The sequence below is a fragment of the Ptychodera flava genome, chromosome 18 (genome assembly GCF_041260155.1).
Source record: "Ptychodera flava strain L36383 chromosome 18, AS_Pfla_20210202, whole genome shotgun sequence".
Lineage (NCBI taxonomy): Eukaryota > Metazoa > Hemichordata > Enteropneusta > Ptychoderidae > Ptychodera > Ptychodera flava.
In genome coordinates this window covers 7,469,461-7,541,549 of record NC_091945.1, presented here as the reverse complement: position 1 = coordinate 7,541,549, position 72,089 = coordinate 7,469,461, and the positions used below count along the sequence as shown (strand labels likewise).

Sequence of the window (72,089 nt, the reverse complement as noted above, 5' to 3'; positions counted from 1 at the left end):
AGAGGTCACATTAAGCGTAATTACGCACTCGTCTATCAACAGCGCATTATATTACCATGCCCTGCCCGTCGCATTTTCATTGGTCGAGCTGAACCACGTGACTGACCACAAATACACTGTAATGGTTTGTTTAAATGCCCGTGAATACGAATAGTAAGATTAACAACCAAAGTATTGAAGCTTTACAGCTCAAACTAAGTCATAATCAATCACAAAATAAAATGAAGCACTTGTAGGGTCAAGTTGAGATACTTTCTTTCCGAAAACATCTCCGGATTTGCCAATTTTTTTTACAGCGCGCGCGCGTGACAGTGCGTCCCGTATTGCTCAGTTTCTGGCGCCCAGTTGTCGTTCGCTCCTGAAATTTTCGGAAATTTTCACGGTTTTATAGGGTTCGCTGAAAATATAATGGAAATAACAAACTCCGCTCTGACCATTAACGTTTATTTATGGGCCCGGGCTCGAGGAAAGCCAAATTAACGGGCTCGGGTTAATTTTTGGCTTTTCTCTCGCCCTTGTCCACAAATAAACAGTCAGCGCGTTGTCCTTTATTTCTATAGTATAAATACGCATATCGCTAACGTGTGATATATCGGTTTAGCGGTGCGTTTCGGGTGACGTTACTGCATTTGAAATTCATTGTAAATTTTCTCGTAAAATTATATCTTTGGGTGACTACCATGATTTTTAAACCACAAATAAGCCTTGAATTGCGGCTGCTATATCGTTGATACAACTGTTATTGAGTTTAACGTTATCGTTGTGGAAACGTCAGTTATGAAGGAGAATGAGACTTCAACACTTCGATCATGTCGGGAAATCATAGTGAGTACTTGTGCTGGTGCAATGCTCTACAAACAGTTCCCATTTCAAAGATTACTGGTACCTTTAGTACGACACTTTAGGAGTATTTTAGCATAAATTCACAGACAAATACACAGAAAAAAAAAACATAGTACCTGTAATTATAAACCGTAAATGTGTCGTTTGCCGTGTCAGACGTCTGTGCAACACGCACACGACGTCTGGTTATACGTTCACAACAAAACTGATCGAACGTAATTGCGTAAAAAAAAAACTCCTTAATATTACTGTAACAACGATGGGATGCTGATGCCTTCGTATTTGTTTCAGCGCAGAAAGAACAAGAGACGGAAAGCTAAACTGAAAGAATAAATAAATGAAAAAAAAACACATGGCATTAGTGATCTTTTCCGATGAAAAAGTGGCTGGTTTGCCTCTTTTACTGATTGACATGCAAGAGAAAATAAGGTTGCACATTTAATCGTGATAAGTGCTTTTATTGCTGAGGAATTACAGTTGAATTCCATCAAGTTGTCGTAAAGGTAATCACACCTGTCCCCCTCCCCCTCCCCCAATATTCAAGGAACAATAACGGTAAATTCGATGCCGTTATACTGCATTCGTTCCAGAACACAATTACTTTTTCTATTTCCCACTCTAGGGAACATTGGCCTGAAAAGTGCAAGCATTAGTCCTGCAACAACACCGTATTGTGTAAATATTTAAAGGGCTGGTGAAGAGTAAAAATAAAATCGCTGAAAAGGTTGTTTTCACTCGTTAAATAATGCTTGGAAAGGCAAAAGCAAAAAATTTCCAGCAGGAAAATGGTTTAAGAGCGTACTTACTGGAAAAAGTGCATTTTCCGAAGCTAAGTCACATTTTGTCGCGAAATATTAAACCCGGATGTGTGACGTCAATAGGGGGACAGCCTATCTGCATGATCAGTGGTTGCGTGTAATACGATGGCGACTAGAGTAGTCGATTACCACGACCAAAACAGTGTCTATTCGTCCTCTGGGGACGAACAAATGTTAGCTAGATTTTGGACTTTACGCGGTAGCTGTAAGTCTCTAGCAAATTGCGTCAGTCGTACTGACAATACGCTCGCTCGTAGTCGTACTGTCCGTATTACGCTCTATGGTACTGTTTATGGTAGTCCTTCACTGGCTTCAGAGAGAACGCTCGCTCGCACTGCCGGTATTATCGTACTGTCGTGTCAGTCTTGACAAGACGATATAGACTATAGGCTACGCTGACAAAGGTTGAAACGGCTAGGCTGTCAGGGCCAAATAAATCGGGGTTGTGAAAATTTCCGGCTGAAACCTACATACGTGCCGAAACATCGAGAAACCGGTGGAAAATGTGTATGATCTGTTGCTAGTGTTCTAGTGTGGTGTTTTCCGAATCCAATCATGTATACAGCCGAAAACTTTAAATCATTGACATAGCTTTGACATGAGATTCAAAACACTCAAATTTATGTCCGTATAAAACTTGGAAAATTGTTCTCCATAATCCTGTCTCAGTATTTCACTGTTCATTTATATTCCCAGCAATCTGTAAATGTAGATCGACCGACTGTATTGTGTCCAAGGTCACGCCCTGCCACGCACAGTCAAACATTCTACCGCTCACGTTTTTAAATATGAATTTCTGATATTTTTCACAGATGAATTTCTTCGATAATTTGAGCTTAGGTGTGTTGTAGTTGTAACTTGTACTCTGAATTCGTCGTCGAGTGTGAATGGCATGATCCCGAGCGTATGAGATCGTTTGCTGTGCAGTAAATATACGATGTTGCACAACACATGGTTTGGCCATATAGAAATGCTTGGAAAGCAAGCACAGTAGTCGTCGTTGTCTTTGGTTACCGAGAACTCGTGAGGTAGAACTACACCACCAAAATAACCTAGCCAATCACTAGTTTTCTTAATAATCTTATAAATTAGGGCTTGCCTTCTGGAAAATCAGTGATTGTATTCCGTGCGATTGGCAAAACAATCGGCAAGTGTTTGTAATAAAGTACGCTCGAGGCTACAGGGGTAAAATTAATCCGGTTTGCTTCCACAAACTTGGTCCATTTTCGGCCAGATTTTCATCCTTCGGCCATTGAAACAATTTTCATTCTGACGATGCATAGAGATACAACGCTCAGCAGTTCTCTGTCCCTAGCCCTGCCTTACAACTTTTCACAGTGGATTTGGAGAATGCGTGCACAAGCACTGGCGTGAATAGCTAGCGTCAGCGATCGATGTCCTCGGATGACGTCATACCCAACATTTGCCGAAGATTACCGAAGATTTGTATCTTCGTATCCAAGGGCGTCGCTAGGGCCTTTATTCGGAATTGGGAGGGCAGTTTTGAAAAATTCCAAGGCTGATGTTTTCTTGACCATATAAGTCGTCAAAATGAACAAGCAGTAAAATTTTCACTTTTACTCTTCACCAGCCCTTTAATGTTATTCTTGACAACTGAATTGTACTCCGCACTAGAATTCAGTTTTTCGATTATAACTTTGAGATCATACATAGACTTTACTGAGAAGTTGAACATGGCGCATTTTTGTCAGGACTATTGAGTAGAACAAGAAACTATCCCTTAATACTACAAAACTACAATTAATAATTTCCAAGTTCGTGGCCGCCCCTTATGCTATCTTTTCATACCACTTTTACGTACTTTCAGACTTCTTTTTCTACTTTTATTTACAGCCTGTACGTGTTGTCAATGAGGATAATTTCCTCGATACTTTGTTTGAGTCTTTCACTCCACTCCACTCCACTCTGATGAAGGAGACTCTTAGTGTTTTTTTAAACTCCAGCCAAAAATTAATTGTTGATCATAGATGCACAATCTGCCCAGCAAAAAGTGACATTGACGCTACTTGTAAGAGAGAGGAAAAGACAGCTATAGGTTTACAGTGAATAATAGATTTGACGCATTTTTCGACTTCATATAGAGGTAGCATACACCTTGAGCTACGAACATACAATATGACAAAAATTACTAGCATCACAGTTTTAAAGAGCTCCCCACGCGCAAAACATAAGAGTATGTGTACAGCTTTTCGATATTTTTAGACAGTTACCTGTGTGAAACTCAGTTTTTATTGAATTCGAAAAAGCCACTCAGTAAACTGATAGCCATAGTTTTAGACTCCTTAAATTGCTGTAAATAATGACAATCTACGAATCAGAATGATATAACCTTCCGAGTCGCTACACATCAGCGATTCCATAGATCAGCGAATACTGTAGGAATACTGCATCCTTGGAGATTTGAAAATTTTGCAAACAATTTCCTATGTTATGTGACCCAGCAAGGTGGTTGTTTGTGGTACTGTGAAGTACTACCAAAGTGATGTTGAACATGTCTACTGATTAGTTTTTATGCCGCTGGGTTCATTTTCCAGTTATTGGTACAATTAACAAAGACACTTAGTAAGGCGTCTTAATGAACAGCTGATGATTCACGCTCTGATGAGAAAATGTTTAGGCGTCTGTTGATTTTGGAAGTCACATGGACAGCTATATAACTATAGTTACCGTATAATACTGACGTCAGACGAATCTTTAAAATAACCGAAGTCAAAAATTTTAATCAGAAACACCGTTAGATGTCTGCAGAGAAGTCTGCCTTGTTAACAGCGTTGAATCATCTCTGCAACCGACGATGGACGCATCACCGATGTTCATTTTGTTCCTATTGTTGTATTCTGCAAATAGTGCCGATGTAGCAGGTAAGGATATCACTTTTATCAAAGGTGTACCAATCCATTAAACTTTTCAATTTGTGTCATTCCGGATAAAGTGTCTTTTTACATTCCATTTCTCCCTTTATTTTGTTATACTTCCGACTATGGCATTGAAAATCATTAGGCCAAATTGAGCTTAGGCCAAAGAAAAGTGTATGATTTTGATAACCCTGCCTACCCTATTAGAACTCCTCTGACCCTAGACTTTTCCCGCAATTTTAAAAATCACGCATTACTAAAATAAAAGCTACCGGCCTTCCTATCGTATTTTAAGGCATGTTAACAAATACATGTAGGTATATTTCTTACTTCGACCTTGTTAACCCCTTTGCTAACAACCCGGTAGAGATACTTTGAAGATTTAAAAACATGACAGCCACTAATCTATTCGTTAGCGAGCCTATTTCTTTTAACACACTACATATTTTAAGACACGGTGTTTATTTCTAGACATATGCGGAGATAAGAAAGTGTGCATCATTTTTTGAGGCTGCGACGTCTTTCAACTTATTGTGTACCTTTTCAAAAACAGTAGTTTCCAAAGAAAAGGAGACAGACAGACAGGCAGACAGACAGACAGACAGACAGAGTGTGTATGTGCAAAGTGTGTGTGTGTAGCGGACAGTCACTGAGATGACGAAACACTAATTTATTGCCATGATACTGAGATAGACAGGCAGGCAGGCAGAAACAGACAAAGTCAGACAGACAGACAGACAGACAGACAGACAGACAGACAGAAAAACAGACAGATAGACATACAGACAGACAGACAGACAGACAGACAGACAGACAGACAGACAGACAGAAAAACAGAAAAACAGACAGAGATAGAAACTATGAATATTGTCGAGGAACTGCGACAAGTGCTTGTCCCTTCTGGTGAATAGTTTTATTGTGCAAAAAAAATTAAAACTTTAAAATCATTATTCGGGAACATTTGTTATATTTACCCATCTTGTGTTCAACGCTAAACTGCACCTATGTGTACAGAAATCATTTGGTTTCCAGGTCAGCACAGTGATCCACTCAAACGCATCGCTGTCGTCTACGTGTGTATGACGACATTGTCAAAGACACAACAGTTAGTAACTAAAAGTTTCGATATTACAAGTTAACTTTATTCAGTAGTAATTAATTATACAGGTTGCCCTTTTGCATGCGGAACTTAATAATACCCTGTGGCATTTCTATATAGTCGTGTAACCTGGCACTTCGTTCACTATTTACGTGTAATAATTTTCTAAATTGCTTTGTCCAGTGATATTTGACAGGCGGTTTTTATTAAAGTATAATTCATAAATTTCGCCACATCAGCAAACTGAAGATGTAATTACTTTGTAATTTTAAATGTTCAGGGTACACCTGTAACCACGTTGTGAGTGGCCCCTAGAGAGCATAGCCGATGGAGAGGAACTAGATTCAGCGTGCACGTGTGTGTAGGGGTAGTCGATGCAGAAGGTAAAGTTCGCTGGCAAAAAGGGGATAGGGTTCGATTGTTTTTAGGGGTTTGCCAATTGGGAGGGCAAAAAGTAAGGCAAATAGTGTTTCTTCGTTTGACGAGGCATAGCGGTGAACACTCCTGGTAGTAGGAATAACATTATAAAATTTCTCACAATAGGGTGGCGGTTACAACTGATCCATGTTATGGTAAAGTTCTCTAGCCACTACAGCAATGATAAATGCAAAGCAGACTTTGAACCATTCCTTTAACCATTCCTTTTCGAAATCAAGAAAAAATGTGATGGTTCAATATGCAAAATTTGGTACAAGAAATATGGGAGATATATAATTTTGGATTATTACAAAAAATAAGTGGGTGATTTTGTTTTACCTTCATGAATCACAACATGAGCCCTACAAGTTGTAAACCAAATGTCTTGTTATGACGTATCTGTTCCTGAGCCGCATTCTACCGTTATGTACAGTACAGGATCTTTTACTGCGGCACCGTATAGTAGAGATTGAGTTTCAGAGTCGTACAAAATATGAACAATAGAAAAGGGTAAATTAAACGGTTTATTGAGAAATCTGTAAAATGCTTTTTGATAACTTTTTCCAGGATACATATCAGGCAAAGTTGGTAGTGCATAACAAAATATACCGGAGAAGACAAGTCTGATCAAAACTTTTAAACTAAACGTTAAAGGCTCTGCAAAGCTAAAGTTCTCTCACGACTTTCGTGGAAGAGTTTTTACACAATCAACACAGCAAAATGTATCACCAATATTGGTAATACATCATGCACGTAGCCCTTCGTTCACTGGAGACATTTTGTGTATAACGACTTTCACAGGTCGGTTTGATCGAGTAGCTTTTGTTTCAAAAGCATTCCTGTCAAATACTGGATGAAACATATTTAATGTCAGACTTTTTGTCAGAATTTAATATCACAATGGATGTAATCCGCAGGCAACCGTCAATTTTCATTTGAAACATGATAAAACAAAATTTTCGACAAAGCACAAAAGCCCTACTACCTCTCGTTTACATTTTTCAGACGTGTAATATTTCAAAGTCTGAAGCTACAGCAAGACATTGCTGTTGGAAAGACTCTATCGTCGGAACAAACGCTTAAGTATTAGATAGATTAAGCTATCAATGAGAAATGCCCAAAGTCATCAAAAAGGGATGTGCACCAGTGGTTTTATTAACATCATGGATTTAATACGTCATATTTTGAAAAGTGTACTGCTTCAAAGCTACCTACTGATTTCCGAAAATAATCAGCAAGTCTCTCTGCACTTTGCGATATATGTAAAAATCAACACCTTAGATGCATACAGGAATGCTAATTTTATTGACAATAATAAAGATAACGACAAATTTTCAGCTCCGTCATGAGCATTATAATCGGAGAAAGTGGATATTGCTTGTGGTGTTTTCCGTCTCAAACTTCCGATTTTTTTTCTTTCACAAATTACCAGAAGAGGTGACAATGACTGTATTTACGTAACCACTGAAAAGATACCAATCTTTTCATTATGAATGAATAAGCTGATTTTTATGAGGAAATTCTCATTTGAAATCGTTACCTCAATTGTTTCCTTGAAATGGACTAACTTGCCATTTACCTTTCCTCGATAAGAAAAATTCGAATTTTCAAAGTGGAACGCGATATCGGAATGAGAGAAAGCAGATAATACCAGCCATCCGCGGAACGGGTTGTCTGTTTGAAACAAGCCTCACAGAAGTTTGAGCATGGCGATTAAAATTATCACGTATCGTGCTATTATATTTTCTTGATACGTCAAGATTAGACTGGAAACGAATGGATGACTAGACATCAGCGGCAAATGAAATAGCGGAGAACGATTTGACTTTTTTAGATATTACTCTTTTTCTTGTATCTTTGGAGCAACATCGATCATAAATGGTGCAGAGTACTTGAAAATGGCCAGCCACAGCGTATATCGGTTCGCAGTCATTGTGGTATCGTCCATTCGAGTAATGATGTGGTCGATGGTGTGACCGGCACGACGTATAGGTTCGCATATCAACTAAAGCGGAGAGAACGAATTATGAATGTCACGATATATTCCGGCATTGGTGCAATTTTGATCGTCAACATGAATATCTAGGTCACCTGCGATGACAAAGGGTGAGTTTGCAGTGAGTTTGGAAGTCAAGAAATTGGTAAGGCCTTCAATGAAACCAGCCAGGGTGAAACCATTTGATTTATTCGGTGGCAAACGGTAAATAATTGATGCTGTAATGTGCGACGATGGGGTCTTTATACGCACCGTGGTTTTAATTTAGTCAATGACTGGAACTCATAACACAGACAGGGACGATTTAAAGACGATAGCTATACCCTCTCCAAGTCGACTGCGAGGAGCACTGATGATGTTGTGACCGGATGGAAGGCAATCAACAATTACTGATGTATAACTGGCATCACGCGAAACCAGGTTTCTACCAACAAGAGAACATCCTGGATGACACTCCAACAAGTATTCGCTAATAGCAGCTGGTTTATTAGACATCAAGCAGCAGTTCATAAACGAGCGACGAATCCGCTTTTGTGTAGATGCTCACTTTTTCAAAGACGGTCACCCGATGGAAAATGAGTTACTCGCAGTTTTGTGAAGTTGTAGTAGCTGACGGGCAGGTGTTGACAAAGGGTGGTTTATGGTTTCCGAGTCTGGGAATAGTAACAAGGTTGTGGTAATTATTTAGGGCACTTTTATATATTGGTTGATGAAGAAGACTTCAACAGGTGAAACAGTGTTAGTATAGTTTTTATATAACATTGCTTTTCTCTTCCTGCAGTGCACTCTGTCTTGGCATTTGCAGTCTTGCAGATATTCGAATCCTTGGGCTTGTTCCATAAAATACAATTCAGTCTTGATGATGCAGTATTGTTAATAAAATTCCTCCCAATGTTTGTCAAGGTGGTAGCGTTGTACACTATTGCAGGCATGACTCTGGTACTGGTGAAAGCTTCAGTGTTGGCCAAACAAGAAAATCTAAATCCAAAGGAGCCCAGAAACAGAAGAGACGGTGATCCTTGTAGATGCAGGGGAGTGTTGTTGAGATCTTCATAAAACGACTCAACACCAGACAAAGTCAGGTGAAATGCAAAAAAGCATTAAAAGCAATAAAATTCAGGTCTGGAGCACAATTCGAGAGCGCAACTCATTAAGACAACATTGTCGAAGCTGCGACAGCGTCAGTTATCTTATTGCGTACCTTTTCAAAGGAGATATTTCAAAAGAAAAGGAGAGAGACATACAGACAGACAGAGTGTGTTAGTGTGCGTGCGTGTGTATCGCGGACAGTCATGGCGATGGCGAAACACTAATTTATTGCCATTATACTGATACAGACAGACAGAAAAACAGACAGGGACAGAACCTATGAATATTGCCGAGGAACCGCGACAAGTGCTTGTCCCTTCTGGAGAATAGTTTTATCATGCAAAAAATTAAAACTTTAGAATAATTATACAGGAACATTGGTGATATTTACCCGTTTAGTGTTCAATGCTTAACTGCACCTATGGGCGCAGAAATCAATTGCTTTCAAGCGCAGAGATCTACTCAAACGCACCGCTGTTGTCTACGTGTGTAGTATGACGTCATTATCAAAGATACTACAGTTAGTAACTAAAAGTCGTCGATTTTACGAGTTTACTTTACTCAGTAGTAATTAATTATACAGGTTGCCCTTTTGCATGCGGAACTTAACAGTACCTTGTGACATTTCTATATAGTCGTGTAACCTGGCACTTCGTTCACTGCCTACGTGTAATAATTTTCTAAAATGCTTTGTTCAGAGACATTTGAGAGGCGGTATTTACTAAGGCATAAATCGTTAACTTCGCCACATTAGCCAATTGAAGATGTAATTACTTTGTTATGTTCAATGTACACCTGCACCCGAGTCGTGAGTAAGTGGCCCCCAGGGAGCATACCAGGTGGAGAGGGACTAGAATCAGCTTGTGTGTAGTGGTAGTCGATGCAGAAGCTAAAGTTGTCTGGCGAAAAGGGGACAGTTGAGAGCTTTCCTAATTAAGGATGTAAGATCGGAAAAAGTAAAAGTAATGTCAATTTTTTCAAATGTTGATTTTTAAATACCTGCATATGTGAATAGTCCAAAACTGGGAAAAAAAGATGGGGTCACCGCGCTTCTTTTTTTACAAAATGACATTAAAAATTCACGGTTTATCACAAAATCACTAAAAATCAATAAAACAGGTCATCATTTTCATATTTATATCATGATTACATTTTCCACGTTTACACTGTAATAGAATAAAGAAATTATAAACCTAAGCTACTTTGAAGATTTTACTTACATTAAAATTGAGTTAAAAAGTCATGATATTTATTTTTTAACCAAAATTGCGACAAATATGCCCCAAATTTTAGGAATGGGAGAGGGTAATTTATTCATTATTGATAGTTTCTACTAATGTCAATTTTCTCAAACTTTGCTAAAAAAAATAGCTCTTTTTGTGAATTTTTCAAAACCACCTTTTGTTTAGTAGGTCACCGAGCTCGATTTTTCACAATTTTGCAAAATCTAACTAGAATTTACAGGTTCTGGCGATAAACCATGCTCTCCCAGGTTCGTCGCACGTGGGCGCTCTTCAAATGCTGCTGACCTGCAGTGGCTACCTGCAGTGGCCTTGTCCAGGCATGTCATGATTCAATCCTACCTGTAAACTTTAATGAGAGGGGAATGACAGAACAAAGCAAATAATTTTAGGTTCTTCTACTTTTTAGAGTCTATATATTAATACAGCATACAAAAAAATCACGTAATATTTATTGCCGTGACGCTTATCGGTGGGGATTAGGTTGACTTCGCGGCTAAGTTGTCACACACACTACGTAGAGCCAGGAGCCGAGGCCGTGAACTTGGCGTTTCCCCAATACACGATGACAAGCGTAAAGGCAAGCCCGCAACTGACACAAGTGTCAAGATTTTCGGCTAGTACACTCAAATCGACAATGCGACGGCCATTCTTCCATTCTCCGGTAGTAGGTCTACTAGCGACACTATCAATGGGATTATAACCACGACCTCCTCGTGTATAGCGAATAAGACGTCACATTTCTGACTTACGCTGTACAGGCTACGGTCATGTTGCATTTTTTTATCTCTTTGCTGAATTCTCGTACCTTCCAGCGTGTTTTGAGGACACGCTGAACATTTTTTCCTTTACCTGCAGACGACATTTTGTACAACGCAAAAACGTTCGGAACGTCACTATGCGCGCGTCTTTACTATGGATACATTTCTGCGCGGAAATCGGCGCAGTACGCTTATATTTTTCCGATCGTACATCCTTAAGAGAGGCCTTGACGGGACGTTTGCGAGTTGGCAAGGGAGAAACTGTTGGACTGGAGAGACACTTTTTGAAACATGAGAGCACAGTTCACAACAGGTTTCTTGTTCTCATCCGAGATGAATTTCTTGAAATACCTTAAAGTAGTTTATATCTGTTGAATTCACCTCTCCTTTGCAAAGTCTCGATGCTGGTCTCTGTGTATTGCTAACAGTGCCAGAGTAGTCTAATTTGACACAAAGGTCTCCCTATGATGTGACGTAAGTATTGTTAGAAGGCGTATCAGTCCCTGCCAGGAAGTAAAATCTACCCATATCTGAGGGGCAGATATCAAGCTGTTTGTATCAAAAGGTGTTCACTAGCTATTCCTGGTGCACAGGCGAGCTTTTTTTGCTAATTTGAACGAGCGAGGCGCGGATGCATGAGCAATGCTTATTATTGCAGCGTAGTGACATGGTTCGGCGGGGACAGGGTTTGATTGTTTTAGGGGTTTGCAAATTGGGAGGTCAAAAATGAGGCAAAGACAGCGTTTCTTAGTTAGACGATGCATAGCGGTGAACAGAAATGGTGGTAGGAATAACATTATAAAATTTCTCGCAATAGGGTGGTGGCTACAACTGATCCAAGTTATGGTGAAGTTCGCTAGCCACTAGAGCAATGATAAATGCAATGCAGACTTTGAACATTGCAAGCGAGGCCCAGTGATATACTTTCAGCGCCATTGACGATCACATAGATACCTGAATTTCATTACTATTTAACAGGTAACACTAGATCCGGCCAAGGTGAAATCCTATTTGATTGAAATTGGTACAAGTGCAGAAAGAGAAATCGATTTCTCAAAGCCTTGATTTAAAGCAAATTTAAGCCCATATTTTTGTTCCCAAAGAACTAGCAAAAGCACGGGTAAAGGTGACTTTTCAAAGCTGTGAACTTTAGAACTAAGAGCCCAAGTCTCAGAGTTCATATCTTCCTCGATGGCTATTATAAAACTAGTGAAAGTGCTATCGAAAACTACTCTAGTCGTGAAGCGACAACGTGATTATTTTTAGATGTACCAAGAAAGTTCGCTCTATCTGTTAAAACATAGACAGTAGAGGGGGTCTATGGTTAAAATGCCCATATCAACCTGTAAGGAGTAAGCTAGGTATTTCAAAGAAACACACGTGTCATGAGATTGTCCCAGAAGTTCTGTTATTCGAACAAAAGGCCTTGCATTCGTAAGTGATAGAAGCATTGGAAAGACAAGTAAAGCGCCATTCATCGCTTTCGTCAAGACATCGTTATTCAAGTCTCTTTCTAAAATGATGTCATACATGAACCTTATAGGTATGCGAATCAGGTTATCATAGCACAATTCTTTATAATCGTAAGGGCTTTATTACTGCCATGACCGGTTTGCGGCCGTTAGCATAGTTTTCAACAGTGTGGAGTTTAAACAAAAGCGGTATATGGTCTAGACTAACTGCAAGTCAAATGTGAAAGCCACGGGACCAGAGATATTTTAGGATAGCATTTTTGATCAAAAATAGTAGACTTACATATGTAAAATAATTGTCACGTCAATAAAACCAAATCAGTTATTTGGGGAACCTAAAACAGAATTTGACAGCTATCGAATTAGAGTCCAAAGAAAACAATTTTGAAGAAAAAAGCAAACGGGAGAAAAACTTAACATTTGCAAATTATACACTTATGTTAACAATCATGTAGAAAAATACATATAGTACTTGGCCGGCTGAATAGAGCAGGTGTTTTGATCCAAAAATGAGAAAGTACTCAATTATATTTATAGACGCTTATTTTTGGATCATTTGGACAATGTCAATTCAGGACTGAAATTTCACATTATTGTGACCAAATTACGTGGTCGGACTCAAGAGTTAAGCTATTATAGGACTGAAATTTCACATTATTATGACCAAATTACTTGGTCGGACTCAAGAGTTTGTAGGGCATCGTAGCAAAGAGGAGAATGATTACAGTGAGTTATGTGAATTGTGTGAAGAGGTCTAGTTCGACCTCAACTCAGTCTCTGAAAAAGTTGGCACATGAAATATGGCATATCAAAGGTAAAGCATCCCCTTTGCAACAAGCGATATAACTTAAAGGCCTGTTCTCTACAGAAGAGGAGAGGTTGAATTGTGTCAATTTCGTCTTCGTTGTATGTTAGATCTAGCATGAAGTAAGCTGTGAGAAATGTTGGAAGAGAAAAGCAAAAGCACGGACGTCTAACGTTACGTCAGGAGACCTGTCATGTCAATGACAAAGGCTGACAAAGTATGCTATTGCATGTGTTTGATAAATGAATACAGACTGCAATTCAATCGAACAGTAAGTTTATACAAAAGAAACCCAGTCATCTAAATGAGTCTGCAACGGAATAAGCAGATAATGTAACAACTATTGCTACTAAACATTTCCCCTTCAAATCTACAATGGCTTCATCGATTACAAGAAAGCTAGGTGTTAAAACACGTGGGAGGTCAACAACTAGATGGGGGTTGAGACCCATCAAATTACAACCGAAAAGTACTAATCATACTATAAGTAACGCTTAGGTCACAGGTCAAATTCTGAGAACTTTGACTGAAAATGCACGCTAGGAGTTTATTCAAAAGCAATTGATTTATGGTAACTTTCCATCGTTGCAACGACTTCTTTTCAAGCTGAATTTTGCTGAAAGTTGTGTATATCTACCCACGTATTAAATATCACCTGAAAAATATTTCGATGAATTTTTATAATTTTTATGAAGCTTTTAGTGATAGTGTAAAGAAAATAGGTAAGCTAACGTAAAAAAGTTTAAGTCAGAGCGGAGGGGCTTTTGTCTAGTTGTCAACGAGAAATTGCACTAAGTCTTCAGAATACTGGCTACAAAATCGTGTCTCAGATTTTTGGAAAAGGCCTTAGTTAAAAACCTTAGTTTTTCCAGTGTTAAAACAAAGATTATAAACCGATTAGTCTAACAATGTCGCCTAATTAAGCAGCGATAACTTGAATCTAAAAATCTTGATAAAAACGGAGACACAGTTTTTGAGACAAACTATTCGATAACTAGGGAAACGTCTGTAAAAATCTGGTGAACTTCCATTAACGCGTTCTCGAACTTAACTCTTTTGAACGTGATGTGAAAAAATACCAAAAACCGAGAAAAAGGCGATTTAGAAAACTTGAATATAATAACATCTGAGGCGTTGTTGTCTTCTAGGGGTCTTCCAAAAAATTGCGTCTCATTGTTACCGTTACAAATGCTCTCATCAGACGACAAATAGAGCATCGGTTTGGTGTAGTATGATCCTTTGTCTGACATTCGCAGGCTGTCTTTTGCATTTTTTGATATAGCTGTATTTGTTGTAGACTTTCGAGGACCCTTATTTGTTTTCTTTCTTTCGTGATGCTGCTTCCGTCTCTGCCTTGATGCTGAATATGTACAGGTATGTCGCGGCATTAAGAGGTATTCGCTATCACTGAGGCCTCCGGTGGAACTTACCATTTATGTGTAGGGGGCGGCTTCTCCAAAAGATGTTGAACATTACAAAATTTATTACATGCCACGATGTGAGTGCGAATTTGTGCATAGACTTGAATAGGAAGATCACATCAGGGGAGTTAGCGAGCCGTGTCAACGACGTACTGACCGGTTACCATTGTTCCCCGGTCCAGGGAAGCCCTTCGACTTTTTCGACGTCAAGTAGACGCTTAACGTTGGATGTTAAAATAATCATATGCGCACTTTTATTTCGACTTCTGTTTCAATCTGTTTGGTAAAATTCTTTAAGAATGCCCTGCATGTAACTAAATGCCATATAGCTCTAACTGAAAAGAGGCATGTAATAAAACAATATAGCCTAAATACATGGGTTTATGTGCCCTTGCAGCAGGGGACAGTTTGCTCTCCTGGCGTCGAGCAAATTTTCACCTGCTGTCGGGCACATAAACCCATGTATTCAGGCAATTATATATAGTATCCACTGCTGCGGCTGCTTTTTTTAAACGCTCAAAAATGTAAGTATGAAACAAAACATTTGGTATGTGGCAAAAGCAACGACACGAGTCGGATTATGCTGCAAAATGTAGCCCGTGGATTAGATCAAAACTACTGTCTAAGGATCATTCAAATGAACAAAAACTCATGGGCGATCTATGAAAAGCGAACTTGACTGTGACCATTTTATCACTTTTATTTGATAATAGCTACATGTCTTGCCGTTACTTATGCTGTGAATTGTAACAGTCAACATATGCTGCTATATGTGTTCAGTACTAACCTCAAAATGGATCGTAAAACAATTTACAAATCTGACATCGCGCGTCGCTAATACTTCTAGGTTGCTATCTTTTGTGAGCGGCCACCCCTATAAGAAAAACGGTACGATCAACCTTTCTACGGCTGATCGCTACATACATCGATGATCTTGATGTACGCAGTAAACGCTAGGTGTCAATTGAATTTTCATAGCGAATGTTGTCCAAGGGCATGCGACAATACTGTGACACTGCCCCCTTGTCAGTCAAGGCTAAAAAGTAGTCTCAAAACGCAAAAAACGTGCATCTGTTCCATCATGTATATTTTTTTCGCAAAATTGCAGCCAGAAACAAAAACTTCCAAACCAAAATATTTTTCACACTTGAAGATCAACATCACAGGAATACTTTTCAGGGAAAAAAATTGTGCTTTTGTCATAAAATACCCCGATAATGGTGGAAAGCTATCTTAACAATACAAAGTGTCAACATAAATGCTTGGTCTACAAAGGATGTGCAAATCAATGATCATCAAGTCCTTAAGTGATCGATTATGGCCATAAACGTAAACAAGTTCATTATTTCAAATGATTCATTTTGGGGTAAAATTATCGTTTAAATTTAGATTGGTAATACAGAAAGATATGAATCCATTCTTGTGACAGAGCCTTTTCCTGAACGACTGACATCGTAGATATGCAAGGTTTGTGAAGTGGGAAGGTGGCAATTAATGGACAGATAATAACGAAAAACGACTCATCATGACTTGAAACCTTTTTGCTTTTGGATGTAGGTTAAGTGGTTACAGTTTATTCAAGATCGATATGAGGCTTTACGTTTATTTCACATACCCTACTGGCATGCGTGAAGTAAGAAAAAAAAATTATTGATACAAGGGCAATCAGATATATGATGCGTGCACGGATTTTTGATCTGGGACATCTGTGATCTTTGTCTTTGTAAACACAGAGTTTAATCGACGAAAGTAGTACCATTGGTGCTCACTGTCTAAATAGGGCAGGGGCAATATCGATGGACAATGGGTCACAACCAGGACATGTAGTTTGAAAAGGGTCAATGTTTCGACCTATATAAAAGGGATAAAAAACGAAGTTTGAAGTAAAAATCTGACATAATGCAAAATGAGATGTTGGTATGACACCATCAAATAAACGCTGAACAGTTTGAGGAAATGTCCGAGCGTTTCAGAACCTTAATGATCGCAACATCCATAAGCTCACTTCTAATAAACAAAGGAAACAGATGTTCCATTTGCTTGTCAAGACCTCGGATGTATTCAGTAAGAAAAGGCTGAATAAAAGAAGGATTTATATCGTCAAACATATCATGACAACTTCTAAGATTATATTAAGTCTCATCCTTCTAGGGCACCTCATCAGAAAAAAAGATACAAATGTACAGAGTTCAGAAATTGTAGGGTTCATATTTCATTTTTGAGTGAACTATTCAAGTGGAGGAATAAACTGTACTTTTGTTTATTCTTCCCTAAATCAATATGTGTTAGCATGTCCATTTAGTCCCTGCTAGTGTCAGAATAAAAACTGAAAATTTAATTACCTTCTAAATAACGGTATCAATATGTCATTTTCAATCAAGTCAAATGCACTCATGCTGGTTCAAATCATGTTTTAAATTCAACTCCGAAAATCCGATGTCTGTTCACAAAGTTGAACGTTCCATAAGGAACACTTAGTGTCTGGCCGTGTCACTTTGGTGTGTCAAATTTTCACTCTGACAACACGCACTTACCAATCAGTACGAGGATTAATGTAAGTGATTCTTCTCGAAGGCCAGCGTCCACTTTGTGCACCTCAAGATATAGCCAACACCACATCATCCTTTTAAAAATCTTTCTGAGGCTTCAGCCGTTTCCCTTGCGATCAAGCCTGGCAAGCATTTTCGTAGCAATCGTTGCAATGATATGTCCCATTAATTTTTGTATTCTCCTCCTGGTGTTATATAGGCAATGCTGTCAACTTAATCTGTTATACCGCAACCGAGGAGGCTGATGAAATCACTTTTGATAGTCACTATTATTGTAGCATTGACGAATCTTCATTTTTATTTTAATATTAAATTGCCTTTCCCTTGTGACTTTATTATGTTTTATAAGAACATTCACTTTTATTTAAACTGCGATTTTGACTTTAGATTTCCTTTACATTTAGATTTTCTTTCTAAAGTGAAAAATCATTTTAATTCTTGAAAATGAAATTCATTTTCATTTCGAGTTTGATTTTGATTTTGATTTTATCTCTCGAATAAAAATTGACTTTAGATTGCCTTAATATTTTGATTTTCGGTTTAAAGGGAGAACATTTCTTTTCGAGTATAATTACAATTTAAATTTTTTCTCGCGAATAAAAATCACTTTCGCTATATTTTTCCTTTTGATTTTGATTTGCAATGTACAATTCTGAAATGAAATTCATTTTTGTTTTTATTTTCACTTTGATTTTGAGCTGTCAAGTTCGTTCCGATCGGCATTTTGATTTTAAGTTTAAAAATCATAGTCAGTTCCAATTTATTATTTTCATTTCGATCTTTGCTCAAATTTTCATTTTGATCTATGTTCTGATTTCACTTTTTATTCGGAGTTAAATTTCAATTTTGATTTTGTTTCTCGAAGTTAGAATATATTGCGCTTTATTTTTCAGTTTCATTTCGATTTACAATATACAACTGCAAAAAGAAATTCATCTTCGTTTCTATTTCACTTTGGTTTTGCGCTAATTTTGAGGGTAAAGTCATTCTCATTTTAAGTTTTATTCCGATTTGCATTTTGTTTTTGAGTTTAACGATGAAAGTCATTTCCGTTTTTTATTTTTATTTTCATCTTTGCTCTTGTTTTCATTTTGATATATGTTCTGATTTCACTTTTACTTTTGTTTCAAAAATAAAACTTATTACTGTTCACTTAGATTTTAACTTCCGCTTGCGTTTTGATTTTGTTCACTTTAAAATCAAATTTAAATTGATTACCGTTTGCATTTTAATGTTTTGTGACTTTATCAACCTTTCATATTTAAATTCACTTTTATTTCAATGATGATTTTGACCTTATATTTTAGATATCTTTTACATTTGAACCATTTATCTTGAATTTCCATTGTAACTTTATTTTCATTTTAAAAACATGTTCAGTTTAATTGCGATTTTGACTTCATGTTTCTTTTCCGTTTTGATATTCGTTTCCAAAGCCAAATTCATTTATTTTTTAAAGTCAAAGTTTTTATGTTTGTTTGGATTTCTGTTCTGATTTTTATTGTCAATTTCATATTAATTTTGATTTTGCTTATGATTTCTATTTTAAAATTATTTTTATTGGGATTTTGTTCTGGGTTTAATTTTTTTCTTACTACACTAATATCCTATCGTTTTTTATTTTGACTTCTGTTCTAACATTTATTTTTTATTTTCGATTTCATTGAGTTTGATGTCAATTTACATTTGTGTTTTATATCATATTCTTTTTGGATTTTTTTATTTTTATTTTTATTTGACTTTCGAAATTAAAATAATCCCCGTTATGATATTCGATAACACGAACCGAAATATCTTAATAATCATCCGAGAAGCAGTTTTTGTGACAACCTATTCGACAACCAGGGAAACGTCTGTGAAAATCTAGTGAACTTCTCTAATACGTTCCTTGTTATCAGCTAAATCTGCAATTGAGTCGCCTGATAGATTTGTACACTTTCCTACTATTGTCATGCTTGCATATTTGATAGCTTTTGCTTGGCTTTTAGAAACACTGGTTACGTGTAGCCTATTGTCTGCAATAATTTTGAAATGCCCAACAGATGGTAATAATCAGTGAGATATGTTAATTTTATACTGTTATTTAAAAATGTGGAAAGTGCTTGTTAATTACTTGAGGCAATTAAGGTTATTCCTCTGAGATATCAGAAACAGATAACACATAAAAACTTCTTTCTGTACTTGTTTTTCATAGATGGGGAACAACCAACAATCACCTGTCCACATGATATTGTGAAAGAAACGCTGATTGGCAAGCCTTATGCTGTTGTTAATTGGCCATCCCCTAATACTACTGATAATTCTGGCAATGTGACTGTGACTTGTAGCCATGAATCAGGAACTGAATTCACAATTGGTTCATCAAAGGTCTCCTGCAATGCCAGTGATCCGTCTGGAAATTGGTATTCCTGTCATTTCCATGTGATAATAATAGGTAAGATTGTAGATGTTCATCGATTTCTCTTCAATTTATGTAAACACTGCACATTATACAATTAAACAAATAACCGAATAAAGTAGAAATAATATGTATTTTTTATCAATGTTGACAGTAAACCTTGCATGAGGGTCAGTCAAATTAAAAATTGGAAACACTCAGCAATGAATTAGACAACCCCTGTACAGTACTAGAGAATGCAGTGCCTCGCTCTGGCAAATGAATCTCCATTCAGAGCCATTTATATATATGGTTGTTCAATAAATACCTGCATTTATTTATTTATGGATACATCGTGCAGAAGAAATATTATCTGAGACTTTGTGTATCAAGGACAATATCAAACTCTAGGATGCGCGAGAAAAAATTTCCCGGTGTAAATAAACTTAAAGGTCTGGTGAAATCAACCAGTACTGCTGAGCAATTTAGCTTCCGGGTGGCAATATTGTTACACTCGCAACAAAATTTCTACAGTAAAGTATATGCGAGTGCTAATTTTTTTTTATATTTCTATGTGCGGGGTCAACTCGGGGTCAATTCGCTAAACTTAGGCCACGCTCTCAGTTTGGTCATGGTTTGCACACTCTGACGTCACAACGCTGATCATTTACATCGAATAGCGGTTGATCCCCACGCCATCCCTTATCTCTGCCCTGTATCCGCTAACACAATATGTAAACAAAGTAAGTACCTCCACGGGGAAACCCACGCTAGCTTCCATTTCTCACCAGCAGACTCTCCCGCTAGCGCTACGTCTGTTGGAGAATTGCTCGACCAAAAGAATACTACAATCGCCGTCTGCTTTGATAAACGAAATCGACGGGCAAAGAAGGTCGGCTTTGCCCGTTCACGTAAATCATATCAATAATGACTCTGTACCGGCAATGTATACTATGCATACACACATAAGAATAGCATGGGCACGGTAAGTGTCAACTTGTCTGCTCTCCTAGACAGACCACGTTTAGGCGCAAATTCACGACTAGAAACGAGATAAAACAACCAAACGGACTTCTCTGTGCTTCGATTGCTTTTTCGAACAAAAAAATCATTTAGTGCCGGATCGATGACGGTATGAACTTCACGACGCCTTTGTGAAAAGGCTAATGGCAACTGACTGCGTTAAAAATTTTAGCCAATCAGAGCAGATGATACATGTCGGGGATGTAAACGAACAAATAACAGAATACAATACATAGATTGTACATCTCGTGATTGGATATACGGAGGACAAGAATTAGACCTAGATTGAACCAGAAGTTAAGCGGTAGACCCGGAAGTAACTTTGCGAGAATAGAGTATGTCATCTATTTGCACCGTTCATCTCGTTTGTTACGTTTTCTTTTCAATTTTAGACAGATTACTGCCTTATCGTCTATGAAAGAGGGTAAAAAAAGCGATCTGTGCATATATCACCCGGCGATCGTCCTGCTTTTAGGCGGCGATTTTCCGCTGCCTGACGGCCATCCGCTTCGATCAATCAGCAAACTTGTAGCTTTGGCTGGCGAAACCAAATTTCACGTCAAAATATATATTTGCCAGCCTGGAAAATCGTTTTGATAGAATTTTCGCAGCATTCAATTATTCATTTATCGCATTTTGCAAGTGTTGCGAGCGTTAGCGTGAACAAAGTATGATACTAATTATGCAAACCGAAACCCTAAGAGTTAAGCTTACTCCCCGTGGGGAGCTTACGTAGGTGTGAAATACTTACTCCCCTTATCACTGTTATAAAATACGACGTCGGGCAAACTTCGGAAAGTCGAAAAGTCGACTGGAGAGGGTTTGGGGACACGCCCCCATTGCATTTTCTTTTTGCCATATCTAATTATCCCGCGCGCTAAACGAAAAAAGAAATAAACATAAGTGTTCTATAGACCATCAACTTTATTTCTGTGATTTTGCAACATGGGCGTTTCACCAGACTTTTAATGTTATACACGTCTTTGTTAAATTGTCTGTGTCATGCCCAGGACAATATTCTTTAAAAAATTTTCTCCCCGAGTTGTTTTGTCACATTACGCATTGTATCGATTTGAACTGATATAATATCACTGCGCTCAATAACATTACAATTGTATTAAGTATTTAAAGCCTCATCACTCCCCTCAATATAAATACCATTGTACTAAGCATTGTGATTGGGATGTACATGCTGTCTACTCTCAACTTTATATATTCCTTGTCCAAAATACACCACCAAATCTTATCCAACTTATAACAACTTCTATGCCCACATTTACTCAATGCATAGAATAAGACAGCATTTTCAGATGCACATTTTAGACTTTAATAAAGCTACAAACAGTTATAATTATCCGCCGACGTATCATGGTAAGGCACCAGAAAGACATGACGGTTTATCTAGATTTTCACACCCTTTATCTTTTTCCCTTATTTACTTCAACTTCAAATTTATAATATTGCAATACATGTAAAATAAATGTAAATACACAGGTTGTCAAAGTGAGAGGCTTAAGGGAATTAAATTGAACTACTCTAGTTTAACCTCAACTCTAATAAATGCATGCACTAAGTATACAGGTGAATGCAAATTTGAAAAAAAAACTCTTAGAATACAATTGATTCCAATTATACAGGAAATAAGAATACTACGTGCAGAATTCAGGTGGATGATATTACAACAGTTTGAAAAAGTGAAAAATCTTCACACATACAGGTGGCCATTTATAATGATTTAATGATAAAAGTTTGAATTCTCTTTTGAACCTATTTCTGCTTTTAATATTTCTCATGCGAATAGGAATATTGTTATAAATCTTTCGCCCAGCAAACTGAATAGAAAATTGACCCAAAGTGTTTTTATATTTTGGAGTATGAGGATTGCCATCGGCTTTGTGACGTGTGTCATACATCTGTGTCATAAGGGTAAAATAGATACTAAATTCTGGCGGCAACAAGTCGTTCACTGAATCATGCACAAAATGCCAACTTGATACTCATGTCGTCTAAACTGTCTAAAATGCCAAAATCTTTAAATAACGGCTGTGTTCTTGAATAATAACCGCATCCTATAATTGCACGAACATTTTTTCTGTACTTTGAAAATTTCCTCCAAGTTAGTGCGATAGATATTCCCCCAAACTTCCAAACCACAAGGGAATTGTGTAGAACGGGATAATATAGGTCTCAACTTGTAAAATATACCTGCTAATATTACACATTTTACTCTTAATCTGCAAATATGAAGTTTTCATGTTAAAGAATTATCAAAATTGATACCAATATTACGTGTACTTAGAATCAATTTAATACCTTTTATTTTAAACAAGCTGATCCTTAAAGGCTTTTTTGTTTCGTCTACTTTTCATACGAATGTATTCAGTCTTTTCTACATTAATGGTCAATTTATTCACATCTCACCAATTGCATACTTTCTTAAATTCTTTATTGACAGTGCAAGAGCGACAAGGGTGAAATAAATTTGAGTCATCTGCATAAAATCTAAAACTGAGGGCATCTGAAGAATTTGGGATGTCATTTATTAAATTAGGAATAACATTGCGCCCAATGTTGAGCCTTGTGGAACACCACTTGTAACGTGTGCCTTCTTAGAATGTACATAAGCTATACTGACATATTGTCTTCTTGATTGAAGATAACTAGTAAACCATTTAATTAGCAAGCCCCGTACCCCACAATGTTCTAGTTTTGAAATAAGAATGTCGTGATTCACTGTATCAAATGCTGTTGAAAAATCAATAAATAAATTATTGATTCTCTTTTTGTCTATCCCTTTTAACAAAAATTGGATCACGCTAACAATTGACACTTTACAATAGTTTTTTTTTTCTAAAAAGGCAGGACTCTTGCTATTTTTAGGTCATCAGGGAAATATCCCACATGAAAACGACAGATTTATAAAATAACAACGAGGGTAAGAAGTTTCAGCCCTAGCATCATAAATTAATTTAGCAGTAACATTATCCCACCCAGCAGTTTTTGACAAGTCAACCTTACTGATAATCTGTTCAATTTCAAACTCTGTGACTGAAGAAAAAAAAGAATGTTTGGCTTTACTGCCTAGAAAATCATGCAAACTAGAGTGGACAGAGTTTTGGAGATCTTTAGCAAGATTTTCGCAAGTTGTAACAAAATGATTGCTGAAATCCTGTTCAAGGTCTGATAAATCTGTATGGGTTTGAACAATCCCGTTGCAATTTACTTCTAATTGATTAGGGATTATTTTGAGATGCTTATGTTTTAGATACTCATAATCTGGAATGAATACTTCTTGTCTCTTTTTCATATTTCCCTTTTTGAAGCAAGTACACTAGAAAAATGATTTTTTTTTGGCTTTTCTTAAAATATTCATGAGAATATTTCTATATTTCTTATAGTGATCATAGAGAATACTGTTGAAGTTGCTATTAATCAAATCTTTACACAGATTGTGCTTAGTTTTAATGCACTTTCTAATACCAGGTGTTAACAAGACTTCGTCTTTCTGCCTTTTTTGTTATTTTTATTTTTTGCCTTTAAAAGGGACATGGACATCACAGATTTCTTGAAACTTCGAGATAAAATTACGCAAGGCTAGGCTGACATTATTGCAGTTAGACACCTGATCCCAAGTTTCATTCCTGATAGTATTTCTAAAATTGTCAATATGAAACTTGGGGTAGTCTCTGTAACCTCCATAAATGTAATAATCTCCATAAATGTAACATCAACCATTACTGTAACAAAGTGCACCCATCAATGTAATATCACCCATAAATGTAACAAAAATCAACCATAAACGGAATGAAAACACCAACCACAATTGTAATAAATAGTAACCATAAATGTAACAAAAAATCACCCATAAATGTAATACTTGTCAATCATAAATGTAATAAATGTATTTTTTGTTGATTTTGAGGAATTAGCCATTCAGTTTATATCTCTGTGATAAGGAAAGCAACTCCACACATTATTCATATCTTAATTGTTTGCGTTTAGTGTGTTTTGTATATTCGAAAGTGTATTTTACGTTTCCCTATTTTGTGTACAAAACTGATTGGCCATGGCGAGACACAGCTTTAATCTGAGTGTCAGTGCAGTCTCTACTCCAGAGTGGAGGAGACTGTATAATACTACGACCCTTTAACGCCGTTTTTTCAAAATTTTGTGCACTTTCATAATCAGTCGCCTCAAATTCATCTTCAGCGGATCAATTGTGTGGAATAATCGATAGATTTTCGGTATTCCTATGTTGTCCCACTTGAAGTTTGTTCGTTTGCTGGGATGTTAGGATGTCCAATTTTGTTCTTCTGTGTCCAAGGTAGTGTTCGTAATGTTTTTTGACTTGATTGAAATATGGATATATGTTCTCGTCAACATGTTTTGTGTCGTAAATTTCTGTTAAAAGGTCGTATATTTCTTTGTTATTTGTTCTGAGTCATCTGTCATAAACTTTGTATGGTATCACTGGTTGACAAGTTCTTTTGATGCTTCCTTATTATGTAATTATCAGTGTCTAGAACTGCTATTTCACTTCCATTATCTAACAGTTTGATCGGTTCCTCGCCGTTTTCTGATAGTGTTCTCACAAAGTACTCTATTCTGTGTTTCGGACAGGAAACCTAGTTTCAGGAAAGTATGTTATAACATTACACTAGTCTTAATAAATTTATTATTTACCCAGGGAATTGATAAACAAATGGTCACATATGCAAGTTCAAGTCTATTACATTTATGGTTGAGTTTTATTACATTTATGGTTAATTTGTTGATTACATTTGTGGTTGCGGGTTGTTACATCAATGGTTGACTGTTTTATTACATTTGTGGCTGATTTTATTACAATTGTTGGTTGATATTATATTTGTGGAGATTATTACATTTATGGAAATATCAGAAATATCAGTGATAATACTACCAGAATTAATATGTCGATTATACATATGAATAAAATACCAATGACTGAACAAGGTTTGCTGTCTATGTGATCAATAACTGAACACGAGTTTGCTGTGCCCGGTCGGCGTATTTATAGTCTTGTAAAAATCGTGACATGCTTAAGTGTATAACGTACTGGCACAAGGCCACTAATTCACTTCCGGGTTCGTTTCCCACGAAGATAGTTCGGAAGAAAAATAGTGCAGACCCTGAAGTTTTGATATCTGCATGGATGCTTGTTTAGTTTGAACTTTAACGTCAATAATTTTTGTAAAGATATTTTTCTGCCTGATTCAAAATGCAGACTGTTGTGAATAATGGCTGAAGCATTTGCTGGTAGTATGAGGAGTTCTAGGGCTAATAGAAATCATAACAATAAGCCTGAACTTTGTCAAAAACACCACTGAGGGCGCTATTTTCATCGCTATCTCAAAATTTCCGTGGACTTGCCCACACCAAAAATTAATCAGTAGTCAGGCTGACATTGACCTAACACCTGTTAAGAGGATTCGTGCCGCTGAATGTTTTAAAATAGGAAAATCGAGCTCAACGCTACTGTTGTGGCCTATGGGAAATTAATTAGTGGTCTTGTGCCTACTGTTTCGGAAATTTGAACTCTTTTACCTTCTGAAATGATACGCACAGGTTTCACAAGCTGTGTAATCAAACTTTTCAAGGGTCCTACTAATTACTGTCCGTGACTGCCCCTTAGCTGCCCGAGGACTGCCCGAGAACTGCCCGAGGACTGCCCGAGGAGCACGTAAGACAAATTTCGCCCAATTTTAACACTAAGCCAATAGGTTGAACTTATATCATGCCCAGTCAACCAAAAATATCATTGATTTGGTGTTTTCTGTAGCGGTTTTAGAGCCCGAAAGACGCCGGGCTTTCGACTAGAAAGACGTCCCTTTCTTGATTGAGAGATCATACCATTCAGTGCAAGGGGTGGTACGCTGTCAGGCTGTACGCGCTCAGCGAGGTTATTGTGCCACCTCTCGAACTGAATGGTATGATCTCACTATCAAGCTGGCGACATCCTAAAGACCGACGTCTTCCGTGTACCAAAACTGCCGGAGAAAACATCCGGTTAACGCCAAATCAATGATATTTTTGGTTGGCTAGGCATGATATAAACTGAACCTATTGGCCAAGTGTTAAAATGGGCGAAATTTGGCCCACTTTTTCTTCTGGCAGTGCTCGGGCAGTTCTCGGGCAGTCCTCAGGCAGCTACGGGCAGTCACGGGCAGTAATAAGTAGGACCCCTTTTTTCAATGGCTTTTATGTGAAACAAAATTTAGAAGACGAGCGACTACTACGACCGCCTTGTACTAGTACGATGGAACACGGTCTAGCTTATACTGCCGCAATAAAAATCGGAATTGCAACGGACGATTCTATTTGCTACCTGAATTGCTGATTCCTATGTGGTGACCTTTATATACGCCAATGAAAACGGGCATACTACACCTGTCGGCTGTCGTTAACTCGACTCAAAATGGTCGATGAACAAATGAAGACGGAAGCGATCGCAAGGTCAGGCTCCGCTGTACGATCCTCGGTTGTGAATTGGACCAACAAACAAGAGAATGGTAATTACGTGGATTTAAACTGTTTTCGAAGACAATGACCTGATTTTTTTCTCAAGAAAAAACTTCCCAATTACAGTTCGAATTTTAGTAAGCCGACGTGCGTTGCACTGCGGTGTAGGCGTAATTGTGAAGGAGTATAGGCCTAACCAGCTGGACGTATGATATGTACTGCTCTTTGGTCTATCGAAGCCAATAAGAACGTCGCCTAGATTGGTTACAATACGACCAGACCTCTAAATTCACTTCAAAAACGGTCGTCAGGTTAAATCCAAATGTGAGCTTCTGAAAGTACAAATTTTTCATATCCTATATCAAGGTTCTTACTTTGCATACCCATATAGTCAAATAACCTTTAGGGTCTTTGATTCTATTTTCGAAATATGGTAATGATTGTCATTTTATCATTATTGTTATATAAATTATCCTTTTCACCTCCCAAGTGGTATAAAGTTCTTCATCTGCAGGATTTTCATACCAAACATCATGGTTCTTAATTTTAAGCATAACATTATACATTAATGAAAAGTTTCTCATTTACTGTGCTTAAAATGTAAGTGTTTCATCCATGATGGCATCAACAAGGGCGATTTTCTCCCTTTACCAGAAAATTTCGGGGCATTTCACCAGTTGATGTGTTCTACTTGTACCTGTAAGGTGTGACTGGTACCATTTCATTGGGGGGATGGTCCCCCTTGACAAATAAATTGGGGGTGCCAACATTTCAGCAGAGGGGGGATCCCCTATCGCAATTTCCGGATGTAACACAGTATAATATCATCTAAATATCAAATTTATATCATTAATAATAGTGAATTATTATAGTTTACCTCCAAAAAGCATAAAGGCTCTAAAGACTTCAGTTTTCTTTGTTCAAAATATCGTCAACATTACCACATTTTATCATTTTTAATTATGAATTATCATATTTAGGCCTAATCTCCCAGGAAAATGTTTTTATGATATAAACACAAAATGCCCTGGAACACTGCTGACAATTCTCTTGAAAATACTAGAACTTCAAGTGACTGCGAGCTGTAAAAAGTGAATTTTAGCTCATTTTTTTAGGGTTTCCGGCCTTCGGCCGAGAGGGGGAACACCCCCTCCCAGACCCTCCCCCAACGACGACCGCTTTGTGGTCATGGCAGCTGCAAGCCGCCTACTTTTCCATTCTGGCCCGCTACTTCAAAACTTAATGAAACCCCTGAGTATATACGAAAATAATTACCAACGCTTTCACCCTACCTATTATCTCAACAATTTGTTTCCCATGAATAATTCTGAAGGTTAAACAGGTTTTTATTGGTCACTCTCCAAACTTCAGAGAGTGCAATTATATCAAAATGTGTTCCTAGACAATCTTCATAGAAAGTATATATATATATGAACAAACATTTATATGAAAAATCGAAAATAATAGCCTGGATTTGTAAATTTCTTGTTAAAACTACTTATGAGTATGGAGAACGGGCCATTTAATAATTACAATCAAATTCGTCACTCATAAACAGAAATATAAGTGTGCTAGTCGACTATCTTGGAGGTTGTGGAACAAGCAAACCCCGCAAAACTAACACAATCTTACACAAGTCATTTTCATTTTTTATGAAAAGAAAGGCTGAATGTTCGGACTTCTTTGTGTAGATGTGGCCATTATGCGTCCAAAGAAATCTAAATTGTGCAACCTTTCGACGTTCATTGACCATCGTGAATAGCTTCTTTGCTGTTGGAGTAAAATTCTCATTGATTAAGATCTTGTTTTGGACTGCATACCCGAAATCAGCTGTATTGATATTGGCAATTTTTTCTTATTTTTGAAGATGCTGTCGCGGTTAACGTTCTTTCGACTGACAAGCTTAACGATAATTGGTCTTGGTCTTGAACTTACCCTTGCATTCTCGCTTTCTGTAGCTTTACGGCTTATGCAATGTGTTACTTCAATGTCCTTGTCTGTTATATCAGGCTTGACCTTCAGCAGGATTTTGTAAGCTAAATCGTTGGTGTTTTCCTTGACATTTGGTTCTCTTGGCTCTCTTGGTTCTCTTGGCGCTGTTCAACGAATGCTTGTCATAGTGTTTACAGCTGTCAGGTCTTGCATAGTTTCTTGAACACGTGTTTCTGTGTTCTGGCCGTCCTTTGATGGAGAGTTTGAAGGAAAACGCCTATTTTTACACTTTTTGCATAGCAAAAGATCTTCTTGAGTAAAAGTCACTTCCCTGACTTTGTTGCAGTCATTGTATTTTGAAATGTTTTTCATGGTGTATCGAATATTGGTGTGAAAATGAAATAAAGACGATGAACCTGAATATGGAGTCAGAGAGTCGTTTATACCACTACGGTCGATCGTTACCGCCACGTTGAGACAACATCGTTTCGTTCATTTTGTTCATGAAACTTCAAAAAGATTTTCCCAACAATACTCACTGTATCTTTGGCTTCCTATATGTCCCGTCTCTCACGAGAAATTACGCATCAGGAACGTGAGAGACCGAAAAATCTGAGGAGTTAATGTTAAGGCTATGTGGCACTTGCTAGGAATATAAAAGTTATGAACGCATCTCACGTATCACATCTTGTGTATTTTTCAGCATGACTTCAAGCCAGCTTTCGGAACGTTCAACAGCTGATATGGCTGAAAATTTCATGTAGTGGTTAGCAGTCGATTTTCTTGTCCAACAAATATGATCCGTGACATCCTGTGTATTTGCACCTCCGAGTGACATGGTGATGGCACACGCACGTCTTAGACTGTACAGGGTCTCCCCCTCATCTCTCTTTGATTCTGAAGGTATACCTTTAATCGATGGTATATCGCCTGAGAAGACAGTGGTTTGTTCTCAACATTTCCCATCGGTGTTGTAGGCCTAAAGATATAACATGTACGAAGATCTATACCTAACTTACAACCCAATCGAATGTATTGTTCTAAAGTGTTCATTACACAAATTCGCGTGTCCTGGCACCACTTTATAGCAAACATATGTGCGTGTGCACCTCGTAAAGTCTTACCAAAAGTATGGTTGAAGATCATGCCTGCATTGACCGGAAAACAGAGAATTTTTGCGTTTTGACCTTTTCAAGATCTCCTGCTCATCCCCTAAAAAGACACCAACTTTAAGGAGGTGATATCTCGTACATAAATATATGCTTGGACTACTGATGAAAAAGTAACAATCAAGTCTATGATGTGATTAAATACCATGAGCAACTTTGGTACGATCAGTGGCGAACTTGTTTCTCTGTAATATGCGCTCTCGCCTCGTCTTCAGACAATTTTTTAAACTAACGCTGGACCATAAGAGTTTCGCCGGATTCACTAAACCCCGGCGGGAGCCAGAATTGCTTGCATGAAAATAAGTTGCCAATTTTGAAACCATATTCTCAGTTGTCCTTGCCCCCAGTCGTCTTGAACACGCGCATGGCATGTTACCCACTTGCCCTAGCAATCAAAATGATAAACCTGAGTGTTAGAATCTTTGTCTTTAAACACCAGAAAATGCACCACATCCTCTGGGCTTGCAAAAGTGACTGGCGTTAGCGAAAATAAATTCGATAAAAATTATTCAAATTCCTGCATTAGTCTATCTTTCTGTTTTTCATATTCCGATCGGTCTTCAAGCAAGAAGCCTCTGTTCAATAACTTCCAAATCAACCTCTGGTCAATAGCTGCCAAATCAATAGGGTTATCCTGGGTTTTATGGGGAGAATGTATCATCTCGGAGAAACATAACCGACATCCACTTTAGCGCTTATGATTCCTCGTACCACAAATCCAACAAACCTGTCAATACATGAAAACCTAGATCCAGCCTCAAAACAAACAAACCAGCAAACAGACAACAGAAACGTAGTGAGAAGCAAAACATTTTTACAATAGTAAATTTAAAATTGCGAGACTACAATAATGTATAAAGACACAACTATATTGATTGAAAACTTCATCATCTGCTTTTACCGCAAAAAAGCATTATCACTTACAGGAAACATTAATTACAAATTATCACCTGTTTCACAAATATTAACACTAGCAAAACCACAAATGAGACCAGTTGAAAGTGTAAGGGAAAGTCTATGTAGCCCGCACGGACTTGTTTCGCTTGTACGATGGGAAGGATGTCAACCCAAGCATCCACACAACCATTATTTACATGATCTTCTAATGCATTGAAACCTCTAAATACCGCTTCCGCTTCTTTCCGAACCATAGCCACATTACTTAATTCATTTTCCGACATAGCCCCTCTGCTCACTCTCTCTCTACCTAAATGGGACAACGCACCCCATTTATAATTACTAGAGTCAGTATAAATTCGTAAGACTAAATGACCCTCTCTTGGCCGAGCGGACTTTCCTGCTGAATTGACTATAGTCTTCCGATGCTCAATTTCTTGTGGAAGCTGCCAACGAACTGGTTTCCGTGATCTAGCTCTGTTTTGAGCTTAACTATATGCAATAGCCATCTGCCGTATATACAGGCAGCACACGGTAAGGCTAAAGAAAATGAAATGCACTTGCCCATAATTTTTTGCCTAGACTAAAAGAAGAATGGCTTTTTTTAGATAACGCCTCCTCTAACAAAGCGATAAAGGTAGATTTTTTCTGCGATATAAAAAGTTTGTGTTTGGGAGTCAACACCTAATCCAAGCATAATTAATAATTGCAAAGGATGGAGTACACTTTAATCCAAGGAGACGCAAAAGACTGCTCAAATCGCAATATAACAACTATGTATGCTATCACCTGAGCTCTCTGAACAGTATTTCAAGTTGATGTATCTTCCTTTCTTTAGCCCACTTCCATGTCTGTCATTAATATTCTGTATGCAATCTACCCCTAAAGACCTATATATATATGCGGGCAGTTTCCATCCAAATGTCAAGGTGTTATTAATATACCAGACACCTGCCCATTGAAAACCTGTGAATGAGCGGTCTTCGGGATGATAAGAATATGATCATATCTACTTTTATCAAACTGTGAAAGTCATCCTTTTCCAAATATCTAGAATATTGTACAAGTGTATTTAGCTTAAGCGGTATTGTTGTAATCTACAAATTCGAATATCGCATATCTGTACACATTCTAGGTTTGGTGGGCTCAACAACAATTGACATAATAATGTGAGGGTAGGGTCACAACTAACATTTTTCCGCATTGATACGGCGTCGGTTTTTAGGCCCCCTGTTAAAGGGGGAAGGGTAACAAATCTGGGAGACAAAAAAATAAAAGAGCACAAGCCAAGAAAATATAGTAACTTCATTTAATTTCGATACAGGCACATAAAAATCCATCACAAAGGTGCAATCTATCGATTCGTTAATTCTTTCACTTATCATTCAAATCTTCAGCATTATAACTCGACATTCACCGGCAATATGTCCAAATATACCACATTTGAAGCATTTCATATAAAAGGACCTCCCATCGAATATGGAACGTAACACGAGGAAGAAGCAGAGTTCTTCAGAAACTTTGACTTTTTAGAAGCGATTCCTTCCTCTTCTTTATTCCCCAACAACAAAAACATGCAGCCGACTAGCGTCACCACAGACATCGTTAGCTTCAAACTGTGATATAACCGCACGATATCTTTTTAACTTGGGACAAGCTGCCATAGTAGCCCTATCTACTAATGTTCTCAGCTTGTTGATCATCTATAGGGTAGATACTAATGTTTAACAGTGACACATCTCCATAACTTCCTGCAAGGCATCATCAACGCTTCTACTCTAGCAGATTCTTCTATTTGTTTCCACTTCTTAAGCAATAGCTTAAGCTTTTCTGACACCTGAAACACAAGATCAGGCGATCTTTAAGCTGCATTTTCATTGAGCAAGGATTGTTCTAGTACAAGGTAATGCCATTTGGAATGAAGAACTCGCCGGCAACATTCCAAGGGATGATCAACGATGTCATAACTGGTTTAGAAGGATATGAAGCTTACATCGACGATGTTTTCTGTACAGTGACACCTGGGAGGAACAAATGAAACTCATATGGAAGTTCTTTGAGAGACTTTGCAAAGTAATGCAGACTGTCAACATCGCCAAATCTGAGTTTGGTTTGACAAGGGTGACTTACCTTGGACATGATGTAGGACAGGGTAGGGTATAACGTGTTGATACAAAAGTCAGCGCCAAATTCATACGTGTGCAAGGTTTCATCCGAAAGTTGATCTGTTGGGCATCTCTCTGTTAAGGAAAGGTCAATTATATGCTTGAATTTAAGCTAAATCTGCAGAGCAATTTTATTTATTTGAATTTCCGAAGAAATAACGGTAACATTCGCTCAGTTTGGGAAAGTTGTGTCATCCGGCGACTTTTTTGGGGGTGGGGGCCAAAAAGCATAGCAAACGGCCGGGACCTCGACTCAAGGTCATCGAGAGAGAAAACAGTTTCTGATACTAGCTCGTCACCTGACTGTTCACACCCATGGGTGCATAAAACTCTTTTTCCACGTATCTTTAACATCCCAATATCAAGTCAAACACGAATGTATGAATGTCGGAAAACTCAAGCTCTGGTACTAGATTCCTTACAGACTATCTTCGTGAATGGCCAAAGCACTCCTCTGGACAGATAGCAAACCTCTGAAAAGTTTTGACTGATATTGGAAAAGTTTAGACGGGGCAGAGAACAAAACAGCAAACTATTTGGGGAAAATATTGAATATAAACTGATACGTTAGAGGCTGGTAGTGATACTGATAGTAAGGTGGAAAGCTGTCACCGTAATAGTAATGTGGAGGGTGGTAAAACGGCTGAATTGTGCTGAACTCTGATGGATGACTCTGCTTCAAGGGTTGTGAACCCTCAACTGTAGTTTCAGCATGCTCGGACGGACTTTTACCAAACTCGCTTGAGCTGTTATCAGGGGACGGAGCTTGAACTTTTGACCTCTTTATTGGAAACAAAATGCCATTTGCTTCCAAAGTCTTCTGTACCGGATTTAAAGTTTTGTTTGGTCTTTGTTTTTCCTGACTACTGTTGTAAGAGTCAATGATACCGGGCCACAAATCACTTTTGATGTTGAATTGATTTCAATAATTTACTTTATTTCTTATTTCAGTAGGGGTTTCAGTAGATCTTGTATGAACGTTACATTATTGTCCAAGTACAAGGGAATAATAAATATCATGTTTCTGTTACGTACAATGTAATTGTGTGCCTGACTTTAATTCGGATGTGTGTGAGTCAATAGCCATCTGGTCGTAAAGACATTAATTTGCACCCAAGACTGGTGATAGTAATCTGTCTCAAGGCTTACATGTCAGATATATTTTGGTGTCGGTTTTCTATTTTTTATCCTGTACAAACAATCCAGTCATCAGGTTCCTTCCTGTTAATGATATGAAAACGTTTGGTGTGTGTAAAAAAACATGCATTCCAGGCATGGTAGTGGCAAGTCTTGTCTGTAAGCCCTGTAATTTTGACATTTGGTCTACATTTGTTAACTACAATGTTGCTTATCATTCTGGATATAGGCCTTCATGCCAGTTCAATGTAGCAGTCGTTGGGAATTTTTTTTTCCTATTGATGTAGAACGAACAATTAGGGGACTATAAGATCCTGGCACTTCTTTGACGTTATTTGCTCTGTATCAAAGAATTTTGGCAGTGTCAGGTTTAGCGTGTACGTTTTGCAGGCATGTCACTTTGGCGGAAAAGAAGTCAACCACATTCACTTCTATAGACTACATCGAAAAGTTTCTTTTGTCAAGCAAAAAGCTATATTCAAATAACTCTTTCAATGGTATTGTACATAAACTAATGAAAACAATACTTTGCCTTGCTTTACAAAAGCCATTTAGGCAAATGATGTAGGAAAATAATTTTCATATATCATTTGTGCAAAGGTCAACAACTTTTTTCGTAATTTTTATTTTCATAGATTGTGAAAATACCAGAATTTATTGTCCTAAAGATTTTGAAATATCACAGGAACATGACAACATACAGCTGCTGTCGATTGGGTATTTCCAAATATCACTTATAATTCAAGATATGTGAATGTTAGTAGTAATCATGGGCCAAAGACTGAGTTCATCATCAGTCAGAGAGTTGTCTGCCATAATGCCAATCATCCCGTTGGAAACACAAATTTTTGTAACTTTACTATAAAAGTCATTGCCATGTCTTTTTCCTTTGCATACTGCCATTTCACGTTGAAATGCAAATGTGTCCTAAAAGTATATATTCAATATTTTCGGTAGTATAAAACACTCCTGTACCTAGGAGAGTATTAGTGAAGCAAACATCATGTTCGTTGTCATAAGTTCGGTAACGAGTTGAATTGTGGTCGTAATATCTAGCAGCATTAGCTACCAAGCAGAATGTACATCTGATAGTAATGCCATAACTATTGATACGTCAAAAATATCCTTTGGTCAATCAAGAATTCAAACGATTGGTTTTAGAAATGTGGATTGTGTCCCATGCAGTCAGTTCAGGTAGCCACACTAAATCACTATGTCAAGTTTCAACAGAGGAAACATGTTTCTTGTATGGTGAATTAATTCTTTATGAGGAATTATATTCCGCGAGTGCATTGATGACGAAATACAATGATCTGACTGGTCGAGATGTGGCATTAACCATCTTATATTTGTGACAGAGGATGATCGGAATATGCGGGAGCTGTCAGCTATAGAACAATTCCTTGTTTGACGTAAAAAGATTCAATATGCTGTCATGATATAATAATAAAAATCTCACATTGCCAAGTCTTTTCCCTTTGCTTACTACCATTTCACGTTGAAATGCAAAGGTGTCCTAAAAGTATATATTCAATATATTTTAAAGTATAAAACACTCCTGCACCTAGGAGAGTATTTGTGAAGCTAACATCATATGTGCTGTCACGAGTTCTTTAAGGACTTAAATTGTGGTCCTAATCTATAGCAGCGTTAGCTACTGAGCAGAATGTACATCTGATAATAATGCCATAACTATTGATACGTCAAAAAATTCCTTTGGTCAATCACGAATTCAAACTAATGATTTGAGACATGTGGATTGTGCCCCATGCAGTCAGTTCAGGTAGCCACACTAAATCACTTCGTCAAGTTTCAACAGAGGAAACATGTTTCTCATGGTGAACTAATTCCTTATGAAGAATTTTATTCAACGAGTGTATTGATTGCAAAATACAATGATCTGATTGGTCGAGATGTGGCATTAACCATCTTATTTTTGTGACAGAAGATGATCGGAATATGCGGTAGCTGTCAGCTATAGGACAATTCCTTGTTTGACGTTAAAAGATTCAATATGCTGCCATGATATAATTATTAAAACCTCAAATTGCTGTGAAATGGGCAAACCACTCGACCTTAAAATGTTAACTCCATATATGCATTAGCTTTCACTCGAGCATTTCAGCTGTGAACAGATCAAAATGCCGTAGTATACGCGACGCTGACGCGTTCTATTGTTTTAATGTTCTCATTGATGTCTACAAATGTTAAGTATGGGATTGAACAGCAGCCATTATTGGTCTTGCAGCTTTTCAAGATTTTGCCTACTTTTAAGCAGTACCTCAAGTTAACGTACTGGAAATCTGTTTAATTGCATAACCATTCCATTCACTATTTAATGCTATTGTAACATTCATGTACACTGATTATATACAAAATAAGTATTTAGCTACGTATTCTTTCAAGATTCTATCATATAACATGTTCTTTTATGATTTCCTGCTGCACAGATTCTGAAAAGCCAACCATAGTCTGTCCTGACAACATCGACACAACTACAGAACCTGGAAAACCTACATCAATTGTGCATTGGGCATCACCTAGTGCTAATGACAATTCTGGAGATGTGACAGTGACTAGTAACTACCAATCGGGAATGGAGTTCTACATTGGCTTGACAATTATCAGCTTTCATGCAACTGATCCTTCTGGAAATATGGATTCATGTCACTTCAACATAACAGTGATTGGTATGTTTGTTGTTATATCTTTTTTGTTTCTGCAAGAATACTGATGTGAAAGACCATTACAAGGATGTAGAAATAGGTTATACTCATATACGTTTCTCATATTGGTATAAATTGGTATCATTAACTTTCACGAAAGAGTTCACTTTTGTGCAGATCACATATCGTGTTGCTGAACATTGTATGTTTCTGTGTTTGCGACTGTCAACTTATGTAGTATCAAATATGTTAACTTTAAAAATAATAGATTTTGTACAATAAGAGAACGGAATTTACTTTGTTCTATGACAGTTACACTAGTGTTTTTAACTTTCTATAAATACTTAACTTGTAATATAAGAAACAGAAGATAGGCAGACTATTGAAAGGTGTTATTTGGCTTACTTCCTTTCAAAGAAAGGCAAACACATTTAGCAAGTATGATGCAATCAGAAGTGTGTTTTCAATTTCCTGTTTTTGCTCAATGTACTACTTTCTATGGAAAGTGAAAAATATGAATATTTCAAGTCAAGAATGCACAGAATTATTATGTCTACTCTTTGCAGTGAGCCAATATCCTGCTCTTGACTTGATTTTTTAAATCCTTAAAATCAATGTCCATTAACGTCATGGTAATGATTAGATGTAGTTTTTCCCTTTATATTTCCCATGTTAACTTCGGTATTTGATAAATTCTTGATCTTATTTGATTTCACAACATACTCACAAACACTCGAGACAAATCCTAACCTTTCACCATATCTGATTAGTAATCTGGCGTCTGTTGCAGTTGTACTAGTGGAGACGAGAGTAATGGGAGCAATAAGTAAAGTCTTAAGTATCCCTGAATTTGTTGGAAAATAATTTTGGCACATCATTTGTGCAAAGGTTAACAACTTTTTCCCTTTTTCCTATGTGGTATAGATTTTGAAAATACAAGGATCTATTGTCCTGATGACATTGAATAACAACATGTACAGGGAAACCCACATATGTTGTCCATTGGGCATTTCATAATGCCATCGATAATTCAGGATATGTGACTGTTACTAGTGATCATCGGCCAGGAACTGAGTTCATCATCGGTCATACAGTTGTTTCCGATAATGCCAATCTTCCCTTGGAAAGACAGATTCCTGTAAATTTACAATAACAGTCATTGCCAAGTCGTTTCCCTTTGCGTACTGCCAGAAATTTTTGGAAGCACAGATTCCTGTAGATTTACCATGACAGTCATTGCCAAGTCTTTTCCCTTTGCTTACTACCATTTCACGTTGAAATGCAAAGGTGTCCTAAAAGTATATATTCAATATATTTTAAAGTATAAAACACTCCTGTACCTAGGAGAGTATTTGTGAAGCTAACATCATGTGTGCTGTCACGAGTTCTTTAAGGACTTAAATTGTGGTCCTAATCTATAGCAGCGTTAGCTACCGAGCAGAATGTACATCTGATAATAATGCCATAACTATTGATACGTCAAAAATTCCTTTGGTCATCACGAATTCAAACTTATGATTTGAGACATGTGGATTGTGCCCCATGCAGTCAGTTCAGGTAGCCACACTAAATCACTTCGTCAAGTTTCAACAGAGGAAATATGTTTCTCATGGTGAACGAATTCCTTTGAAGAATTTTATTCCACGAGTGTATTGATTACGAAATACAACGATCTGATTGGTCGAGATGTGGCATTAACCATCTTATGTTTGTGACAGAAGATGATCGGAATATGCGGTAGCTGTCAGCTATAGGACAATACCTTGTTTGACGTTAAAAGATTCAATATGCTGCCATGATATAATAATTAAAACCTCAAATTGCTGTGAAATGGGCAAACCACTCGACCTTAAAATGTTAACTCCATATATGCATTAGCTTTCACTCGAGCATTTCAGCTGTGAACAGATCGAAATGCCGTAGTATACGCGACGCTGACGCGTTCTATTGTTTTAATGTTCTCATTGATGTCTACAAATGTTAAGTATGGGATTAAAGAGCAGCCATCAATGTTCTTGCAACTCTTTAAGACTTCGCCTACGTTGACTATGAAGCCTTACCACATGTAAGTGTACTAGAAATCTGTGAAATTGCATAACCATTCCATTTACTATTAAATCCTATAGTAACATTCATGAACACTGAGTATACACAAAATAGGTATTTAGCTAAGTATTCTTTCAAGATTCCATTCTATAACATGTTCATTTATAATTTCCTGCTGCACAGATTCTGAAACGCCAACCATAGTCTGTCCTGACAACATCGACACAACTACAGAACCTGGAAAACCTACATCAATTGTGCATTGGGCATCACCTAGTGCTAATGACAATTCTGGAGATGTGACAGTGACTAGTAACTACCAATCGGGAATGGAGTTCTACATTGGCTTGACAATTATCAGCTTTCATGCAACTGATCCTTCTGGAAATATGGATTCATGTCACTTCAACATAACAGTGATTGGTATGTTCGTTGTTATATCTTAATTGTTTCTGCAAGGAAAACTGATGTGAAAGACCATTACAAAGATGTAGAAATAAGTCATATACGTTTCTTATATTTGTATATGTTGTTATCATTAACTTTCACTAAAGAGTTTACTTTTGTGCAGATCACATATCGTGTTGCTGAACATTGTATATTTTTTTGTTTGTGACTGCCAACTTATGGATTTTGTAGAATAAGGCAACAGAATTTACTTTGCTGTATTACAATTAAGCTACTGTGTGTAACTTTCTATTATTACTTACCTTGTTATATAAGAAACAGACGACACACAGACTATTGAAAGATGTTCTTTGGCTTACTTCTTTTCAAAGAAAAATCATACTTTCAGCAGGTGTGATGCCATCAAAAGTGTGTTTTTAATTTCCTGTTTTTGCCCAATTTACTACTTTCTATGGAAAGTGAAAAATATGAACATTGCAAGTCAAGAATGCACAGAATTATTATGTCTACTCTTTGCAGTGAGCCAATATCCTGCCCTTTACTTGACTCTTTAAATCCTCATCATTAAACTTCATTAACGTCATGGTAATGATTAGATGTAGTTTTCCCATTATATTTCCCATGTTACTTTTGGTATTTGATAAATTCCTGATTGTATTTGAATTCACAATATATTCAAAACCGCTCGAGATAAATCCTAACCTCTCACCATATCTGATTAGTAATATTGCTTTTGTTGCAGTTGTACTAGTGGAGGCGGAAGTAATGGGAACAATAAGTAATGTCTGACGTATCCCTAAATTTGTTGGAAAATAATTTTGGCACATGATTCGTGCAAAAGTTAATAACTTTTTACCCTTATTTCTATGTCGTATAGATTTTAAAAATCCAAGGATCTATTGTCCCGACGACATTGAATAACAACATGTACAGGGAAACCCACAGATGCTGTCGATTGGGTATTTCGAAATATCACTCATAATTCAGGACATGTGAATGTTACTAGTAATCAACGGCCAAGGACTCAGTTTATAATCGGTCAGGCATTTGTTTCCGATAATGCCAATCATCACTTTGGAAAGACAGATTCCTGTAAATTTACCATGACAGTCATTGCCAAGTCTTTTCCCTTTGCACACTGCCATTTCACGTTGAAATGCAAAGGTGTTCTCAAAGTATATATTCAATATTTTTGATAGTATAAAACACTCCTGTATCTAGGAGAATATTTGTTGTCACAAGTTCGTAAAGGAGTTTAATTGTGGTCGTAATCTGTAGCAGCGTTAGCTACCGAGCAGAATGTACATCTGATAATGATGCCATAACTATTGATATGTCAGACATTTCCTTAGGTCAATCACGAATTCAAACTAATGATTTTAGAAATGTGGATAGGGCCCCATGCAGTCAGTCCATGTAGCTACACTAAATCACTTTGTCAAGTTTCAACAGAGGAAACATGTTTCCTGTATGGTGACCTAATTCTTTTTGAGGAATTATATTCCACGAGTGTATTGATGACGAAATGCAACGATCTGATTAGTCGAGATGTGGCATTATCATACATGCTATGTGTGTATTGCTATTCTTCTATGTTTCAGACGGTACTGATATGAACCCATATTTTAACTAGTGAAAATACGAATTATATTTTCACTGTAACCGAATTACTTATAGCTTCACGTACGCGTGACCTTCGCTTCGCTGGTATGCATGACCTTTGTTGGTATATATACTTATAAAACAGCTGAGCGAATAAGACGATGACAATACGAAACGTAATTATCATCATGGTCAAAATTGTGTTGTTTGCAGTCACTTCATGGGCATTGCACTTAGGCACAAGTAGAGTTGTACCAAAAACATACAAACAAACGTATTGAAAATTTGTTTCATTTGCCGACACCTGTCATCGTTCACGGCCGGTCCTGTAACGGTACAGTGTTTTCGTGTCGTCTACGCTGCTGAAGATTACATGTAAGATATCGGTTGACAGTGCATCATGATAGAACCGCTTTACGACAAGTTTCCTATTGATGAGCCTAAGTATCTGGGCGGTGAATTACATCGTTTACAGCCGTAAATGAGCCACAAAAACCCAACGGCACTGAAAATACTCGCGACAGACAAGGTTGACGGTGTACATAATATTTCCGATTTGTACCTGTCAGTGAGATTCACAGGTCATGATCGTGTCTGGTGGCACTGGTGCGGTGCGGGTTTCAGAAACAATGTAAGATCTAGGGAAAGTCAAAATTTCGCTTAGGTTAGGTTAAAGGAAGTTTAGTTCTATTTAGGCAAGCCAGGAACGATAATATACGAGCAGACGACGGAAATGCCTTTGAAATGTTTTATTCGTACAGCAACAAAATCACAAACGAGTTATGACACTACAGCTTACAGTGTACTCACTTATGTTTTCCCTAATCCGCTTACTAAGATGGTAAATTCGGCATATTTGACGTCTGGAGACAAGTATTATTCTTCGAGATAAACTGACTGGTACTGGTATTATATCCACTGTGCATTCACATGCAGATGTCGCAGAGCTGCTTGCTCCCCCTTGCTCCATAACTTTCACGCAGTAATGGGATTATATATCAAAACACGAAAACACACCAATTTTACAAACTCACGCCTATGTTTTACATCCACCGTCATTTTAAACTAAAAATAAATCTTCTTCAAATTGTGAAACCTGTGCCGACATTGTAATATTTAAATTGTTCACTTTTAAATGCTCCATTAACCCTACTTTGAAGAGGAATGGCCCAATAGCGGAATAATATCAAGACGTGATACCGCTGTCATCACTTCTTAGCAACCAACTTTTTATAAGTACAGCCTCGAGGAAGCAAGGTCGATTTCAAGTTGATTTCGTCGCTAATTTTGGAGCGTCTGTAGGAAAACAGTCACAACCAAAGCGTGCATGTATGATAAAGCGCAACGAGTCAAAATACGGACACATCACGAGAATACGACGCAGTATCGCCCAAACTTCGTGTAATAACCTTTAATTAACCATCTTATATTTGTGACAGAAGATGATCGGAATATGCGGGAGCTGTCAGCTATAGAACAATTCCTTGTTTGACGTTAAAAGATTCAATATGCTGTCATGATATAATAAAAGAAAACTCACATTGCTGTGAAATGACAAACCATTCGGCCCTAAAATGTTATATAACTCCAAAAATGCATTCGCTTTCACTCGAGCATTTCAGCTGTGAACAGATCGAAATGCGGTAGTATACGCGACGCTTACGCGTTCTATTGCTTAATGTTCTCATTGATGTCTACAAATGTTAAGTATGGGATTGAACAGCAGCCATTATTGGTCTTGCAGCTTTTCAAGATTTCGCCTACTTTTAAGCAGTACCTCAAGTAAACGTACTGGAAATCTGTGAAATTGCATAACCATTCCATTTACTATTAAATCCTATAGTAACGTTCATGAACGGTGAGTATACACAAAATAGGTATTTAGCTACGTATTCTTTCAAGATTCCATTCTATAACATGTTCATTTATAATTTCCTGCTGCACAGATTCTGAAACGCCAACCATAGTCTGTCCTGACAACATCGACACAACTACAGACCCTGGAAAACCTTCAGCAATTGTGCATTGGGTATCACCTAGTGCTAATGACAATTCTGGAAATGTGACAGTGACAAGTAACTACCAATCGGGAATGGAGTTCTACATTGGCTTGACAATTATCAGCTTTCATGCAACTGATCCTTCTGGAAATATGGATTCATGTCACTTCAACATAACAGTGATTGGTATGTTTGTTGTTATATCTTAATTGTTTCTGCAAAGAAAACTGATGTGACAGAACATTACAAGGATGTAGAAATAAGTCAGCCAGAATAAAGCTGCTAGAATTGTAACTCGGTCGAGAGTCACTGACCGTATCATCCCGATTTTGTTTCAGTTGCATTGGCTGCCTGTTTCTCAACGTATTGTTTTTAAGATTCTTATCTTCACTTATAAATGTATCAATTCACTCGGTCCAAGATATCTTTCTAGCATGGTTAATTTGTACGGCCCAACCCATAATCTGAGGTCCGCTGACCAATTTAAACTGTGTCAAAGCAGGTTGCGTACAAAGAAATAAGGGGACGATGCCTTCTGTATTGCCGCCCCCGATTGAAGTTCGGCATTCCCCAAGCCTGCTAAGTTTTAAATCAAGTCTTATAACACGTATTTTTAATTCTGCTTTTAGCTGAACTCATCCATTCTATCAATTTTTTTCTTTTGTTTTTAATTATTGTTACTTTATATAATATTGATTGTATTTCACTTAGCGTCTCTGACCACGCTTTTTGTGTGGATTTAGTCGTCTTATAAATGGATGAATTATTATTATTATCTTATAATGCCACCGATAATTCAGCACATATGAATGTTACTAGTAATAATCGGCCAGTGACTGAGTTCATCATCGGTCAGACAGTTGTTTCCGATAATGCTAATAATCCTTTTGGAAACACAAAATTCCTGTAAATTTACTATAATAGTCATTGCCAAGTCTTTTCCCTTTGCATACTGCCAGAAATCACATTGAAATGCACAGGTGTCCGTAAAGTATGTATTCAATATTTTGGATAGTTTAAAACAATCCTGTACCTTTGAGAGTATTTGTGAAGCAAACATCATGTTTGCTGTCACAAATTCGATAAGGAGTTTAAATCTGGTCGTAAACTCTAGCAGTGTCGGCCACCGAGCAGAATGTACATCTGATAATAATGCGATAACTACTGATACGTCAAACAATTCCTTTAATCAATCAATCATGAATTCAAACTATGATTTTAGACATGTGGATTGTGTCCCATGCAGTCAGTTCAGGTAGCCACACTAAATCACTTCGTCAAGTTGCTAGAGAGGCATGTTTGATGTGATGTGACCTAGTACCTAATTCTGTATGAGGAATTATATCGTAGAAGTGTATTGATGACGCAAAAACAACTAACCAATTAGTCGAGACACAGTAGGAATAACCATGCTATACTCATGATAAAGCATGATGGGAACATGCGCGAGGTGTTTCTAACTGACACATTCCTTGTTTGAAGTTTCAGACCAGAAATTTCAATGCGCTGTTTTGATATAATAAGTAAAGTGTGTACCACTAGGTCTTCAACAGTTCTCTCCTTATAGGCATTCGCTTTTTCTCATGCATATATTCTGTAAACTGGTCAAAATGTCGTAGTATACACGTCTTTAGGGTGATTTATTGGCTAAATGTACATTCTCATTGATGTCTACAAATGTTAAGTTAGGGATTGAAGAGCAGCCATCATTGTTCTCGTAACTTTTCAAGATTTCGCCTACTTTGACTATGAATCAGTACCTCATGTAAATGTACTAGAAATCTCTGAAATAGCATAATCATTCCATTTATTATTATATCCTATAGTAACATTAATCAACACTGAGGATATACAAAATAAGTATTTAGCTACGTATTCTTTCAAGATTCTATTATATAACATGTTCATTTATGTTGTCCTGCTACACAGATTCTGAAAAGCCAACCATACTCTGCCCTAACAACATCAGCACAACTACAGAACCTGGAAAACCTACAGCAATTCTGCATTGGGCACCACCTAGTGCTAATGACAATTCTGGAAATGTGATAGTGACTAGTAACTACCAATCGGGAATGGAGTTCTACATTGGCTTGACAATTGTCAGCTTTCATGCAACTGATCCTTCCAGAAATATTGGTTCATGTCACTTCAATATCACAGTGATTGGTATGTTTGCAGTTATATCTTCATTGTTTCTGCAAGGAATACTGGTGTGAAAAAAAACACATTACGAGTTGTTGAAATAAGTCATCTACTGGTATCATTTATATTCACTAAATACCGGTAGTTCACGTGTGTTCAGATCACATATCATGTTGCTGAAAACGGTATGTTTGTGTTTGAAACTGGCAGATTATGTTAATCTTTACGGCCCTGATACGGCTTTTGCGGCCCGTGGTCGTACGGCGGAAGGGCCCGAGCGTGCGAGGGCCCGTACGCCGTACGACCAAGGGCCGCAAAAGCCGTATCAGGGCCGTAAAGGTTTTATCATATACCTTATGGAATGATAAGCATGTATTTTACATAATATTCAGCATCGTTTTGGAGATGAAAATGCGTGCGATATCAAAAATTCATCGCCATTTGATTCAATATTTTAGAAAAGCCATGGCCGCTTCCCGTCGCGGATTGACATACATAATGACGTCATTTGTTTACCTGTAGAATTCTAGAACGCGCAGAGCAACGTTCGTAGGCCTCCTAGTACATGACCAACAGGCTCAATATAACTTACAATAAATTGACATCACGCTTTTCTTACACCTCGATTTCAGCCTGGATCACAGGCATGCATGTACATACACAGGATTTCACTAGAATTTAGAAATATAAGCCGATGTCACCGGCGCGGATCCACAGTCGCCACGCGCCACTACGATCTGAGCGAGCAGACGTTTTTCTAAGCTCGCACTGGCTTTGTGTACGAATGGAACGTTCGCGGATAGCAACGTGCGTAGTAACCAGAATTGAGTTAGTTCAGAAATGCACACGATTGCCAATATTTGGGCACTGGGCCGGGGTGTGATACGTAAAAAAAATGCACAGATCTGAGGGCGCTTCCTCCCATAGGTTTACACAGGCACGTGAATGTAGGTATATGATAAAGCAAGTTATAGACCTTTCCAAGTAAAGAACCAAAGTCAGGTTGTCGCAATGACAGCTAAATTTGTGTGTGTAAATTTCAATAAATGATTTAACTTGTCAGAAAAGAAACAAAAGACAAAAGACTTTTAAATGGTGTTTCTCGGCTTGCTTTTTTCGAAGATAACGAAGATCCTAACATCACCTGTCCTGAAGACTTCATACAAGAAACAGACTTGGCGAAACCATTTGCTGTTGTGTATTGGCCTGAACCTAACGCCACTGATAATTCAGGGAGTGTAAATGTGACATGTAGCCATCAACAAGGAAGTAAGTTCACCATCGGGTCCACTAAGGTCATCTGTAATGCTTCTGATCCATTCAGTAACTGGAATACATGTCACTTTAAAGTTAAAGTCATAGGTGAGTTAGAGACTTCGCTATTTCCAATGCATATCATTTGTTATAGGCTGGTGGTCAGTAAGTGTCTCTCATCTGGCTTATCAAAAAGAAACTAAGCCAAATCCACGTATTTGTTCTATCTTCGCTACGGTATAGTGGGTTGATCAATATGAATTGCTATGATATAGTGGGCTGATCAATGAAGGCAACTTCACATATCTGGTCTACCTTTGTTCATGATACGGTATAGTAAGTAGATCAATTTGGTTCCACAATAATAGGAAACATGGCGAGACACCAATGAATCGTAGTGCTTTGACCCCGGTCATGTGATTTGGATCCCCGGGAAAACGGTTTTCTGTTTGAGTGATTTGTCCCAACTGAGTTTTGGGACTAAAAATTGGTTCAAGGTATAGTGGGCATACCGTATAGTGGGTTGATCAATGTGGTCTCATGATTAAGTGAAACATGGCGAGACACCGGCTAATCGATTGTGCTTTGACTCTGGTCGTGTGATCGCAGTCCCCGGGGAAACGGTTAAATGTTTGAGTGATTCGTCCAAACAGTGTTTCAGGACTAAGGTGGGGGTCCCTTAATTAGTCACTCAAATGTTTTTGTATTCCTACATGTTTATTTTGATGATTAGAGATGCTAGAATCGCCATCAGGGAAGGATAGCAGGGCGCCCCCTACGATTGCTAGATAGATATAAGGCCGTAGGTTACCTTAAAATTCATCTATTCCTTTTACAATTTAACACTTTACTAAAATATGATTAAAAGAAAATATGTTAGCTCGAAATAAAAGGATATGTAATCAGCGTCTGCTCGCTGACTAGCACCACCATTCAAATTAGAGATTGGTTCATCATAAACAGCTTTATCACAATTTACTCCAAATGTTATTACAAAATGTGCTAGTTCAATTATTACAAATTACTCCAAAGTTTATTAGAATTTACTGCAGTATTACAAATTACCGCAAAATTTTAATACAATTTACTGCAGTATTACAAATTACGAAAGTATTACAAATTACCGCTCTACACGGTGTTTAGGGACCAAAAGTGGGGCCCCTTCATCAGTTGCTCGAATGTTCCATTGTGTTTTGGGCACCCTTTTATGCTACTGAAAATTCTGATGTGTGACTGTAACTAGTTACTATCAATTGGGGATGGAATTCATCATTAGCTTAACAATTGTCAGCTTCAATGCAACTGGTTCTCCTGGAAATATAGATTTATGCCACTTCATAAGAACAGTGATTGGTATGTTTTTGCCATATCGTCATTGTTTCTGCAAGGAATACTGATGTGAAAAATTTTACAACAATTTAGTAACAAGTCATATTCATGTAAGTTTCTTATATTGGTATCATTTACTTTCACTAAAGCGTTCACATCTGTTTAAAACATGGTATGTTTCTGTGTTTGTGACTGGTAAATTACATAGCATCTAATATAAATTTGAAAATTTTGTCGAATAAGAGAAATGAAACAATTCACTTTGTTGTAATGACAGTTGAATTATGTATGTAAATTGCTTGGACATGATTTTAACGTGTTAGAAAAGAAACAGTAAACACAGATCATTAAAAAGTGAATTCTTGGATTACTTCTTTTCGAAGACAATGAAGATCCTAACCTCACCTGTCCTGAAGATTTTATACAAGAAACAGACTTGGCAAAACCATTTGCTGTTGTGTTTTGGTCAGAACCTAACGCCACTGACAATTCAGGAAGTGTAAATGTGACATGTAGCCATCAACAAGGAAGTAAGTTCACCATCGGGTCCACCAAGGTCATCTGTAATGCTTCCGATCCATTCAGTAACTGGAATGCGTGTCACTTCAAAGTTAAAGTCGTAGGTAAGTAAGAGACTCCGCTATTACCAATGCTTAACCTTCATAATAGGCTGATTGTCAGTCAGTGTATTTTATCTGGCTTTCATCATTATCAGTTTAACTTTGCATACTTTATTTGAACCTGTTGGTCACAAAGCATTTACATTCGCTCCACAAGTTCCTGGGGACGTGCTAAATTCGAATAGTACAACTTTCTCATATTTGAGCAAAATGCTTCTTCTGAAGGTTCTAAAACTTTTACATGTTCGTCACACATGTAACTTATATAAAGTTCTTAATAAAAGCTTAAAATGTTTATAAATGTGACGCCTTTCCCAGAAGCTATCAGATCTAGTTTGTGGTTCTTATAAATGGCGAATTCAGTTTCGTTGAAATTGCAATTGATTTTGTGATGTAAATTTGGAAGCCATTTCTTAACTTTAAAACATGTTCTATTTGATATCCCTGGTCCTGAACCTATCACGTTTTATATTTCGCTTCCTAGAATAGAATATCTAGATTTACAGTAATGGCCATAAAAATGTCACATTAACTTTTTTGAATGTGATATACATTTGTCAATAAACCTTTTTGTCTTTTAGTAGCTAAATCCGCAATTTATTGACTTGATTGATTTGTACTCTCCTGCTGGTCCCACACATGCATTAACTCTTTGCCTGGCCTTGGGAAAGACTGACTACATGAGCCCAATTGTCTGTAATGATTTGTTGAACGTCCTAAGGCAGGATATTAGTCAGTGTGATATCTTGATTTTGTACTTTTATTAAAAAGTTAGGAAACCAGTTGTTTTTAAAATACGATGGTTTCAATCGGGTTCAAACTCACAACGTACGGTACCCAATCACCTAGCGGAGAAGCCACAGACAAAACAGCTTGGCCAAATTCCCAGTCTCAAAAAGATTGGTTCAATAACCGAGCTGAGATGTTACGATTCTGACTGCGCCCTCTCCACACGCTGAAGAGTTCGTGAAGCACTCACGCTCGTACACACACTATCATACATTGCACAGGAAAACCCTTGAAACTATCCTCTAGAAGATATAACGAAAGTAGAAAACATAATGTCTTTCCGTACCTTTCTTCATAGATAAAGAACAACCCACTATCACCTGTCCAGGTGATATTGAACACGCAACATTGGTTGGCGAGCCTTTCGCTATTGCGAATTGGTTATACCCTAATGCCACTGACAATTCAGGAAATGTGACTGTGACTTGCAGCCATGAATCAGGAACTGAGTTCAAAATTGGTTCATCAAAGGTTTCCTTTAATGCAAGTGATCCTTATGGAAATTGGTATTCCTGTCACTTCCAGGTGATAGTAATAGGTAAGATTGTAGACTTCCATCCTTTCCTCTTCCGAGAATTCAAAAATAGAACATCATACCATTAAAACACTTTGTGTTCCGTGATTGACTTATTTATTAGATGGCTCGTTTATCTTACACATTACTCAATGAAGTTGTAGTGAAAACATTGTCAATAATTCAGTAGGCAATAAACCAACACTTACCCACAACTCAACCCTAATTACTGAAACCAGAACAAGCTATTATCGATGTATCTTATTTGAACACAAACATAATCCAAGTACATTTTGTTTGATTTCTTGCAATTATAACACCAACACAGATTCTGAAACTACGATGGCTCCATGTGTCCTGAAACTTAAAAATTGTATTCTGTGCATTCTACAACTGTTTTAACACAGTAGTTTTGCAATTTTCCATTTTCTACTCTTTTCTACGTTATAGTGGAGTTTTCTTTTCTACGTTTTAGAGGAGTTGTACAAAATATCGAAGGTTACAAATTTTTAGAGTGAATGCAGTCTAGGAACGTGTTTTCAATGAATCCACCAATACCATGTGAAATTTCCTGTATCCAGAGATCTATGGAAGAATCCATTTTGATTGCTTCTTGCGATACACCGAAGTCGAAAGTATCAATCATCATCCGACACTGGAATCCAGCACTAGAATACAAAAATGATTCACTCAATATCCAGCAAAATTGCCAAGCATTTAGGGAGAAAAGCAAAATGAAATATAACTTAATCCTTTGTGTATTCAGCTCTTTTGACACTGTGTAACAAGCATGATTGATGCCATTGATTACCAGCAGCGCACATTATTAAATAGCCGAAGTCTTTAAAGCAAGATCTCGAATATAAGATTCAGGCAAACGTTGCATTTTTTAGGTAGCGGAACAAGTGAAATGTAGAAGGTGCCATATCCAGAAATGCAACAATAGTATTACATTCCACCTTAAATGTCATTATATATTTCTTTAAATTATAGTCGTCGTGTCTATCATTATTTGATTCTATAGAGCAGGCAGCTCAAATAACAATTCGAAACAAAACAGTGCTTCGACCGATTTCCGTCCACCACAGCAGCGAGTAGACCACTCGGATTTCGCCGATTTACAACATTTATGCACTCACGATCGGTCATTGATATATATTGTAAACTGAACAAAATAAATGCTCTGCGCTCTCCATAATGGTTTCCATTTCTCATTTGGTGCAGTAGAGGGTTGAAGTGCAACCATAATCGTTTTTTGCAATTCTTCAAGATGTTTAACTGCACTTTAACGGGAAGTTTTATCATAAGTCACGGTTTCTCTATCACCATGCATATGTACATGTCCTGGAAATCGTTGATCTTACATGACGATTCTAGTTACGTCTTTTAATGCAATCTATTAGCACTGAGTATCTAAAAATACTACTTCAGCTTTACTTTAATCAAAATTGTTTTGTATAACATGTTTATTTTATGGTTACTTGATACACAGATCGCGAAGAGCCAACCATATTTTGCCCTGGAAACATCGACACAAATACAGATTTCGGAAAACCTACAGCAATTGTGAATTGGACGTCCCCTTATGCTACTGACAATTCAGGAACTGTGACAGTGACTAGTTACTATCAATCAGGAATGGATTTCAACATTGGCTTAACAGTTGTCAGCCTCAATGCAACTGATCCTTCTGGAAATATGGATTTGTGTCACTTCAACATAACAGTAATTGGTGTGTTTTTTATTCATTATTTCTGCAAGAAATACTGACGTAGATATAGAGTTAGAAATATGCATGAATCGTGTCATACACTTTCTGATATTCGTATCATTTTTTCCATACAAGAATTCAATTGTGTGCAAGTCACATACCATTTTACTTCGCATGGTATATTTCTGTCTATTTACTTGTAAATAGTCAATGTTTTAAATTTTGAAAAAGAAAATAAAAGAAACACAGACCATTAAACGTTTTTATTTTCTGTTTCTTTTAAAAGACAATGAAGACCCTCACCTTACATGTCCTGAAGACTTTATTCAAGAAACAGACATTGCAAAGCCATTTGCTGTTGTGTATTGGCCTGAACCTAACGTCACTGATAATTCGGGAAGTGTAAATGTGACTTGTACCCATCACCAGGGAAGTAAGTTCACCATCGGATCAACAAACATCTTCTGTAATGCCACTGACCCATTCAGTAACTGGAATACTTGTCACTTCAAAGTTACAGTCAAAGGTGAGTTTAAACATCGCCGGTGCAGAATATTTATGTTAGATTGGTTGTTAGTAATTGCCCATCTTCTCACTTTAATCATCGTCAGTTTAAATTCGCACCCTTTCTCTGAAACTGTTGATCAAAAAGAAACGTTTTCTTTGCTTGGCATGTCCCTGAGGATGTCCTGAATTCGTTTGATCAAAGATCAAAAAATGGGCATTTGTAAATATACGGAATTACTTTCTCATATTTAATTAAAACACTCTTATTCTGCCGGTTCTGTAACCTTCAAATTTTTATATACTACTTAGTACATAGTTGTTACTATTAGCGTAAAATTTGAAAAAATCAAATTTCTTTTTTGCTATTTGTTTCTCAAAAAGTATTTTCTATTGACTCCTTTTCCGTATGATATCGCTTTCATTTTCTTGTTCCAACGAATATGGAATTCAGTTTTTTTGAAAGGAAAATAAATTTTGCGTATGTAAATTTCTTGGGCCACTTCTTAATTTTGGTCAAATATGTTCTTCTCCAATCTTGGAGCTGTCACATTTGATATGTAGCTAACTTGGATAGCATACCTTACATTACCGTAATGACTATATAATTGTCACATCAAACTTTTTCTAATATTTTATCCACTTTTCTCTAAAAAAATTCCATGTCCATTACCCAAATATGAAATTAAGTCGTATAATATTTGTACATTCTCCTACTGGTACAAAGCATGCAAAAGCCTTTTTGCCTTGCCTTCGGAAAAGACTATTTACAGTAGGAAATCAGTCCATCGAACCACCAACCTTAATCGGTACTATAATAGACTTCAGGCCTTTCAAGTACAATACAGGCATTTCAAAGTTTTACAGTCACTTGAGGTTTTACCTAAGTTGTGACAGAATCAGTGATATCATTCAAAAGCTGTTGTCGTTTTTTAAATGTATGAAAAAGGTATCTACCAAGATTCTATAAAGTATGTGACATATGTTTGCTGGGAGGTAGTTTAATTTTGGAATAAATCTATGTCTTATGTCCCATAAGACATAGGACTTTAGTCAGTGCGACATGTTAATTTTGTCCCGTCATTGATATGTTTCGGAGCACCTGTTCACGTACTTAATAAGCATTGAGGTAAATCCTTCAAACTACCCACCAGAAAATATCATAAAAGGAGACAAGGTGACAAAGTATTTCATTACCTTTTTATAGATAAGGAACCACCTAACATGACTTGCCTAGATGAAATTAAAAACGAAACGCTGGTTGGCAAGCCTTTTGCTATTGTGACTTGGCCACTTCCTAATGCCACTGATAATTCCGGCAACGTGACTGTGACTTGTAGCCATGAATCAGGAACTGAGTTTCAAATTGGTTCAAGAAAGGTCTTCTTCAATGCAAGTGATCCATTTGGAAATTGGTATTCCTGTCACTCTCAAGTGGTAGTAATAGGTAAGATTGTTGACGTTCATTTATTCCTCTTTCCTGCATTAAAAAGATTATACTAATATATACTATATTATACTATACTATATTAAAACACTTTGCATTCTGTGATTGACCTATTTATTACACGGCTCATGCTTCTTATGTCTTACTTATTGTTTTAGTGAAAATGTTGTTAAAGATCCAGTAGGAAAGAATACCAACACTTACCCAAAAATCGACCCTCGTTACTTTCATTATTTGCCAACAATCAAAAGAAATATACTTGGGTTGTGTTTGCGTTGAAAGATGGAAAAAACCTTCGAAGGTCAGGAAAAATAGAGAACATTCAGCGATGGATCGCACACCCAAAGTACCATGAGCACAGCAGAGTACTAGAGAATGCCAGTATTCGCTCCAGTTTTTACCATCACAGATTTAGAAAAAAAAGTTGGCATGACCTCCACCCCTACGTATCCTTAGACTTAAAGATTGCGTTATGTACATATTTTCATCACAGTGTTTTTTCTCGTGTCTTATTTTAAAGCACTATAGACAATAGGGCAGCTAATTAGCTAATTAGCAAATTCAAAGGTTCTAGACTGGTGTTTAGTCACTGAGTGATATATTATTATTTTTTGCAAAGAAAAGCTAATCCCTCTTCCCCAATGCTGATTTTAACTGTCGCGTTATCAAAGGTCAAATGGCGTCCTACAATACGGCTGGTCATTGGACTCTGCGTTTATGTTATTGTACCCCCATGTTCACAGTTATTGAAACTACTGTGCGATGAAAATCAACAGGACACATACGTAGGCGTATGATAATATTTGGTTGTGTTCAAAACAACAATGCCAATATTAAGCGAAAGTGCTTATATCATATACATTAAATTCATGTTCAACAGGGTCATGTTATATTCTCTCATCTGCCTCTAGTCAAAAAGGGGGTCAAGAGATCGCGTTTACATACCACTTGTAAATACAGTGGCATGGTAATTATGCTTCGAATGTACTTATGAATCCATGGCCTGGCTGTACCAAAGTATATCATAATTGACAAGATGTTGAAAGGGGTATTTATGTTCTTGTATGTGGCCTCACTCTTATAGTCTGCCAATGGCAACATTGTAAATTGTTCTCCATTTGTCAGTTTGTGATTCAGAAGTATTTCTTGAGACAAAAATTTAGTTTTGGCGCCCAAAATATATACCACTTGTTTTAAGTAAACTATTTTGGCTGGCTTAATAGCGTACCAGAAAATCACTGTAACAAATACGTCATCATTGTCTTTGTGATCTAGATGTTGAATGCCCAATCATCACTTGTCCGGATAAAATCAATATGACTACAAACCCTGGCAAACCGACAGCAGTTGTGAACTGGACGCAGCCTAATGCCACCGACAACTCAGGAATTGTGAATGTATCCAGTAACCATCAATCGGGATCTAAGTTCGTCATCAACATAACAGTTGTCAACTATACAGCTAAAGATCCTTCTGGAAATGAGGCTTCATGTCACTTTAATGTGTCAGTCTTCGGTATGTTTTCAGTTTGTCATTTCTCTTTTTCGTGAGATCGGATCGTATGATAAATTTCATGGTAGAAAGAATTCTTGTGTGTATCAGATTTCATGTTTTGTCTTAAAAAATATTTTAATGACTGTTTAAATTTCTAACATTTAAATGCCAAGAAACGGATTCTTCCGTGTGCATATCCCCATGCTAATTGTAGTGATAGCATCTTTGGTTTGTACTCTTCCATCAAATAAGTTTATTGAAGATAGCTGTACCAATAAAATACACTGTCCCGAGAAACAAAAGGGCAAGGGAGTAAAGCGATTGTGCTTCTCTGACCCAGATGAGTCAACGACCAACTTGATAACATTTTCACGTCATGTATGACAGTTTTATGTAATCAAAATAAAACGGCGCACTCCTCTAAATATTAGGTCAACCGATACTTAGATTCAACAGTAAACATTGCCGTGGATTCTGCATGCAGTATGCTATTGCTACTCAAATGATGGTTTCAAGAGAAGTAGTAATTTGGCTTGTGTGTCAAGGCTAAAAGGTGTTCTCCGAGTAAATGCAAACTGTACAATAGTCAAATCAAAGAAAACAACAGAATACTCTCTATGTAGACCAGTTAATCAATTTACTATTGAAAAAAGGAACCAGGCATATCGAAAGAAGGTAGACATTAAATACATTTTAGCATGTCATTTTCAGCATATCTCTACATTCATGTCAGTAAGAGAAAAGTCACTGGAATAAGGTGATTTTAGTACTTATTTCTTTGGGTGGAGAGTAAAGTAATGTGAGACTTCCAAACCTTTATTCACCTTGGCAGTATCAAGACACATTCAATCAAACTAATTCAAGGTTTCAACTTTTTAGTTGTGAGCTTGACGAAATACGTATAAAAAATTCAACTTTAAACAGTTTGATCTTGATCCACAGCATTTAAAAGTAAAATTATAGTGACCACCTTTTCGACTAACAAAGTAAATAAGGCAGTTTGCTGTAAGTCAAAATTTGTAAGCACACACCGCTACACAGGATATGGTGTTAAAAGAATTTAATAAGCGACAGTGGACAAATACAAAGCAGTGATAACCTAACTACGAAAAATACAAAGTCAAACAAAACTACGAAAGTAAAAATCTAGGCAAAACCATTTCAAAACTAAGCACAAAATAAGTCAAAGATTGGGTGAGGGGTCTCCGCCAGTCTGCTTCCTGGGCAAAGGTTTGGGTTGCAAAGTTGTGTTTGCAGACCTTTGGAAAGCCGAAAGTGAAAGTGGTTCCACCGGGCCGGTGGAGACCACCTTCTTGAGTGGGGGTACATGCAATGGACGGCCCATGGTGGTAAGCAGACTAGTGGAACCAAGGAGGAGATGGGGTTGGTGGCGGGATAGCTTGGCAGACAGCCTGATGGCCTAGAATGAATGAACTTGGACAGAAGCTTGCAGCAAGGATTAGGTCAAGTGCCGTGCGCAAGAAAGATGGTAGCTAGATAGCAGATGCTAAGTGTCTACGTCAGTAGATGAGTAGATAGATAACCAGTATAAGATGTCTACGTCAGCAATGCAAAGTGACTTTGGGACATGTTGTTCTGCAGGCAGCCTAGCTCCGTGGACTTACAAACTGGATTTGTGTTAACACACAATTCCTTATTTTGTAAGCACACACCGCTACACAGGATATGGTGTTAAAAGAATTTAATAAGCGACAGTGGACAAATACAAAGCAGTGATAACCTAACTACGAAAAATACAAAGTCAAACAAAACTACGAAAGTAAAAATCTAGCACAAAATAACTCAAAGATTGGGTGAGGGGTCTCCGCCAGTCTGCTTCCTGGGCAAAGGTTTGGGTTGCAAAGTTGTGTTTGCAGACCTTTGGAAAGCCGAAAGTGAAAGTGGTTCCACCGGGCCGGTGGAGACCACCTTCTTGAGTGGGGGTACATGCAATGGACGGCCCAAGCGGAGGACAGTCAAACAGACTGGACGGAGAGACCCCCATGAAAGTGTATGTATGGGTGTATGTTTGTAGGAAGTATGGGTTGGTGACGCTCGAAACCAAGTTGACTCGCTTGGTTGGAGATGAAAGTATGGGACTCGCGGCCCAAGGGGCAACAGCACTGCTCGGGGGGAGTTGTGGGCTCACGGCCCGAGGGGCTGCAGCACGGCTTGGGGGGAGTTGTGATCTGGGGGGACAGGTGCCCCTGTGCGGCCCCAGCATGAGGGGTGCAATGAAAGTATGGGATACGAGCCCCGAGGGGCGGCAGCACGGATCGGGGGGGAGCTATGGGCTCCCGGCCCGAGGAGCTGCAGCTGGGGGGACAGGTGCCCCTGTGCGGCCCCAGCATGAGGGGTGCAATGAAAGTATGGGATACGAGCCCCGAGGGGCGGCAGCACGGATCGGGGGGGAGCTATGGGCTCCCGGCCCGAGGAGCTGCAGCTGGGGGGACAGGTGCCCCTGTGCGGCCCCAGCATGAGGGGTGAAATGTGGGTGAAGCTCAATGGACTCCGGTCCCGAGGAGCTGGAAGCAGGGCTCGGGGGGAGCAATGATCTGGGGGGGACAGGTGCCCTTGTGTGGCCCCAGCATGAAGTGGTGATGTGGCCCGACAGGTCCGAAATGTGGTGTACAAGCGAAACCAAAAGAAAGTGGCTACCGAGTGGCAAGTGTGTCTACGAAAGGCCCTATGGCATAGTCATTGATTGAGATGCGTGACGCAGAAGGCTTTCTGGTGTCCGAATATAAGTACGGTAACAGTCACTGGACCACCTGCCGAGAGTTTGAATAAGGTGGTCTGGAAGGTGGGCGTGTGCGGCCGTGGTGGCTGCCCCAATGCGAAATGAATGTCCAGCGTACAGGTGGGGCTGGAAGCCAAGGCGCGAAAGTAAGGAACGGAGCAGCGCAGTGAATGTCTCGCGGTTTAGCGGTACTCTTTCTGGAAGGATGAAGAGGGGTTCCTGAGGCGAAGAACACATTTGTCGGCGTACTCTGAGGAAACGATGGATTGTTGTGACTGGGCATATCGTTGACTTGGTGGCGAATAGACGAAGTATAAAGCCACGGCGCATTTGATCTGTCTTTGATGCCTTAATGTTCACAGAAAGAGCATCCGGATAGCCCTGAGTGTCGGTTGGGACGTTGAGGTCGCGAACACACAGGTTATATGCAGGGTTAAAGGAGCGTCCAGAGCAGGTGAATTCGCTACAGCGGAGAAAACCAGAGAAGGCTAAGACGAATGCAGATTCCAGCAGGAGGTCTAGGTATGGTCCATACACAGTCGAGCGGAGCAGCGAGCACAGTTGTCGCAGGATATCAAATGTTATGGGTAGCCGGGGGCGTGACGATGGTCCTTGCAGCCGTTGAATTCCCCGTAAGGTGTACTGGAGACGAAGGTGTGGCTGGTTGTTAGTTGAGGTGAGTGGGTTTGGCAGGCCCGCCATTATGTAGTGATGACGGATGCCGGCGAGATAAACCTTGATGGTGGAGTACTTGAGGTGAAGGTGGGTTGCACAGTGGACGATGAAGTAGATTAGCAGGTCTTCGGAGATGGGTGGATAATGAGACATCTGTACATGGGTGCCGTACCTTGCGGAGAATTGTACCCACGAGCGAACTCCGGTTGTATAATATTCAATTGTCCGAGTGCCCAGTGCAGCTTGCTTGCAGGTGGCGGCAGCCCTATTCAGTTGAACATGATGTCAGGTAGTTGGCAGGGTGTCGCGTTGGCCGAGGGAGCCGCTTGGCGGAAGCGTGTCATCTGGAAACGAGAAAGAGAATCAGCAATTAAGTTATGTTTGCCTGGTATGTGGTCGGCATGGAACATGAAATTATGGGAGGCAGCGCAAAGCACGAGGGTGCGCATCAGTTTCATGATTGATGGTGACTTGGAACGGCCTTTATTGAGAATATGGACCGGGGCCATGTTGTCGCAGTTGAACACCAAGCGCTTGCGGGTCCATGATTGGCCCCAAAGTAGAGCTGCGATGACGATTGGGTAGAGTTCCTGAAAAGCAATGGAGAGCTCACAGTTGGCGTCAAGCTTGAGATGGGGGGGCCAGCGTGCATTAAACCATTGCCCTTGGAAATACCCGCCAAAACCAATACCACTGGCATCTGTAAAAAGCTGTATTGCTGAGGCCCTTGTAGCGTGGAGTCGAGGAACATTGATACTCCGTTCCATTTGGAGAGAAATCGATGCCACATTTGTAGGTCGAGTCTGCTCTCTGTGGTAAAGTGAATGCGGTGGTGACGTTTTTGTGCTCATTTTGAGATTTCAATTAGGCGTGATATGAAAGTTCGCCCAGGTATAATGACACGGCATGCAAAGTTGAGGTGCCCTAGGAGGCTTAGCAGTTCTCGTTTTGTACACGTGGTGCGAGATAAGAAGGACTGGATGAGGGCGGCTATTCTAGACAGTTTATCGTGAGGGAGCCGCGCTTCCATCTTCACCGTGTCAAGCTCTATTCCAAGGTATTCTAGTATAGTAACGGGGCCGACGGTCTTGTGTGGCGCGATGGGTACAGAGAGTCTCTTGAAGATGAGGGTAATTAAGGCCATAGTGCGGTCCGCATCGAATGATGGTTTGTCAACTGTTAGGAAGTCATCTAGCAGGTGGAAAATTATCTCGATACCGTAATTTTCTTGAGCAATCCAGCAGATGGCCTTGGAAAGCTGATCGAAGATCTTAGGGCTGGAGCATGACCCGAAGGGCAGTCGGGTGAAGAAATAGAAATGTTTTTTCCAGTGGATGCCATAACAGTGCCATAGCGAGGGGTGAATAGGGATGAGCTTGAAAGCATCAACAATGTCAGTCTTGCACAGCCATGCTCCTCAGCCCGCCCTTTGGATGGCTGCAATGGCATCGTCTATCTTTACGTAGGACAGCGAAAATTCCTGTTTGTCGATGAAGTCATTGACGCTGGGTGTGTCTTCATTGTTGTGAGGAGATGACAAATCGACGATTAGGCGTTTTTTGGCTGAGTATTTCTTTTCTGCGATACCTAGCGGGCTACAACGATAAATGGCGTATGGTGGTGTGGTGAAAGGGCCGATAAGATAGCCCTTTTGCAGTTCAGAGTTAATTTGGTGCGACACAAAATCCGGATCTTGTCGGGCTGAGAGAAGGTTGCGACAGATGAGCGATGAGGAAAGTTGACAGCGTAGGCCTGTGTTAAATCCTTTAGAAAGTCCTGTAAGCAGGTACTTGACGAATCCTTTGTCGGGATGATTTGAAAGTTCGGAGGCAAGGGTGCCAATATTAATTGGTGTTGATGGTGTACAAGTGTCAGCGTTAAATGTGGATGGCGTATCGTGCAGTCAGGCTCTGTTAGCTTGGTCTTTAGGTCGACATTTTCCTTGAGCTGATGAGTGATCGGATGAGTAGCATACCAAACACACGTGGGAAAAACCACAGTTACTTCGTTTGCAACCAGGCTGGGAGTTGAAGTTAATGCAGATTTCCTTACCCTGGTAGGTGACGCGCTTCTATCGACGGTCGATGAAGGCGATTTGAACCTTATGGGATTGCTGTTTGGTCTCTTAGTCTCAAGGTATGGGCAGACTTCGGTGGTATGCACTGCGCTATTGCAGATGTTGCAAAGGTTGGCCTTGAGACCGGAGAATGTCGAGGTGTAGATGAGCGAATCGCGAACTCCCCAGTCTAGTTTGATGCCATGATTTAACAGGAGTGCGGCCGCCTTGGTGGAAAAGTCGCGGTGGTAATCGTAGAAGGCAAAACCGCTGAAACGTTTTGACATGCCAACGATGTCCGTGACGTATGCATCAAGTTCTGTTCGACGATTAGGGAATGCCTCACACATGACATTTTTATAGACGGTGAAAGCTTAAATGAATTCAGTAATGGTGAGAGGTCTATTTACTCTGCCGTCCTGGAGAGGTTTCAGAGACAGGGCTTCGTTGCCGATGATGATATGTCGTTCGCCATCGTGGTAATTGTAGCTGGGTATGAGTAAGCAGGCAAGATTGATATCCTTACCTGAAAGAATATCGCGGCGAATAGCAGGTGAAACCAGTTCGACGTTTGGCAGTCTTTCGGTGGTATACCGCGGCCCTGGAGGAGGTTGTTGGGAGAAAAGTTCGAGGCAAGCGCGACCGTGTTTACCCCTTGGTTGGTCGCCTGAACGGGCCTATCATGAGCTGCCTGGGCGCCGCCATCTTGGTTCTGCTGGGGGCCGCTGTTGTTGCCGGAAGTGAAGGCTTCTCCCCGCAGGTCGGTGAGAGGGCGTTGTTGCAGTAGATTTGCTATGTTGGCCATGTTGGCGGCCATGTTGGCCATCGAAGTCTGCAGGGCGGAAAACATTTCCATCGTCACGACTCCCGATTGAGGTGGTACTTGATTTGTTGATACTGGAGTTTCGCTTTGCGGTATGGTGACGGCAGCTGATTGAGGTTGTGGGAGACCGTGGGCAGCCGTCGCTACGGTGGCTGGTGCAGTTGGAGCGGTCTGACCTTGTTCGGCAGCGAGGAGGTCAGGAGTGGACGACGCCCCTCGCGTCCCTGATCGTGCACGGGTCACTGGACGAACGTACGGCGTTACGCGCGGCGTAGACTTCTTGGTTCTTTTTCGAGGAGGCATTGTCGGCGCTGTGGTCCGGTAGAAACGGCAATGAAAGGAGACCGGGAGTGACTAGAAACGAGCAGCAGGGAGTGTTGTAATAGCTTGGCAGACAGCCTGATGGCCTAGAATGAATGAACTTGGACAAGAAGCTTGCAGCAAGGATTAGGTCAAGTGCCGTGCGCAAGAAAGATGGTAGCTAGATAGCAGATGCTAAGTGTCTACGTCAGTAGATGAGTAGATAGATAACCAGTATAAGATGTCTACGTCAGCAATGCAAAGTGACTTCGGGACATGTTGTTCTGCAGGCAGCCTAGCTCCGTGGACTTACAAACTGGATTTTTGTTAACACACAATTCCTTATTTAAAGTTTCAATGTCTGAAAATGTTATCATCGAAATGAAAAATATTAATAGAATAATGCGAAAAGGCTTATCCGGGGACATGCTTAAAATATTTAGACCTGTTTACAATGTTAGTCAGAGAATTTAGTCCATGTTGCAGGACTTACATTTCATATTCGTACTCTTCGATATATTATAGTTTTAGCTTTGGATAAAACACTCCTGGTTTCTTATCTTCATCGCACAGTTAACTCAAATTTGAAGCTGAGAGCCGTAAAGGAACTAGTTACGACATCGTATTTCAAAGAGACCTGAAATAAGAAAAAACATTTTCATAGGGCATAGTCGTTTCAACAGTTATTTACTTTCTTGCTTTCGTGAACACATTGAATAAAATGGCTATTATTAGAGTAATATTGATGAAGACCTTCGCATCATCCTCGGCAACATCTATTAAATGAACAGAAGTAACTTATCGATACAAGAAATGAAGATACTGTAAGCTGTACCATGGTATTTTCCATGTATATTTGGCATCGTTATTAGGTAACGAGAAGTAACAAAGATCTTAACTGACAACTTAGGTTCAGATCCTCCCTTTCCATATCACGATTACCACCAGGCAATTATAAATATATGTGAAATATATTTTCCTTAGTAACACATTTTTTGTTTGACAGATATTGAAGATCCAACATCGTCTGTCCTGATAGCATTAAGGTAAACACAGACCCTGGTCAACCCACAGCGATTGTGAATTGGACATCCCCCAATGCAACTGACAATTCACAACTAGTTTTTGTGACAAGTAACCATCAACCAGGAAATGAGTTTGGCATTGGGTGTACAGTTGTTAACTATAATGTTAGTGATTATTCTGGAAATATGGATTCATGCAATTTCAATGTAACAGTCGTCGGTAAGTGTAAAATGTGTTTTACTTGTTTCTGCTCAGAATATTGAGCAAGAACAAGTTTCTGGGGTAATATGAGATCCTGCCACTTCCTTTTCGTAATTTTATTCAGCATAAAACAGTTTTGCTGTGTCAAGTTAATCGTGTGTATTTGGACTGCATGTAATTTGGCACAGAGGTAACCAATCACATTCACTTATATAAATAGCGTCTAACTTTGCTTCCGGCAAGGACAGGTCTATATTTAAACAGCTGTTTCGACAGTATTTAACTTTAAATAGCTAAAGCATTACTTTACCTTTCCAAAGGTAATTTTTGAAACTAATGGTAACAAGAAAGAGGAAATCGGAACAGTCTTTATTATTTCTTTTGATATTCAGTCAATCATTTACCTTGTTCCAACTCACATGCGGCACACAGCCACCTAGGGAAGACACCATAGTCAAAACCGCTCCGTACAATTATGTATGATAACTCATTAGGCGTTTGTTGCACTGTACCAGTGGAAACGAAAGTAATTAGAACAATATGCAAAGTCTGACTTAGCCTTGAATATTCAGGAAAATAATTTTGGCTCATCATTTCCGCTGTGGTCATTAACTTTTTCCTTATTTCTATATTGCATAGATTGTGAAAACCCGAGGATCTATTGTCCTGATGACATTGAAACAACCACAGATCCTAGGAAACCCACAGCTGCTGTCGATTGGGCATTACCTAATGCCACTGACAATTCGGGACATGTGAATTATACTAGTAATCATCGGCCAGGGACTAACTTCATAATTGGTCAGACAGTTGTCTTCTATAATGCTAGTGATCCATTTGGAAACACGAATTCCTGTAACTTTACTGTATCAGTCATTGGTAAGTGTCTCTTACATACAGCTACAAAACATATTGAAGAACAAAGATGTCTTTTCAGTATCAATTAACAAGTTTTGATGGTTTAAAACAATCAAGTGCCAAGGAGAGTACTTCGTCGAGCATACATTTTTTAAATGTAAGGGATTGATCCGCTTGACGTTTTAAACCGGATTCAAAATGATGGTCAAAGAAGCAGGAGTACGGGAGATGGAAAACGCACGGGAACCAATGTGTTTTTATCAGTGTAACCTGGTCTGAGCTATTTATTTATTTGGTCCTACTGAAATTTGTAAATCTCAAATGTCCCAAGGACCTGGTAATGTATTACCTTGAATGAAAGTGATTATTGGACCAGTTTGAAGTCATATTACTAAAAGAAAACAAAGAAACAAGTGAACTGCATTATGCACTTAATCCAAGCACAGAGTAACATGGACAGAGTGGTAACGCCTGCATGCCTTTTGTTCCATGGTCGTCTCGGTAGACTATTGGCTTTTCATATTAAAATGAGCTTCAAAGGTGTTAAACTTTTTGGAGGCTTTGTTTGTGGTTGATAATTACACGAGATTATGCGAAATATACGATGAGATGGCATCGTACTGCCAGTCGCGTAGCAACCATAGTTACTTTGTGAGCTCTCAGGCCAGAAACACTGCTTCACGCCAATCAAAACATAACACGCCAGCAGTTTCATAGACATGTCCTTCCTTGACGCACGTGTGAAAGACGGTATGACTGACCGTAAACCATTGAGTAAAACCAGACAGTATCGATAAAAGACTTTCAAATTTGGTTTAAACACACTCATTATATATTCATAAAAATATGAGAGGAATTTTTAAAACGGTAAAACTCATTTTCCTGAAGCTCAAAACACTCCCGTTTTCGCCAGCACGTCAATTCTGCTCAGCACCACACGAAAACAACAACACAAACTTTGCCGAACATGCTTTCGCTTAACAATTGGCGAAAATCCAAAAATTACCGAAGGATTCATGGTCGGCACTCTTCGGAAAAGAGAGGCGAGAGCAACCTGAGGCGAGGCGAACATGGAGGGGTTACGTAACCGCTTCACGCCTTAAACAATACCCGTTGCGACTCTATCTATCTTTCTCTATGATCCAAGTCAGTGTATTTGCATGCAGATTTTCTTAGATTATGGTTGAGACACGTTTGCATTTTGATGGCACCCTATATTTTATAATTTTGTACTGTTATTTATAAGTTTTGAAGTCACTAGTTTTTAACTTTGTGGGCCTTAATTTAGTCTTCAAAGTGATTCCCTTGAAGAGACCCTTTTACAAGAGGATGTGAAAAACTTATAAAGTCTTTCCTTCTTTGTTTTCGCAGATAAGGAGCAACCCAACATGACCTGCCCGGATGATATCAAAAATAATACGCTGGTTGGCAAGCCTTTCACTTTTGCGCATTGGTCAAGTCCTTATGCTACTGATAATTCAGGCAATGTTACTGTAACTTGTAGCCATGAATCAGGAACTAAATTCACAATTGGTTCTTCAAACATATCCTTTAATGCCAGTGATCCATTTGGAAATTGGTATTCCTGTAACTTCCAGGTGATCATAATAGGTAAGATTGCAGATGTTCATTCATTCCGTTTCACTGCATCCTTAAATATACTATGTCAATATGCTATTGTGTGCTCTGCAGTGAACCTATTCATCAGATTGTTTGTATTTCAAACGTTGCATTCATTGTTGTTTTCATTTAAGTTTTATTGGGGGCATAGTAGACCAGAGAACCATCATTAGCCTGTAGCATGATTCTAATACTATTTGTGCTCGCCTGGCGCATCTAAGGTGACAAGGAATCACATCAAATGCTCTGTTGGTGAATTTGGGGTCAAGTAAAGTGCATTTATTATCTATTCAGGAAAACCATTCACTACATAGTTAATAAAGTAAATAGCAAAATATAAAATAGGGGCACTTAACAATGAATCGGACAACCGGAACGCATAATGAGGACAAAATACTTTTGATTTTCTGTAATTCGTTCTGGGGGTACCGTCACAGATTCTGACTTATCCCACGTCTTACAAATACAGGGTTTTCTCACTTTCAATTGGATTGATCGGAAAGTCATGCTTCCTCGAGGGAGATGATAACACTTTTGTAAAGAATTGGTCAGTCTAGTCAGCGATAGTTGACAGGAAAATAGGGCAAGTTGTGATATTTAGGTCAGCAGATCAAATGTTTCTTTTCTTATCAAAAGATGTGACAAGATAAATGTATGTGTTACCAGTTAAAACTTGAATAACCACCCCACTTTATCAATACTTGCAACTCAAAAACATGCTTTTTATAGTACGGAATATGCAAAATTTGATTTACATGGCCGTTCACATGCACATTTGGTACCTTACACCATTGTCTAAATACAATATTATCAACATTATGAATACATATCTTTTAAATTTAAACTTCATTTTAAAATTAAGAACAGAAATGCAAGTAGTAGTAATGGTACATATAGAAGGGATTAAGGTTCTGGGTGTTGTTTTTCGTTTATTATACATTTCATTCGAGAACATGCATATTCCATTAATATAAAACACTTTGAACTGAAAGACATATGGAAAGCAGTCTTTCATGCTTTGCAAATGAGTTTCCATGCAGGGGCAAGAGAATATAGCGTTGTTCAAAATACATTATAGAACAAATACTTTCACTTTGGAGGTTAACACTGAGGCGACGGGTTCCCACAAGGCCGATCTCATGTTTCCATGTTTGTCGGTCGGCAGCTGTCAGTTTGAGCAGTTATGGTCTGAACTACCCTGAGCTGACATGTGATCCTTTACTGTGTTGATGTATTCGAGGTTCGTACAGCCTAGGGAGCCGTATGTAAATGTCGAATACTATTTGCATAATAAAAAATATTTTTATTACGCATTTGAGAGATTACAGACCGGGGAAATCGACTGTTAGCTACTCAGATGCATTTTTCATCGCACACCGACTCGCTCTCTGCCAAAACAGGAACTGCTCTGGCTGAGACCTTGTCTTGCGATCGTCCGATGCAATCATCGTTGTAACTCGATCTTTACCCCAAACGCAAACGTGTTAGACTCAATCATTCACTTCACAACCACACACAAAAGTACATCGTACTCACCGATAGTTTGCGAGTGAATGTTTTTTTATTTCCATGTCAACTGTGTAATAAAGGGTTGTAATACCGACAAATGTTCAGTCCGTGCATAGTCAAGTTCTGCGGTCCTCTGCAAACGGCATTCACACATTGTGCTCTCGCCAGCACGCTTGTCTGTACCGTGGGTGACACAGTGGTAACTGGCAGGTGAGGCAACAGTTGATTGTCTCATGAACACGATTGGGACGAGTTCCATGGCCTACTATCCGTCCTGCACGTCGACACATCACGCAACTACGTCTTCCGTCCGGATTGCGACCCATTCGATGACCAACTCTTTCAACATTGGTAGGAATGAGACGTGGTGCCATCAGACTAGTTCCTCTTGGGGGACGTTGCCGAGATGAGAAATTACTGATCAGCTGTTTTGCTACTTGGGCGCGAAACATGAGCTGACGTCTGTATCTCGATCCATTTTGACCGTATCCATGAACTGATGCCATGTTGTGGAAAGCGTTCATGAGTGCCTTGTTCAGCTTGTGGTAAAACACAGCTCTGTGCCACCGTGGCGATGATCGACCTGGCGTGTAGTAAGCCAGCTGTTGATCGGTCAAGTCAACACCTCTGAAGTACTGATTGTACATTACAGCAACGTTCGGGCATAGTACTTCAAGTCGTTCAAAAGCACCGGTTCTTTTATCTTTACATCGGCGCCTCACTAGCGCTCAATTCGGTCTCTGTGCAGAGACTGCCGTACTCATAAATTTCACCATTTTTGTGTCTTTCCAGGCACATACTGTCATTGTGCCGCCTTGAAATACCGAGAAACTACCACGTGGCCATCGCTCTTCGTCGTCAGCATCAGGTGGTACGACTTGTGGATCATAGTTTTCGGCATTCTTTACTTCATCGGGTAAGCCTAAGGTGTACATTCTGCAGGTTCCCGTGGCAGCAATATTATGCACGTAGAGATGGTCAAACAACGGGGCAGAAGTGTAATATGAGTCCATAATGACATGATGTCCTAACTCATAGTAAGGTCGAATCAGCCGGGAAACAACTTTCCCAGGTCTATTTCCCCTGAAAACTCGGGGGTCGTCTGCAGCATCGGGATCAAGCGGGTGATGACAGTTATCAGCGACAGGTTGATGGACTTCGTCGTTGAAAACGTAATCCGTGGCGGACTCACTGAGAGTGTAAATTCTCATTCCATATTTGTGCGGTTTTGCTGGATTGTAGAGAACATTCTTTGTGCGGCCCCGGTAGGGGATGACTCCTTCGTCGATTGCCAGTTCGCACATCGGGCTCCGGTGCATTCGGCTGTTTGCATTCACTCAATCAATGACATTTCGTACTTTCAACATCCTATCCCGTTTCTCACTTATTTTTTGGGCTGTATACATGGCTGTGTTACGAGCACAGTAGGGCTGTGTGCTGTAGTATAAATATCGCATCAGTAGCTTGAAGCGATCACGGGAAAAAGTTCTCTTGACGAAATTATGACCGAAGCAAACATGGTCCGACCAATACAGCTGGATTTCAGGCTGCCAGCAAATTCCGAACAGCACCATCACTCCAATGAATGCTCTCATTTCGACAACTGTCGTCGGTGTCCAGGCCGATCTTTGCCGTTCCCTGGCATTTGCCCTTCTCCTCTGTCTAGCGTAACGATTAGTGCATCGGGTAATGAATCTTATCAGATCCTCGTCGAATATTTGCAAAAAACCATTCGACTTCTGAAGCATCGTCTGGCAGCGGGGTGATAAGCCCCGGCTCTGGACCAATGAACTCCGGTAAAAGATCGAAATTACCAGTTCGTACGTCTGTGTATGGTCTGTTCACGGCACCATCGGCAATACTCGTTTCGTAGTATTCCTGTCGACGCTCTATTTCTTGTTGCATCGTGGTTTCTCACTGCCTGTAATATACAAGCGAGAGAAAGAGATGAGCTTTACGAACCAATGTTTGACGTCAGCGGCAACAGATGTGCCGTCTAAAATTTCTAATGTTTGCGTACAGTATAAACACTTTGAGGTCACACGAACGGACGCATGTTTCCCAGGCAGAGAAACAGTAAACACCGCCGATGACAAATAACATTCACTCGCACTTCATTTTTCATATGTATTTCATGATTCTATTCAGATAATAAATTCATGAAATGCATTTTTTCTTTGATATGTAAATAACGAACACCCCAGGTTGCTACACATTGAGGTATTTTCTCACTTTGCCCAATATTTCATTGATCGTTCTCGAGAGAACCGATCGTCTGGTTATTGATAAAAACCAGATGTTCGCGCGATCCGACGGCTGAGCGAGGTCGTGCAAACCTTAGTAGAAAGGAAGCAGTCGCCGCAGTGTTAACCGTTCCGAGGTATTCCATTCAGGAAAGTGTTACACCTTTGATATTTACCACCAGAACATTTCGTACATAACACTTTTGTAGGGGCTAGGGATACGGTTAGGGTGTTGGTCTGATGGATATATGTCAAGATGGTGAAAGACTAAGCAATGTATTCCTACAAGCCATCCTGTATAATAACCAAGAAAACACACTTGAAGACGCATTTTCTTTTTGTAACAGCTTCGATAATGCAGGATTTGAGGGGTAAAAAATCAAAAGTGTGATTTTGTCCTCAAAATTTCAGGGTTGAAGTGGAAATTCATATTTATTTTTCCAAACGCATTGCAGTTTACCAACCCATGTGAAATTATCCTATTCACCTAATTTGCAACATTGTCGATGACAAGCGACAATATGTCCTAAAGTTGACATCAAATAAATGAACTTCATATCAAACATGGTCATAAGATACTGTCTCATCTGTCATCTGTTGATTTCAAGACCAGTATCTCACGTGTGCATGATATTTGTAAATATGATTGTATGATAATTTGTGTATATTAAAATCCATTTAAGTTGTTCTCTGCTCTAAGTCTGACATTCAGAGAAAATTGTTTTGTCAAATGTTGACTTTCGGCATCCAAATAAAATGCAGACAATGCGACTTATATACCATTTAATTCACAAGCCGATTTCATTTACACCACGAAATCATGATCCTCCATCCTTTGATTTTCTAGATGATGAAAGTCCAAGCATCTTCTGTCCTGATAACATAAATACGACGACAAACTTTGGCAAACCAACAGCAGTTGTGAACTGGACGCAGCCTAATGCCACCGATAACTCAGGAAATGTGGATGTATCAAGTAATCGTCAATCGGGATCTGAATTCATCATCAACATGACAGTTGTCAACTATACAGCTAGAGATCCTTCTGGAAACGAGGCATCATGTTTCTTTAATGTAACAGTCATCGGTATGTTTTCAGATTGTCGTTTGCCTTTCTGTAAGATTAGATAATATAAACATTTCCATTAAGGAAAGACAATGCTAGTTTGGATCGCATTGTAATTTGGCCATGAAGTATTTTGAGGCGACGTCTAACTGTTCCAGTTTTAGACATCTGAATGCAGGGAAGTGCTATTTTCCTAGTATATTATCCCCTTATCAATTTTAGCGATCGTACGTTTTTGCATTTATCATATATCCATACCGATACTGCTCCATTTTGGTGACGTTTTCCGTGATACATCAGTCGTAAATTTACGGTAAACGTCGAAATATGCAAGATAAACCATCAGTTATGGAGTGTACCCGAAATACATTTGCAATTTAAAGTATACAAAGTAAACAAAACAAAATGGTTGCCACGCTCAGCCTACGATGCGATGTTGGCCACATAAATATTTGAAAGTTTTGATTAACAACGATATTCTGGGTAGCTAAAACGTGAATAATATGTTGAATCTTGTAATTCTATCTGGTAGTTTATTCCCTTTAAGTTTTTATAATCCTTAAGCGAAGCTCTGGCAAACGTTCACGTCACAATCTACCTCCGAACAGAAAGTGAGCGCATGACTAGACAGTGATGCCGCCTGTTGATATGGCAACTCACAGAGTAAGCAAACACAATTGTTGCCTCTCTTCGCTCCATACAACGATCGAGAGCGATTGAAATTGGGAAAAACTTAAGAAGGGTAAAGCATCTGTACGGTAACGATTGTCATAACATATTGCACCATAAAAAGTTCTTCCCATGAATTTTTTCTATTCCTGGTACTTCTTCTTGTGTTGTTCATTAGGATATGGAGATTTTTATTGTGTGTGGTGTTGACTTCTTCATAAAGTATATGATGAAGACTGTTTACACAAATATTTTCATATTTATGCGCAAGGCAGAATAAAACTAAAGGCTTAACATTTAACTTTTTCCTATTACGTGTAAACTTCTGGGCTGCGTATATGTTAATCGGTAACCACCAAATATTGTCAGGTCCTTGCGTCATATCAGCATGAGTGTCATTTGTGCGTTGTCGGACACTCCACTTCATTTCGTGTCTGACGAAGCGCAAATTACACTCATGCTGATACGACACATGAAATTACCACAAAATACTATTCCAGCAAGAGAATTGATCATTGGTTAAAGATAGTCGTATATGTCACATATCCTGTCCAGGCAAACAAAAAGTTTGGGAATAAAACGATTGCTTTCCCTTCCTGGGTGAGTCAATCTAGTAAACACCAACTGCATACATTTTTCTTCTGTATGTAAAAGATTTTTTTCCTAAATCAGAATTATACACTGCACTCTTTACTCGTGGAATAGAAAACATTATGAAGACTTATAAACGTACACAGACTCAGCAGTAATCAATACCCTTGTTTCTGAAACATGTTATTTTGCATAATTATGGTTGTTTCGAGAGAAATGGCGATGGGGCTCGTGCACACACACTGTAACAATAGTCAACTTAAAGAAGAGCACATAATATACTTTCTGTAAACTAGTATACAAATTACCATACATGACAGTGGCATTTGTATCGTAAGCAGCACATGCTACACTTTCAAGACTAGATTTTACATATCTTAAATATGCAATCGGCGGCAATTTTTTTCAATTCATGCAAATTATTAAGAGAAACGTCACTAGAACAACATCATGCACTACTCATTTCTAGGTGTTATGAATGAATTGCCAAGGTGGATTGACAGTTTTGGATTACAGCTCTATAATAATGTGCTTGCCGAGATGGGTGGAAGACTAGCTTTAAACACTTTGATCTCGTTCCACGGCTTTTTAATATGATATTTGTGACCAAGAATGG

At 38.7% G+C, this 72,089-nt stretch overlaps 2 protein-coding genes across 2 annotated transcripts; one reads left to right on the top strand and one right to left on the bottom strand.

Annotated features, from left to right (window-relative positions):
* The first annotated feature begins 33,171 nt into the window (after positions 1-33,171).
* Positions 33,172-56,520, top strand: LOC139117904 (hyalin-like). The gene is made up of 13 exons (XM_070681140.1): positions 33,172-33,274; positions 37,018-37,257; positions 39,463-39,702; positions 43,236-43,475; positions 45,219-45,458; positions 46,557-46,796; positions 48,401-48,640; positions 49,725-49,964; positions 51,433-51,672; positions 51,938-52,177; positions 53,363-53,602; positions 54,878-55,117; positions 56,354-56,520. The coding sequence occupies exons 1-13, from the start codon at positions 33,172-33,174 to the stop codon at positions 56,518-56,520; spliced, it is 2,910 nt and encodes a 969-aa protein (XP_070537241.1).
* A 1,262-nt stretch (positions 56,521-57,782) lies between these two features.
* On the bottom strand, positions 57,783-58,664 carry LOC139117903 (uncharacterized). Its single transcript, XM_070681138.1, has one exon. It carries the CDS (start codon positions 58,662-58,664, stop codon positions 57,783-57,785), a length of 882 nt encoding a protein of 293 aa, XP_070537239.1.
* Between the last annotated feature and the right edge of the window lie 13,425 nt (positions 58,665-72,089).

What these genes read in the sequence shown, in the direction of transcription:
- LOC139117903 (XM_070681138.1), bottom strand. Translation starts at nt 58,664, where the DNA reads ATGTCTCATTATCCACCCATCTCCGAAGACCTGCTAATCTACTTCATC.
- LOC139117904 (XM_070681140.1), top strand. Translation starts at nt 33,172, where the DNA reads ATGCCATTTGGAATGAAGAACTCGCCGGCAACATTCCAAGGGATGATC. An exon ending in CTTCAAAGTTAAAGTCGTAG is followed by an intron (nt 48,641 to 49,724) that starts GTAAGTAAGAGA and finishes CTTTCTTCATAG; the next exon opens with ATAAAGAACAACCCACTATC. An exon ending in CTTTAATGTGTCAGTCTTCG is followed by an intron (nt 55,118 to 56,353) that starts GTATGTTTTCAG and finishes TTGTGTTTGCAG; the next exon opens with ACCTTTGGAAAGCCGAAAGT.